Raw genomic sequence first — 60948 nt, forward strand, 5'->3', positions numbered from 1 at the left:
TTTGAGATGTTACATCATAGAGCTCCCACTTACCACGCACTGCGAGTTTTTGGGTGTCTAGTTTATGCTTCCAGCTTGGGTAGAGGCATAAAGAAGTGACATAGATTAGGATCATCTCCATGAGTCAAACTCGAAAAACAAGTATCTAATATATATGGGAACTTACAAATGACGAATTGAAATCAAAAATCGAAATAGAAATAGGATAAGTCGAATTCCAAAAAAAGTAATCACTCCTCTCGAGCAAGCACTTTCGAGAATCCACGGACTGTCCGAGGCTGCCGATGCATCTTCCGTCTCTCACGCAATTGCATCCGAAGCTCAAAAATTCGATTTGCCCTCTCAGCGGATGGAATCACTCCAACTTTAAGGAATCTCTCCAAAGCTAGGTAAACCCTCTCACAAAAATGTTCTCATCTAAGTTGTGTGTCCATCAAGAAAATAAACAAGGCTATATATACTAAATGACAAATTAATCTAAGCCATACATCTTAAGTGGCAAGCTAATCTAAACCACACATTTTGATTAAGATAAAAGGATCACAACCTTTAAGCAAACAAGTAGCTTCGACCGGGTTCGGGTTGCAATCGGTCAGTCTAAGTTTGGGTTCGGGTGATCCTGAGCCGTGTCATCCTCTCCCCCTTCGGCTGCCTTGACCTCAAGGCTAGTAGCATCTTCGGCTGCCTTATCCTCAAGGCTAGTAGCATCTTCAGCGTGATCAAATAGGCCAAATCGGCAATGTTGAAAGTTGCATTCACGCCCAAGTCTTCCGGAAGTGCAATCCGGTATGCATTATCGTTTATGCGCTCCAACACACGAAATGGACCGGCTCTATGAGGAGAAAGTTTCCGACGCCGCAGCTCCGGAAAGCGTTCTCTACGGAAATGTACCCATACCCAATCGCCGGGTCGAAATATCACTCGTTTTCTTTTGCGATTGGCATAGCATGCATATGTTGCGGCCGCCTTATCAATGTTCTCCCGTAATTTGGCATGTAATTCCTTGATTGATGTAGCTCGATCCTTGCCACTAAATTCAAATGCTCGCTACTAGGTAGTGGCAACATATCGGTAGGCATTAGAGGATTAAAACCGTAAACAGCCTCAAACAGGGACAATTTAGTAGTAGTACTAACATGCCTATTATAAGCAAATTCAACATGTGGTAGGCATTCATCCCATGTTCGACCACTATCATGTACCATGGCACGCAGAGGATTACCTAAAGTACGATTGACCGCCTCCGTTTGGCCATCCTTCTGGGGGTGACACGTAGTAGAGAAAAGTAAACGCGTCCCAATTTCATGCCAAAGACTTTTCCAGAAATAAGATACGAACTTTACATCCTTGTCTGATACAATAGTTTTTGGAACCCTATGCAATTTCACAACCTCTCGAAAGAAAAGCTTTGCCACATGACTAGCATATGTTGTTTTCGCACAAGGTATAAAGTGAGCCATCTTGGAAAATCTATCAACCACAACAAAAATTGAGTCTTTAGCACGCAGTGTCCGAGGTAAACCAAGAACAAAATCCATAGAAATATCTAACCAAGGGCCTTCCGGAGTGGGAAGAGGAGTATACATACCATAGGGCTTCAAAGTACTCTTCGCCACTCTACATGCAAGACACTTATCAACAAAAGAATCAACATGTTAACGCATATAAGGCCAGTAAAAGTGAACGCTAAGACATCAAATGTAGCATGTCTACCAAAATGTCCAAGCATATGACTATCATGACTCTCCTCAATCAAAACATCTCTAATGCTACATTTAGGAATGCACAATTTATCACCATGAAACAAATAGTCATCATGCTTATAATAATCATCATAATCATGCTTCTCACACTTCCTAAATATATTACCAAAATCTACATCATGCTCATACAACTCAGGAATATGTGCAAATCCAACCAAATGTGTACGAATATGATTAAGTAAAACATACCTTCGAGAGAGTGCATCAGCAACTACATTCTCTTTCCCTTGTTTATACTTAATCACATATGGAAATTGCTCAATAAAGCTTACCCACCGAGTATGACGCTGATTGAGTTGCTGCTGCCCACACAAATGCTTGAGGGTCTTATGATCCGTATGAATTACAAACTCCTTTGGCAGCAAGTAATGTTGCCAAACTCTCAGGGCTTGCACAACCGCATATAATTCATTGTCGTATGTCGAGTAATTAAGGGCTGCTCCATTGAACTTCTCACTATAACAAGCAATCGGTCGCCCTTCTTGCTATAGTACTGCACCTATACCAACTCCACTAGCATCACATTGGACTTCAAAAGCTCGTTCAAAGTCGGGTAGTGCCAAAACTGGAGCACGTGTCAAACTATCCCGAAGCTTCTTAAAGGATGCTTCGTGACTTGCCTCCCACTTAAATGGAACATTCTTCTTTAAAAGGGAGGTCAATAGGGCTGCTATCACACTAAAATGTGGTACAAATCACCTAAAGAATTCACACATTCCAAGGAACCTCCAGACATCAGCCACACTTGTACATTTTTTCCATTCACGAATTGCAATAACCTTAGATTCATCAACCTTAAGACCATCTGCACCTACAACAAAGCCAAGGAAAATAATTTCATTAGTGCAGAATATGCATTTCTTTAACGTACCATACAATTTAGCATTTCTTAAAGCATGAAAAACTTGCCTAACATGTCCTAGATGGTCCTCCAAAAAAGTACTATAGACAAGTATGTCATCAAAGTATACCACCACAAACTTTCCAATAAATTCTCTCAACACATGGTTCATCAACCGCATGAAAGTACTGGGCGCGTTTGTCAACCCGAATGGCATGACTAGCCACTCGTACAACCCAAACTTCGTTTTAAAAGCTCTTTTTCACTCATCTCCGGGTTGTATACAAATTTGATGGTATCCACTCTCTAAGTCAATTTTTGTAAACAACCGTGCTCCATGCAACTCGTCAAGCATATCATCCAATCAAGGGATTGGATGTCGGTATTTCACAGTAATTGCATTGACGGCCCTGAAATCAACACACATACGCCATAAGTTATCCTTTTTAGGGACAAGTAAAACAAGTACAGCACAAGGAGATAAAGATTCTCGAACCCATTCCTTATCAAGAAGTTCTTGGACTTGTCTCCGAATTTCCTCACTTTCTTTTGGATTACACCTATAAGCTGGCCTATTGGGAATTGATGAACCCGGTGCAAAATCAATATGATGTTCGATGCCTCGCAATAGTGGTAATCCAGGTGGTATATCATTCGGGAAAACATCCTCAAACTCTATAAGCAAGTCTATAAAAGGAGAAGATGGGTGAGAAAAAGAATTATCATCAATAACAAGTATTTCTTTGAGTAAGAGAATATAAAAGTAACTTCCCCCCATCTTGGGTATTGTTTTGGTGAACTTCTTTGTTGAACTCCTTGAGACTAAGCAACAGCTTGCCATCGTCTCCCTCGGAAGGTTTCACCGAAACGGTAACAATAACCCCTTTTGATTTAACCACATCTCGCATAGTCCTATGTAAATGTTCAGCATCACGACGGACGGTCTCGAGTGGAAGGGCGGAAATGCTAAGCTTCTTGCGACCTTTAGTGAATGATATTTGATTCTTATATCCGTCATACAAAACACATTTATCAAATTGCCATGGTCGTCCCAAAATGAGGTGGCATGCAGTCATGGGATACACATCACAAAAGACATCATCACTGAAACCACAAAGCGAGAAGGTAACAATCGCTCGTCTATCGACACGGACAGCTCATTCATCGCTCATCCAATGTAGGTTATATGGTTTCGGGTGAGGGGTGGTATTCAAACTCAGCTTCTTGACCACATAGGAACTAATAACATTGGTGCAACTACCCGAATCCACTATCATGGATATAGTATGTCCTGCTACTTTGCAATGACAATGGAATAGATTTTCTCGTTGTTCCGCATCCTTATCTTCGCGCGGTAAAGAGGTCAAGGCACACATGACTACTAAACTTAATGGATCCTCATCGCACACTTCTTCAACATCATCATCACTTTCAGCCTCTGCTTCAGCCTCTACTACCTCATCGTCCTCACCATCATCGACATATCCTCATTCGCTATTCTCCAAAATCATAACGGTTCGTTTATTGGGGCATTGACCTGCATAGTGCCCTTGTCCATGACACTTATAGCACGTTACAATCTTTTCTTTTTGCTGTCCAAAATCCTTTATTTTCAACTTCGCAGCCTCATCCTTCTTATCAATTATTTTATATTTGCCTTTATCCATAGTTTTATCGAAAGGCTTAGCGAAAACAATTCCCTTAGATCTGGTAGAAGATACAACCGGAGCTACAGAACTGGTTGGGAACTTCCTTTAAGATGACAATCTGGTTGAGGTTGGTCTCTTGAGCTGCTCCTCGCGTTTGATAGTCAAATCCACAACTTCCGGAAGAGAACGAAAATGGTGCAGCTCAACCGTATCAGCTATCTCACACCTCAAACCCTTAATGAACCGAGCTTCTGTCAATGACTCGCTCTCATCAATATCCAGTCGCATCATCAAAATCTCCAATTCCTTAAAATATTCCTCCACCGATTTCAAACCTTGCACCAAGGACTGCAACTTGATATTCATATCTCGTTCATAACTTTGTGGCATAAAATGCCTCCTCATGATTTCTTTCAATCGGGGCCAAGTATCAATCGGATTTCGTTAATGCCGTTCTCTATAACGTCTTTCCTTCTCCCACCAAGTCAATGCATAATCCCTGAACTCATAAATCGCCATTCGGAATTTCTTGCCATCCGAGTAATTATGGCAGTCAAATGCCATATCGCACTTCGTTGTCCAATCCAAAAATTTCTCTGCCCCTCTTAATCCTCCAAAGGTGGGAAGGGTAATCGTAATGGTAGAAAGATCTTCATCCACTTCACCACGTCGATGATAAGTTCGGTCTCGTTCATAGAATGAGTGCTCTGAGTTACTACTATTGTGTGCGTCTGACCTCATTGAAGGACTCACATCACGATGACGAGAAGCCTCAGCTGCATCATATCTACCCCAAATATCAGCTACTCCAGAAGGAACCTCAGTCCGTGCCGTCTCCAAAGATGTCAACCTGTGATTGAGGTCCTCAATTTTCTTATTCACGGCGTACTCTACATGATCCCAAGTTGTCCTTTGTTGCATGGATAAAGTTTTTTCCATTTTGGCCTCCAATTGTTGCATACTCACTTCCAACAACTCCTTAAATTGTTCGAAAGTGGCCATCCTGCAAACAAAGACAAACTATATATATGTATATCGAAAGGTAAGTGCTCTCACTCTCTCTCACAACTCTCAGAAAGGAAAATCGGAAACAACCACAATCAAAAAAGAAGAAGCATTTTGAAAATACCTCAAACAGTATGTAGGAGTTCCTTCAAATGCAATACTCAAGGAGAAGTAATTTCGAACAAAAACAAGACGCATCAACTAGGAAACAAACTAGAGGATTCGACGCCAAACTATAATCGCAGAATGTAAAGAAAGTTTGACACAAGTTCTTATTCCATAATTACGCAACAAGCTAGAATCAAAATCCTTAGCACATCATTTGATCATGACAATCTCTCCTAACTCAAAAGAACCCCCACAGAAGGAGAGAACTACTTCCTCAAAACTGGTTTAGTGACTCTCAAGTATGATTATCCAAATGATCGACAATGCACTATAACAAGAAGAGAAAGTGTGTTGCTCAATTTATTTTTTTTTAATGCTCTAGGCTTTTACTTAATGTTTAGAGTGCGCCTTTTTCTAATTTATATTACCATCTTGGCCCTTTTATTGCACTTTTGCCACACTCCTAAAAAACAGGACGCAGTGCACTATAACCAAATTCAAACGCTATTTCAGAGAGCTATACAAAACCAAATCTCACGATTCAAAAAATTAAAATCAACTTCAAGGATTTATCTAACAGGAAAGAAAAGAATCACTCAATAATTCCCAGCCAATTGAGAGCAGTAAATCGAACAATTCGACTGCTCAAAACAGAAAACAGAATGTTGGACCCAAGATTTTCAGACTGACCAAAAATTGTCTTCCAGGTGTTTTTTTAAGATTTTGAGATCACAACACGGCGAAGCGGTGCCCACTGTATACAGGTTGTTAGTGCCGGCCAAAAATCACTACTACTTTTGTTCTTGAGAGACAAATTCAACAACACAACTTATGTTTGGCAAATAACAATGGATTGGAACTAGTTGTCATTTCCACTAGAGAGGGAATTTTTGAAACAACAAAATGGCTATTTCCAAAAACTATGAACTATCTCCAAATAACATGAACTAAACCTATGTTCTAACACAAATTTGATCAAACAGGACATAGAGACATATTATCGAACATGTTGTGAACAAGATAGCTACGAAATCTTATGGTCAAATCAACAACCGCTCTGATACCAATTTATGATATAGATTAGGATCATCTCCATGAATCAAACTCGAAAGACAAGTATCTAATATATACGGGAACTTACAAATGACGAATCGAAATCGAAAATCGAAATAGAAATAGGATGAGTCGAATTCCAAAAAAAATAATCACTCCTCTCAAGCAAGCACTTTCGAGAATCCACGGACTGTCCGAGGCTGCCGATGCATCTTCCGTCTGTCACGCAATTGCATCCGATGCTCAAACAATCGATTTGCCATCTCGGCGGATGGAATCGCTCCAACTCTAAGGAATCTCTTCAAAGTTAGGTAAACCCTCTCACAAAAATGTTCTCATCTAAGTTGTGTGTTCATAAAAAAAATAAACAAGGCTATATATACTAAATGACAAATTAATCTAAGTCACACATCTTAAGTGGCAAGCTAATCTAAACCACACATTTTGATTAAGATCAAAGGATCACAACCTCTAAGCAAACAAGTAGCTTCGACCGAGTTCGGGTTGCAATCGGTCCGTCTAAGTTCGGGTTCGGGTGATACTGAGCCGTGTCAAGAAGTTTGATTTCAGAGCCAGAAGATGTATTTTTATTGAGTATCCCTATGGAATCAAGATGTACAAGTTATATAATTTGGACTATCATGTGAAGTTCATATCAATGAATGTAATGTTTCATCAATTTTATTTTACTTTGAACATCTAATCCATCGGCGGTATGCTTTACAGCTTTCGAAAAATTGATATCCATCAACAAGGATCAAACCTGCACAGCTCTCCATTCTGGCGAAAAATCAGAAAATTTCAAAAAGAAAAAAAAAAAAAAAAAACGATTGCAACGCCATACTCTCGCTGCTCTATTCAAATTCCTATTTAGTTTCTACATATATGCATATATATATATATATATATATAGAATAGTAGGAATAATCATATAATAATAATAAATACATAATAATAACTATTGCTAATAATTAACATATATAATAATAATAATAATAATAATAATAATAATAATAATAATAATACTGCGCGCTGCTTACCTTATCTGCTTCTTTTGTTCTGTTGTTGTCTTTTATATATTTATACAAAATATAAACAAAAAAATAATAAGTAAATTAGTAATAATTTACATTGTTCATTCTACGCGAATCCAAACTAGGCCCGACAGGAGTCAGGTCACAAATCCAACCCCTGCACCACCAGACCATCTCTTACTGACAAGAAACTTTCAGATTTTGATTAAATGGAGAATGGTGCCAGGGCATTTAATGAAAATCTGCAAACATGCTGCTGTGCACGCACAATCTGAAAATTTCATAATTATTCGAATGCGAAGTCACACTTATTTTTCAATGAGTGTGAGGAAGAGGTTATTTTGAAGTTTCACGAGTCACAATGTTTTCATAATGTCAAAGAAGGAGTTTCATAGCATCATATTTTGATTGATTACATCTATGATGAATATTGCTATTTTGACATGATGTTTGTTTCGATTGCAGCCCCACTCGAGCATAATCAAGGTAGTTCAAGGGCAAACAGCAAAACAAGTGTGATGAGGGAAGTTTAATCGGCACCACCGATGATTTTCCTGACAATATTGAGTCATTATTTGAAAAGTACTTGAATTAATTTTACGATATTCGAGGATAAATAAAGATTAAATGTGAGGAGTTTGATAACTCTTGATTTTTCTATATTTTATAGCATATTTTATACATTTAATTATTTATTTATGTCGAGATTTGGTATAATTTATGTTAATTTATCCTAATAATTATGTTTATTTCATATTGTGTGTAATATTTTATATTTATTATAGTGTATAAATTAAATTAATTGATGTGTTACTTGGATTATATTTTTAGTCATTATTTACGTGTTATTTAAGTATAAATTTGGCTAAATTAATATTGTTTAATAAGTGTAGTACTCCCTCCGTCCCAAACACTGTGCAACATTTGTGTTTGGCACGGAAATTTAGGTGGAGAGTATTAAGTATGATAATTTGAGATAATTTGGATATTAAGTGATGTGATTGGAGAGAGAAATGATTATTTGTTTTTTTTATTTGAGTGATGTGATGAGATAAAGTGAAGTGTATATTAATATATGTATATAAATATTATTAATTATTTCTAAATTTGAAAATATTGCAGTGAGTTTGGGACAAATAAAAAAGGAAATGTTGCAGGGTGTTTGGGACGGAGAAAATATTATTTATTTAAATAAATATTTATAAAGTGTTTATTATTTATGTAGGTAAAATAATTTTTGAAAATTGTCTAGGAGTTCAAATTTGGCCTAAAAAAGTGAAAAAAACGTCTTCAGGAGCGAAAAAGAGCCGTTGGTGCGAAAATCAACAAAAGTCAACAACCAATGCTACGCGCGAAAAGAGATCGGTGGCTGCGCGAAATCCATGAGCGGAGAGGAATTCCCTGCATGGAGGTGAGCGAAGCGGCGGCTGCAATAAATCTGCACGAAATTTCAAACGGCAATTGTGCGGAAATCCATGAGCATAGTGGAATTCCCTTCACGAAGCTGCACAGAATTCCAACAACGGCTATTTATTTTGCCTCAGTTTCAGCGACGCGATGCATTTAATGTCGCTGGTCAGCGAACATTTACTCTGGTCAGTGGCGGCTGCATTAAATTTGCCAGACTCCCCCAGCTCTTGCATTTACTCCGGCCACTCTGCATTTACTCCATTTTTCTCCCAGCTCCATTATTTATCCAATTTTTGTTGTTTTGTGTATTTTTATTCTAGAACATTCTAGAAGAAAGGTAGTTATTAGTAAGTTATAAGTAGTAGTTATTAGTAACTATTTTTAGAGGTAGTTATTTATGGGCGGTTGTAACCGCCAAGCTTCTAGAAGATTTCTTCCCCTATATATATCATCTCTCATTGTATATTATATACATAACCATACAAACTACTTATCACTCCACACACTCCATTTTCTCCATTTATTTTCTCATATATTTTTTTCTAGCTTAATAATATGATATTTTCAGTTTCGATTCATGAGAAAATTGATTTTCTCCCAATTTTCTTTTAATTCTGCATACTATTTTAGCTAATAAAATTCCTATCATATTTCTCCATCCCACCTTCACCCAAAAATTCCATGTTTGATTTGAATTGTTCAAGCTAGATTTCGACACGGTTGTGGAAGTGCGTCAAATGGGTTAACTATCCATGCCTATGATCGCGTCGTATTCATTAATAGAGATTAGGTGGTTTGTAGCAGCTAAGTACGCGAGAACCTTGTCTACCTGATTAGTTGTGAGCTGAATTTAACCCCAATTAAAGAGAGGTATCAGAGGAGTAGAGCCACTAGTGAAACGGTTAAAAGAATAATTCATTGAGTATAGGTGCTTGCTTATTGGGTCACAAAAATATCCGGTGATAGTGGCTTTTCTTTCAAATAATATTCTTCGTCGGGTGTCGATGAAGCCTCGTTGTAAATCCCCTAAGGTCAAGGACCAACTAAGTCGATAATCGGGCTTAAGCGAGCAAATGCGATCACATTCCTTCATCCAAATCGTCCCGCAATTATATATTATCCGCTAGTACACCATCGTCATCCACTCATTTCATCCATGAAAAACTAGCCATCGAGGAATGCAAAAGTCACACACAAACACCCCGTTCCATTCTCTTCGAGATACGTATATTTTATTATTTTTTAGTTAGATTTAAATTCCGTAATTTTTCTTTTCAGCCTTTTGATTGTATTAACTCATTGCACTTTTAGTTAGATATTCGCATATTCCCTGAATTCGGCCCGGACACTCACCAGTTAAAGAAATCTTTTTATTTTTGACAAAGTTTTTGGAGTTATTACACGAACACACACATCACTATTTTCATTTTATACATATATCATTTTTTTGTATCTTAAAAATATTTTTATATCTTCCAAAACTCTTTGATCAGTCGCGGTCATAAAAGTCAGCGCGGTTAATATACCACTTATGATTGCTGCAATTTTGACATTAACAAGAAATAGAGTAAACTTTAATACAGGGATGTAGCCGAAAAGGCTAAATAGGGAATGAGACAAATTAGCATTATGTCATTAATGTAGCATTGAAGACTATTAGGCCAATACCGGAAAAACATCCAAACTCTTAATTGATCTCTGTCAAGCCTCACTTTAAATAAAGGGGAAAGAGATCGAGACTAATCACATCGATAAGGATGACGATCTCGATGATGATCTTCTGTATTACGACACAAGACATCTTCATGATCGCTTTTTGAATCACGACAATATAATAATGAAGTGGATAATTAAGAATTTGCATGACTATTCATTAAAACATCATAAAGTTTTAAACTGAAATGAGTTCACATGTGTTGCCTGCACTTACAAAAAATTGAGAATCAGGTAATCGCCAGCTAAAGTAGGTTTTGGATCACATATATTTCTAGAAAGAATGCACGGGGATATATATAGACCAATAGACCCACCACATGGTCATTATAATATTTTATAGTGTTTATTGATATGATTGTTTATTATTTACTCATAATATGATATTTAAGAGATTTTTTGCCTAAATTATTAAATTTCGACACAATTCTCTGATACTCTAATTAAGAGCACACGTCTGGATAATAATGGCGAACAGTCATCGAATGCATTTGATGATTATTACATGTCAATTGAAATTAATATAGAGCACCCAATTGCGCATATTCATAAAAAAATAGCTTGATGGAATTAAAAGATTGTAATTGGTTTTTATACCATTATTGATGAGATCTATGTTTCCCGTTTATTCTTGAGGACATGCAATTTTACGTATAGGATTACTCATAAGAATAAGGCCAACAAACTATCATAGCTATTCCCCTATAAATTTAGTATTTGGTCACGAATCAAAAATTTCTTATCTGCTTATATTTGACTGTGTTGTTTATGTTCCTATTTCATCTCTCCAAACGTACAAAAATGAATTCTCAACATAGATTAAACATTTATGTCGGATATGATTCGCCATCAATTATAAAATATCTTAAACCAAATGATAAGTGATTTATTCACTACAAGATTTTCAAATTGTCATTTTAACTAATCATATTTTATGACATTACGGAGAGATAAAAATGAACCGAAAATGGATATTAATTGGAAAATACTATTGAATTTTGGTGATTCTCGTACAAAACAGTGTGAACTAAAAGTTTAATGTATTATAAACTTGCAAAATATTACAAATTAATTACCGGATATATTCAATAACTCAAGTAAAGTTACTAGATCTTATATCAATGTTGTTAATGCTCCAGCTAAAATAATTTTCCTTGATGGATATATTGCAAGTGCTACTAAATCAGCGAAATGTTTAAAACGTGGTAGACTACTTGGTTCCTAAAGCATATATCCTTGAAAGAAAATAATAATAAATGATGATAATCATAAAAAAAAAAAAATCAGGATTGAAATTGATAAACCTCAATGTAATGAACAGTTCAATCCTAAAATAATTGCTCCAGAAGAGCATAATCTTGAAGAATATGGTGAGATTATTGAAAACTCAATCAACTACATTACTTTAAAAAAAATGTTGGAACCGTAAAGAGACAATAATTAATCATGCTTTCACATACAATTTAACACTTGATATAATGGAAGAAAATGGAAATTCATAGCCAAAATCGATTTATGAATGTCGGCAAAGAAATGACTAATCAATATGGAAAAATGCGATTCAATTAGAGTTTGACTCATTAAAAAAGAGAAGTCTTTAGACTAATTTTTCAAACACCAGATGTTATATAAAATTGGTAGAATGCAAATAGGTGTTTGTACAAAAAAAATTAGCTTAATAAAATTGTGAGATATAAAACTCGTCTTATAGCTGAGAGATTCTCGCAAAAATCTAAAGTAAATTTCGATGAAACATATTTTTCCGTTGTTGATGGAATAACATTTAGACATCTTGTCACCCTAATAGTGAGAAAAACTCGACATGCGTCTTTTAGATGTAGTTATTGCATATCTTTATGGCTCACTGGATACTAATACTTATATGAAAGTTTATAAGGAATTCAATTTGTTTGAAGCATACAAATCAAATCCAAATGAATTATATTCCATCAAACTGAAAAGGTTGTATAAACTTAAACAATTAGGGCGAATATGGTATAACCGTCTCAGCGAATATTTAATAAAAATAATATTATTCTAAAGAATGTGGTATACCCTCTCCATTCTAACATAATAGACCTCTTTTTCATTTTTGTACATCCCACTTTACTTGGCATCTTGCTATATTGGTAAAAATTACTATTCAAAACATAATTAACAAAAAAAAATTAATTTAATTAACTTCATAACATATATCATACATTATTTATATACATATAGGACTCATTCAAAACACTTTTATTAATATTTCTTTCTTTAATAAATAAATATTTTTATTTATAGTTAAAAAATTTCATCTTTTATAAAATTAGTTTATGTAAATTATAAATAAATATAGTTATTTCTTTATTTGCATTATATAAAATTTTATCTCTATAAAAAAAAATATTCATATTGCATAAATTTTGTTGAGATGTGACTTTTAAAATATTTAAATGCATATTATAATTTTTTTAATCATATACGCTAATTCTTATTTTAAAACCGCATATAATACCACTCGCATAAAAAATAATAATATTATATCATAATTTATAATTATTAATTATCTAAATTTCATTATTTTAAATATCGTGTCACAAATCAATGGTGTTAATTATTTTGTGACATATAGAGTATATGTTAATTATTTTCAAAAATAAATAATTTAATTATATATATATATATATATATATAAAGAAATCAAAATTTTTGTAAATGAGTTTCTAAGTATAAAATGAGATAAATTTATCTAGGGATGTGGCTTAGATGGATGTGGATGTTTTAATTGAACTATACAATGTATAGAATAATTCAAAGTCTCTTCCAATTTACTATTGAATTTTAAAAAACTTGCATCTAACTTAAGTATGACAATGGAATGGAGTTTGTTTGGGGAATTGGATTGGATTTATCCTATTCATCCAATTTTTTTCCCCCGAAAACATCAAATCAAACATCTATTTTTCATTTTTTATATTATACTAAAAATCAATTTTACATTCAAAACATCAAATCAACACCTATTTATATCACATCATACAACTATTCAAATTTAAAATTTTTACTGTTCAAATCCCAACTCAAAATCCAAACCCCCAAACAAACACACCCATTAATGTAGAGATGAAATTCTTGCGTCGTGTTGCTTTTTTTCAAAAAAATATTTTGTCTAATTTTGATTTGAAATTTAATTTAAATATTATTTTAATATGATATTTTATTAAAAAAAATAATAATTAGTTGATTGAAATAAAAAACAAATAAATCTTATAACTAATAGATTTTTTTTATTATTATTATTTTAAGCATTGGTACGCATTTTTATTCAAAACATTTAGATTTGATTTGAATTCTAAAATAAATTTGAAAATTTGATCAGTAGGTTTTGTTTGATGTTTAAGAATTTCACGTGTATTGATTTAATAGGAAATATATATTGATTAACAATTTTGACTTTTTTATTCATAATATAATTAATATTCTCTCCGTCCATAATATTTATTTTCATTATTTTTTAGTCTATCTGTTAAATTGATCTCATTTTTAATTTGGAAAAATTAACAAATTAACATTTAATTATGACCTTCCATTCAACACTTAATTATGATATTTCATTCGATACTTATTTACAACAAATACAACTAAGTTTATTACCTTATCTCTCTTTTATTTATTTTAATTTTTAACTAAATTTTCAAAAACACCCCAACTACATATTATTTTTCAATAAAATATTTATTTTCTTAATTTCTATATCGGACCCAAGTTGACTAATCTTAATGGACGAAAGGAATAGCACATATTAATTATTATAAATATATTACTCTCTCCGGCCCAATACAATAATCTTATTTACCATTTTTTTCCGTCTCAAAACAATAGTCTTATTTTCATAAATAATCATATCACCATAAAATTACCCTTACTTTTTCATTTTTATTACACAATTGCCACTATTTTTTACATTAATATACTCGCAAGGACAAAAAAGTCTTTTTATCCATATTTTTTATCAACTACTAATATAATATCAATATTTCTTAAATCTCGTGTATATCTCAATTAAAACTATATTTATGGGATGGAGAGAGTATTAAAAAATTTACAATCAATTTTTTTGTTGTGTGGCTGCCGCCACCCCATCCCCCCGCCATCTTCTTCCTTCTTCTTCCTTCTTTTTTTCATTTCTTCTTCTTTCTTTATTTTTTTCTCTCTTCCTTCTTCCATCCTCTTATTCTCTTAATTCTTTTTCTTTTTCTTTTTCTTCTTTACCATTCAAATAAGTTTTACAAGTTGCACAAAATTTCAACTATAAAAATGGACCGATCATGACCAGCCCAAAATGATCGGGCAAAATCAATATAGTTTGATCCAACATGATTTTGTCAGTGTGAGACAACTTCAAATGGCCAAATTTTCTCTACTCAATGTAGATCGATTTTCCGGCCCAAGCTCGGTCGATGGTACAAAAGGACTTATGTGGTATAACGACATGCAAACCAGAGAATGCCAAATCCAAGAAATTTAAATAATAGCCCAAAATGATTATTCATCCATGGAGTTTAACAAGTTGAGGGGAATTTATAGAATTGATTATGAAATTTGCAATGAATAATGTTTACGGAGTATTCACACAAGATAATGTGGAAAGGAAAAATGCAAGAAAGATGGCCGATGGACTGGTTGCACAGTTAAGAGCCGATAAACGAATCAAGCTGTTCGTGAATTTGGTTTGATTCGGCTTGGTTCAATTTGATTTAAGCTTGTTTGTGAACGTACACGAATCGAATCGAACAAAATAAATAGATTTGTTTTGTTAATGAACGAGTCTGAGCTTTTTTCGCGAATGTTCGCAAATAAGACTTATATTCAGGGGCGGAACTACACTAGGGCTTGGGGAGTCAATTGACCCGCCAAGCCAAACTTTTTATGACTTTTTTAGTATTAAAAATATTAATTTTTATTTATTTATATACAATTTGCCCCCTAAAACTATCTAAATTCATATATAAAGCTATCATTATTATTAATTTAAATTTATTAGCTAAATATTAAATAAATTATAACAGTTTGCCCCCCAGAATTTAGATGCTAGTTTTGTCACTGCTCATATTCATTTGTTAAGCATTCAAGTTTAATTCGTAAAATTTTTTTAGTATTCAAACGTTAACGAACGAATACAAATACTCCCTCCATCCCGTTGGAAGGGTGACGTTTGTTTTTTGAACGTAGATTTTTTAATATTAGTATTATATTGGATTGTAGTAAAAAGACAAAAATATCCCTATTAGTATGGTGTAATATAAAAGTAATGACATTTGTATAATAAAATTGTAAGTTGAAAGGGTATTTATTATGGGAAGTAGATAGTACAATTACTAAATTATGAAATTGTAACTTTTTTTTGGAACGGACGAAAATAGAAAATGATAACCTTTCGATGGGACGTTGGGAGTATTTAAAATTTGGTCCAATTCGCCCCATTAACAACTCTATGCAAAGTGGAGGTACTTGACGTTTTACATGGACAATAATATCAATCCATAGAACAATTCTTGCAATTTATTTTTACTGATTTTATTTATATTTTTTCCATTATAGTTTTATTTCGATGTAATCAGTTTCAATTGACTCTTAAAACCAAGATTGATTTCTAGGCCAACAATCAAATTTTGAAACTCAATTCAGAACAAAATGAACTTAGATGTGACTACTCACCTTGCTAACCAAATTTGAATACAAAAATGAATAAGTAATGAAATATATTAGTAATACTGTTATTTAATTAGCTTTAACTTTTTATATTTAAAAAAATACATACATATATATATATAAGTTATAACTATATATTTTTAAATCCTAGTCAAGTTTCATTGTAACTACAACTAAAATCAGATTGAAAATATAGTTCAAAATTTTTGCTTTTATTTTTAACTTAAAATATCATTAATTTATACATGATTTTTTTCATTTTATTTAAAATTATACCCTCTAAACTTTTTTTTTATCAAAATAAACATAACAAAAATATGGAGATATGAATAATAACCAATAAGTAAAGACTCTGCTTTAAAACATATTTATTTCAAATTGATTTTTTTTTTTAATGATTTTGGTGTAAAAAATATTTTGATGTTTAGTGTTTATTTGATATTGATTTTTTTTTTTTTTTTTGGATTTTGGTTTAAAAAATACAGTGACATGATATTGTTGGAGCCTAAAATTTGGATACTCCAAGACTGTTGTCGGTGTGAGTTTCGGAAGTACTTCAAAGAGCTTGTCCGATGTCTGATTGGGAGAGGCTCTTTTGGTGGAGCCTGCACGGCTTCGAGCCTAAATGACCGATTTCGATGAAGTTAATTAAAATCTACTAAAACTCGGATAAATCTACCGAAACCAGATAAATGCATGCTGGAAACATAAATTACCAAAAAATTAACAAAAGATAATTTGAATTAGAACATAATTGGATAATCTCCTAAAATCTATAGATAAACTAATAAAATGATGAAGAGTTGTAGAAGAGATGTGTATTATTGTCGTATGTGCTGTGTGTTTTACTAAATTTAATCCTAAGATCAAGTAACTGCCCCATCTACTGAAGATGTGGTTACAATTATTTTTTCCACTCATTCCAACTGCCTGACTACTTCCCCTCTCAATTCTCAACCGTTGGACTCAATTTGAACCGTCTCCATTGCACTTGAACCGGTCCACAGCTCCATCCGAACTGCCGCTATTATAACTTAGCCGGTCTGCGGGGTTTTATCTCCAACAATTTCGAGTTGTATGGAGTCTTCAATTCTTTCTTCTGTCGGTATGTCTCCAGGGAATCCTTTGAATGAAACATTAAGGTGTGTGGATCTTCCATTGACGATCAGTATGGAACCATTAACCTAAAGCCAATTGAGGTTGTTGTCTTAGGGTCTGTGGAGGCTATTGCTTTCGATCCTGTAGAGGCAATAATCTTTTGCTTTGTGGAGGCACCATAGTCCAATGTAGACTGTTGCTTTCGATATTTGTAAAGGCAACAGACTTTGGCTTCATGGTGGCAGTAAGCCTTGGGGCTCCATTGCTGCTGGGTAGTTCCATAGGTCCGTTGTTGTTGGGCGGCCTCCACAGACTGAGGCTCCATTACTTCTGGCCGAATTCACGGCTCCATTGCTGTTGGATGGTCTTCATAGACTGAGGGTCATTTGTGTGTTTTTTTCTTCGAACATCCTTTACGTTCAGGTGTTTTTGGACCCATGTCCAATAATGACCTCCTCAAAAGGATTGGGCGATTTTTTCCATGAATTTCCTCTCCACCTTCGGTCTCAAATGTTATATTGAGGGTTATGGAAGGTATCATCGAAAGAACTATCTCAACGTCTCCGACTTCATCATCTGAAAATCCAACAACTTGAGTCAAGAGATCAGCGTGCAGTGGTGAGTTCATTTCGTGAATATTTTGAAATGAGTGCACTTTATGTACCCGCAATAATACATAAAATTAACAAATAATTAAATAGTTATCTAGACAATGGAACATGTATGGTCAAAGAAATGATAAGCTGAGAACACCAGATAATAATAAAAAAAAAATAATGTCATTATACATGTTAAACCGAATCCAATGTAAGCATTGGTGAACGAAGTGAAGATAATTAAACTAGAAGTTGCAAATGTGCAAATTTATATGAGTAAGGGGAGATGATAATCTTTTTCACAATCTTTTTAATAATGGACTCGCTGAAATGTGATAGCATGAGGAATGGACCATGGACCATAACTTTCATTGGATACCCATGTTACTTTTCTAAAACTGAGGGGGACAACCAACATCAAGACCAACACCACTTTTAATCTATAATACACAAAAGAAACATTATCATTTTCACTTTGTCTCACAAAATATGGAAAAATAATATTATAGCCAAACGTTGTTGCTTGTGCATTTTTGCAATGATTTAGCTTCTAACAGGACAATATAACAATATTTATTATAATTTAACCACACCACTATTAAATGAAAGACCATTTTTCTCTAATTCATTTGTTTTTTCTTTTTCTTTTTTTTAAAAAGAAAAATACAAAAAAAAATGAGGTGCTAGAACTCCAAGATTAAAACTTCTTATGTAAGAAATACTTTTTCACCACATGGTAACAAATCACATTTCAAAACATCATTGAGTTTTGTAGAATGATGTTCACCCAATGAAACCTCTTGCGTTTGTTCTAATTGATTCCAAACGACTTAAGTTTTTTAAGGCCTTAGACTGGTAGTCACATCCCACGATACTTGAATACTACTCTAGGACAGCTCAATAACTTCAAATTGTAGGTCTCAACAATCCATATCCTTGTTGGGTGCGAGATAATAATGGCCATCAGCATGTAAAGAAAACCTCAACATTATCAATCACACAACCAAACACATCAAAATGTACAATATGCTTAAGAAATGAACAGTTTGACAAATCACTCTATTTATAGTTTAAAATAAACAAAGAATATATGTTCAGGACAGTAAGTTCAGGGAACACAAATGAAGATGCTAGTTTTATTATAATAAAACAAAGAAATAAGTGGACATTTGCGCAGAGATGTGGAAACTATGTTTTATTATTTTTAATTTTGTTTTCAAAGTTGCCAAAAAATGAGTTAAACATTAAAGTGAATTAAAAACATAGTTAAATACTGCATAAAAATCTTTAAGGAAACCATCCATATAGTGTGTTATTTATTCACTTATCATTTTTTATTTTTACATCCAGATAGTGTGTTATTGTAGAACATGCATTATACATAAAAATAGTGTTTACTATTTATAGTAATGTTCTATTCATAATGAGGGAAATAAAATCATTCATGAGTACCTTCATTAGTTCTTAAAGAAGGCAAGGTGTTATTGCAGATGTGCTTGCATCAACAATTCAGACTGCAAGAAAACACATATATGATCAACAACAAAGTACATTGAAGCAGTCAGAATTGTAGTTCAGACTGTCACCTTCACTAAGGGAGTGTGCTGTTTCCAGGATTTAGGTTGTTCTTGTTTAATATTTCAAAGATTCAAATTGAGCTCACTCCTAACAAACACATATATTTTATAAAGAGATTCTTCATCAGTTCAGTGAACAGGAATTTCCATATATTCTGCAGCCCTGATGAAAACTTCCATGACCTTGCTGCAATATTATAAAACATGAGAGACATAAGAGATGAAAGCAAAACCATTTCAGAAACATTCTAAAATGAGTGGAGGTTTTCGTTCCGCATTGTTTCAAGTAGCAGCAGGATAGTTCCAAGAAATTAAATGGATTCATGCATAATAATTAACAAATACCGTGAGTACACCTTCAGAGCAAGTGTGTGTGGATAAGGTAATCTGATTAAAATTAAAATACCAGTGTGCGACTACAAGTGGACCCTACACATGCAAAAATGCATTGAAGGAATATAATTATGAAAGTTTTTTAGGAACATAATTCACATTTCAGTCAATAAACACTTTCAACCTGGGTGTGAATTTTTATCAAGGTAATATAAAATAGAAAGCTTCTTGATACGCTTTCTTTATTTCTGAATGAGGTACTCTTGGCTCCAATCCAGTTATGCTAAAAGGCTCAAAAACTTTAGCATATATATATATACAACACTAAACAAACCATAAATAAACTCATTTTGAAAAATTTCTTATAATTCTTGAAATAGAAATCAACATATAGAAAGTATAAGATGTTGCAAAATTACAACTCTTTCTTGCTCTTCTTCCCTTCAAATACAAAAGAATTACTGATATTAAATATATATATCTAGTAAGAGAACACTTAATACACAAAATAATCAAGAAGCACAAAACTATTTCAACACAACTCTTGAATAATTAATGATACGAGGAAAGAGACAGAGAGAGAGTTACATTCACTGCAACTACGTATTGAGTTTCTTATCTTATGATGTTTTGTCTATCCTTTGAGTACCTAATCTTGGGGCAGCAGATTTGGTTCCCCGGCCTCGTTCAACCAACATAGGCCTGTGCCCAATTGTCGGTGGAACAAACTACAATGGCAGCTCAGAGATCGTCAACTACTGAGCCATTAGATTTTAGATTCAAACTTAGATGAAGAGTTCATAAAAAGAGCAACATTTGTGCCCCAGGGATCATCATTATCATCGACTTTTTGGCTGGATTTTGCACTCGAGGGTCTTTATATAGATTTCTAAAAAATGATCTGAAAATACACAAAATAAATCATCATCATCATCATCATAATTATTTTTCCTTGGTGTGTTCATCGATAAGGTATTTGAAACAAGAACCAATTATTTTGGATATTAGAGGAAATCATGAAAAATTTAGGAACTGGTGATACTGTTGAATCAATGTCAATGTTACCTTGTGGTTTTGGAATTGAGACAGGTTGCTTTTGAGATGCTCAAATATTTGCAAGAGCAGTAAGTGGTGTTGTTTTCTCTAGTGGCTCCATGTCATCCCAACCATCTTTGTCACTATCCAACTCTCCATGAATTTAATTACCCATATCCCCCCATCCATCAGTCTACGTAAGAGATGGTGGTACAGGATGGTCACTGATCAGTCAAATCTATTCAAGAATGTAGATGGGCCAGTGTTGTATCTGTGTTTTCCAATGCAACATAAAAATAGAGGGAAAATATTAGTATAACAAATAGCCTGAACAAATTATCTAAGAAATTAGATATTCGCTATATTGTTGTCCTGCAAGCATTTTACAAGAAAGACGAGACATATGGATGAGATAAGAATACCGGTGTTGGCATGGATAACAAAGACGCAGGAGGTTTACTTGTGCTTGACAAGGTGACTTTAATCTGTTCTGAATATTTACCTTTCAAAGCCAACAAACTCATTACCCATCTTCATAATGATCATGGAAGTGTCAAGAGGATTATATTCATTGATAAGAACATATCCCTATTTGGTTTAGAGGGCAAAAATTTTATTCTCTCCATTAAATGCAATTAGTACATGTTTAAGAAACTTCCTAGAAGCTTGACAAAAAATTGAAAAAACAAAAAACAAATGGGTGACGGTTTCCAAGAACGGGTGGTAGTACCATCATGTTTACTTCTATGGCAAATCATTCAACCAATATCAGAGTACAATCAAAGCAAAGAAGAAACTACAAGTACTAAAAATTGTCACTCTAGATTATTTACAAGGGGTTTTAAAAGTTATTAAGTAGTAGCTGAAATACAAAATAGAAATGCATTTATTACCTGCCATAACTCCAAATTTTTGGTAGTTAAAAGGAAAAATTCAATTTACAGCCCGCATATTGTAATAAACTTGTATATCCATGTATAGATGAGAATCATGTGGCATCCTAGCGGTTGAAGTGGTTGCATATGTATTCAAGCCCTGACAAGGCCTTCAAAGAAACTTCCATTTGCTAGCTTTGTGATCAAATACCTGGAAATGATAAAGATAATTAAGCATCCACATATATTAAATATTGCTTGTAATATCAATAATGTTAATATCAATCATAGTTTAACATAACAAGCTCTTATATGCCCCAAAAGCATGTTTGTTTTTCAAAACTTCAATCAGGTCAACATAAAAATTTTGATTGGTAGGCATAGGTAAATACACACAATAGCAATACCATTTAAGATGAAAATAATAAATAAGACCTCAAGAAAATTGCATTGTAGGCAAAATATATAGGACTGATGATTCAAACAAAAAAAGCATAAATTTACTCCACAACAATAATGCAATAACCAAAAAGATGTAGTTGTTATAAACACAAATTGAGCTAAGTTATTCAATCTCTACTTACATTAACAATCTATAAAAATTGGCAAAGAATGAAGCAATTTGTTTACTATGCAGTATAGTTTAGAAAAAAAAATCTACATGTTACAAAAGACTAAACAAGCAGGCCAGATTGATCGTAATCAGAGTAAAATATGAATATAATAAGATCATCTGGACCCTATTACACTCTTCCACTACATCTTGTATCTGAAGTTTTGTTTACAAACGCCTAAAACTTGTTGACACTACATCTAAAATATAATCTTGTTTTATGAAGGTCCATTATGCCAAAGAAATGCGGCCTAGATTACCTGTAAAGGAAAAAATAGTCAAGCAAAGAAGATGTTGGACAGGGGCTGACTGGTTTAAAAGACAAAACAGTGACGGTTAAGGCTTTGATTATGGCTATGGAAGTTGGAGTTGAGAAGGCAGCGATGACGATAGTGGTGGGTAGCAGGAGCCAGAAGGTGGTGGTGACGGTTTGATGGTGGTGGATATGGAGAAGCAGGTGGCAGCGGCGTTGATTGTTATTGGCGCCGACCCTTCTAACACCATGGCGCATATTTCTCAAACGCCCCGGCCTCGAGTTCGGCCCATTTACCGTGTACGCCAAACGGACATTGTTTCCACGGAAGGAAAATGGCGCAGCGGCCGGAGCTTGACCGGTGGACGGCGAACTGACCAATCATTTATCGAAGGCAAAAGAAAGATGAGAGGGTAATATTGTGGGGTTGGTTTTTTTTTTTTTGGAGATTGAAATAGATTTGAAAAGGTTTGATAGAAAACTGAAGAAGATGAACGGGTAAAATTGAGTTTTTAAGTGGCAGGTTTGTTTAATTAACTGGTTGTTTTTCGAAAAAAAAAAAAAAAATCAATTCGTACAAAATATCTCATTATATATTATTTTAATATAAAATTTAAATTAAAATTTTTTCAAATTAATTAAAAGAAACATACCTAATAATCTCAATTTATAAGATATAATATATATACATATATTAAATAATATGAGATATTCACATCCAAAGATGATGGGGAGATATTTTGTTTTTGTCATAGTATATCTTAATTAAAATACTCCCTCCGTTCCACATATTATATCAAATTTTCTATTTTTGCTCTTCCTATATATTATGTCATTTTTTTTTTTGAAAAAGTATTTTATATTTTATAGAACATGATGAATAGTAAAGATTCGGAATAGGAGTTTGAAATTTTGAGAAATAGTAGAGTTGTGAAGTATTTTTTATTTCCAAATATGTTCATAAAATTTTAAAATGAATTTTATTTTTTTTTTTTTTTGTGAATTTAAAAATTTTTGAGAGTTTGAATTGATGGTTGAAACTTAAAAATAGAATGTTGAGTACCAAAAATAATGTTACTTAAAAAAATAAATAAAATTATTTGAAAAGATAATGTATTTTCATTTGTAGCGTGCAAGCATATTTTTATAAAAATAAATAAATAACGCCACCTTCTATAAGTTATATATTATTCATATATATATATCATGTATTGGACACACTTTTATTGTTGAACCATATTAATGTATGTTATTTTATTAGTGTTCAATCTTTTCATATTTTTTCTTTTTAAATTTTATTGAATGCATTGCCAAATCACATCATAATATATGTATCATTGTGGTAATGATCAATTATTTTAATTTTTATCTTGTTAAAGTTTATATTGATTGAATTATTATATTACATCCCAATACTTATGTTCTATGTAGTAGTGATTATTTTATTTTATTATTATTATTATTATTTTTGTCTTTTTAAACTTTATTGAATGTCTTGTTAGATAATATCACAATTCTTGTTTGTCATTATACTGATCAATTTTTCAACTTTTGTATTGTTAAAATTTATTACATTATATTTTATTATTGTATTAGATAGCTTTGAGCACACTACATTTGTTACATCACATTATATCATTCATGTCATCACTTTTATTTTCATTAATTTTATTATTATACTAATTATTCACGTATTTATTTCGTCCCAATTAAAAATATTATTTTATATCACTTTCATTTGTCCCACTAAAAAGTAATTATTTCTTATTATTATAAAAACAATCACATACTATTAACAAAATACTCTTAATTTTTACCTAAATTATAAATATATTATTACACATATACATAAAATACAAAGAAGAAAAATATCAAAGTCACCTTATATATTTCTACTAATTAATAAAATATTATTATTTTTTAATATACTATAAAACCCCAAACGGTATATTCGTATGAGACACAGGAATATTTTTAATATATTTTATTATTATATCACATCATCATTATTACCATAATTTATTTCGTATAATATAAATTATAAATACTCTATAGGGTGTGTTCGTTTGTAGGATTTTGTCAAAATCCTACTATTCATCCAAAATTTTCCCCCTAAGAATATCAAATCAAACACCCATTTTTTATTTTTTATATTCAAAACATCACATCAATACCTATTTATATCATATCATATAACTATTCAAATTCAAAATTTTTACTATTCAAATCCCAATCCAAACCTCCAAACAAACACACCCTATATTGACAAAAATCTATACACTACATTTCATTAAAATATATATATATATATATGGGAAAATAGCAAAAAACAGTACCTTATACTTATACTCAATTATCATACTTATATTTTAATTGTCACCCTAGCAAAATATATCATTTGTGTATCACAATGTCGCAGTGACTTGTACTTCACTGATACCCTAACAAAATATATCTTGTACATATTACAATTTTGCTTGAAAATTGAAATATCTTGTATGTCATACTTTTTCTAAATGTATTTTGTACATATTTTATATTATCCAATATTGTACGACGTGTCATTCAAGGGCAACAATGCGTGAATTTGGCAAGCTGTGAAACTCACACGCGATCAATGTACTGAAATAACAAAATTGTAACACTTAAAGAATTTATTTTCTAAGGTGACAATTAAAAGACGAGAGTGATACTTAAGTTTTCAACTTTTAGGTATGACAATTATTTATATCATCTAACATTTTTATTTATTTTTTTCTGAAAAGAGAAAAAGTAGTTCATAATTGATTTAATTTTTTGGATTGCGAAAGATCATAAAACTGAAACTCTCTATTTCAAATATAAGAATTCGTGCATATTTATACTGACGTACAAATCAGCTAAATAAGAAAAGAATCCTACAAACATCTTAAATAAGATAATTACTATAAATATATAATATATAATATACTCCATTTGTCTCATTGCAAGGTTGTCATTGATTTTTTGTATGTTAGATCTTTGAATACATTTGTAGAGTAAATTATTCAAATATAGAGATATTTTTAATGTCAAGTACAATGATGCAAAAACTAAATGACAACCTTGCAGCGGGACGGAGGGAGTATATATTTTCTAAATATATTTTAACATTTTTCCTCAAACTCAAGATATGATCGAACAAACTTGAGTTTGCCAGAAGTGATCGAAAAAAATGTAGCCGAGATCTTCCACGAACGAACTTGAATTTGCCAATATTGACCGGAAGTGGTGTAGTTGTCCACTGGATCAGAATCAGAAGCAGAACTCTCAACACCGTTAGAGTTGGAAATATGACTCACTCGCTCACAACGGAATTAGAGTCGAAAGTAGGACTCACTCACTCTTAATAGAGTTAGAGTTGAAAATACGACTCGCTCGCTCACAATAGAGTTAGAATCGGAAAGAGGACTTGATCGCTCTCAATAAAGTTAGAGTAAAAACATAGGACTCTCACTATCATTAGAGTCAAAGTAAAACTCTGTCAGTAAATATCAAAGTAGCAGAGATGAAGATAGCATGAAAATGACAATATCACCGTGTATAGAAATATATACATCAATAATATATAAAAATATATGCGGGATATACGGGTCATGGATATATCCGGAGAGAATTTGGCTCTGTTATAGTATAAAATTTAAATTCTCTATTTCAATTATAAGAATTCGTAATATTTATAATCATGTACAAATTAGCTAAATAAGACAACAATCCTACAATCTCTTAAATAAGATAACTATCATAAATATAATATATACTCCCTCCGTCCCCGATATGGTGTCACAGTTACTGTGAACACGAAATTTAGGAGGGTATGATTAGTAAATAATTAAGAATATATTAGAAAAAAATATTATAATATAATAAAAATAAATATAGATTAAATTTAAGATAATAATTAGTAAAATTAAAAATTATAATTTGAAATTTAAAAATATGATTAAAATGTGTAATATTTTTCCAAAAAAGAAATGTGACATAAGATGTGGGACGGACGAACATGAAAAATGTGACATTATATGTGAGACGGATGAAGTATTTTCTAAATATAGTAACACTCTCAATTTATAAATGCAATTTTAACATCTTCAAGATGTTATCACAAACCATGAAGAGGAAAATTAATCTCGTTGAAAAATATATATCAGGAGGAATTGCGAAGAATGACATAATTGTTTGTTCAATTATTATTTCTAAAATTCTGTATATATAGATTTTCAATTTTTGTCGTAGCTTTCAAATGAAGAGATATATCTTTTTGTGCATTATAGATCTCCTTATAGTAGAAAGTGAGTTCTTCCAACAACATCGAGATGCAACAGAAGGCTTGGTCTATCACCATTACAAAAATGTACAGTTGTTTTCCTAGTGTTGGCTTTTGGTGTAGCCGTTGATATTGTAAATAACTACATTCGTATTGGAGAGAACACAACAAGAACGTGTGTAAAAAAATAAAAATTATTTGAATAAATCATTTCAATATTTTGTTAGAAATATTTTAAAAAGTTAGATACAACAAACCTACAAAGATTATTATCTACTTAGACCAAGTTTCACGTGTAGACCATGACAAAACAATTACCTAATTGGAAGTTGTGGGATTGTATTATCTATGAATTTGACATTTTTTTTTTCGGAGCACAAAACACATACAATGATATTAATATAATTAATCAATCTCTAACTTTTAATTTTTTTTTAAACGACAAGTCCAAAAGTAAGTTATATGTAAATTGTCACCAATATATTGAGACATTATCTCATGGATGTAATATATCATTTATAGATGACATTTATCCAATCTATTCATCTACTTCAAGACCTAAAATGCATTTATTTGCACAATGTAAAAAAGTTGCTCAAAAAGATGTAGAACGTGTTTTTGATGTTTTACAAGCTTGATTTGTTATTATTTGACGCCCGCCACTTATTGAGATATTGATTTAATTGGTAAGATTATGAAGATACGTATCATACTGCATAATATGATCATTGAAAATGAAAAAAAATATATGTATGCATATTATTATGATGCATGAGTGAAGGTAAATAATATTAGCAACACTACAAAACAGTTAAAATTTAGTTAAAAAAATTTCGTAATAAAAAGTAAAAATTCATCGTAAAAATATTTTTGCGACGAAACTCATTTTATCGCCTATACCGCGTTAGTAAAAATCTTTGGCGATAAATATGACTTTCGTTACGAAAAATAAGTGTTATTGCAATGAAAACTAAAAAAAAAAGAGATATAGCTATGAAAATATGATTTTGTAACTAAAGTTCTTTTGCTATAAAATTAAAATTCATTACAAAAGATTTTTAACAATCAAATATGTAAGAAAAATTTAGCCAAATGATTTTAGCTATGAAAAATAATTTTGTAGCTAAAACTTTTCTGCTATGAAAGTAACATTTAGCAAAATAATTTTAGCGACAAAATTAATTTTGTAGTATATAATTTATCTTTAGTAATGAAACTAATATTTGTTACTAAGTAACACATTTTAACTAAAAAATATTTTATAATTACAAATATTGTAGCCAATTAGATATACTTATTTTTTATTTTTTTATTTTTGTAATGACCCATGTTATTCATATTCTCTATATAGATATATCATAATTATAAAATTTATAAGAAATATAATGTGACTTAGAACATATCAATAACCCAAAGCAATTTGATTAAAAATATATGGCAAAACTTTGGTTCAATAAATAATTAAGTTATTTTATTTTATTTTGATTTCAAAAATTTCTATTATGTTTGTAATGTGTTGTTTTCTTAAAACAATTAATTATTATTTCTAAATTTTATTTTATCAATTAACCAATACTAACTATAATAATAAAAAATACAACACAAAACATTTTTATAATAAAACTAAATAAATCAAAAATAGGTTAAAACTAGACTTAATTAAATAATAAATAATATAAATTATTGTTTCAATCAATTATTAATAAATCAAAATATTGATAAATAATAATAATTTATTAATTACTTACATAATATAAAAATATAACTTTTTTTTTTTTCTAAATATATATATGCATACATAAACGTGGAAGTAAAAGTGTGTTTGTTCGGGGGATTGGATTGAATTTATACTATTCATTCAATTTTTTTTCCCCAAAAACATCAAATCAAACACTTATTTTTTATTTTTTATATTATACTAAAAATCAATTTTACATTCAAAATATCACATCAACACCTATTTATATCACATCATACAACTATTCAAATATAAAATTTTTATTATCAAATCCAAATTCAAAATCCAAAACCTCAAACAAAATAGAAAATTTTGGATTAGTTTCTTTAATATAATATTGGAAAAAGTACCAATACTCTAAGGGTGTGTTTGTTTGGGAGTTTGAATTTTGAATTAGAATTTGAATAGTAAAAATTTTGAATTTGAATAGTTGTATGATAGTGATATAAATAGGTGTTGATGTCATGTTTTGAATGTAAAATTGATTTTTATAGGTGTTTGATTTGATGTTTTGGGGGGGGGGAAAAAAATTGGATAAATAATGTAAATCCAATCCAATCCCTCAAACAAAACATTGCCCAAAACTTCCTAATTTCCAATCATACAAAAGCAAATTACATTTGAAGGACGGGCATCACTTTCAATCATTTCGATCATTTTTTACACTATTTATTTTTTTTTAAAAAAAATAGCACATCAAATACACATTTTTCTACCACATAATATCAAATTAAATACTAACTCTTTATTTTTTCAAACTTTCAAAATTCCAAAATCCTCAAAAAAAACCTCTATCAAGTAACTCAAAAAACAATATATCACCATAAAATCACAAACAACATTTCATTGCCAACTCAATACGAACTGAGCTGCAAGTAAGTTCATCAATACAGTAATTTCAAATTAAATATACTCATCCAGCGAGTAGTTTTAGTCTCAACAACTCTACCCACCCTACCCTTAACAAGACTACTTCACCAATCTTCAATCGCCCACATCAAACGTTACACATGCATAAGTAGAATGGCAAGCTAAGCTAAGCCATAGCCGCATGGATTTACCAGATGAAAGTAAGACTTGTCGACGGTTGTCTGAAGCAACCAACACCAAGAGCACGAAAGACCACATAGATCACACCAAAAAGTGCATATGTTATGTCACATGTTTCGACTCAACACACCTTATTAAAAAAAAAAAAAAAATGTCACATGAATTCAAGATTAGTACTTACCATGCGATATTATCCCAATGAAGAAAGCCACCGTGACCTCGAGAGTTAGAGAACTTGTAAATTGGACCCGAAACTAGACATATAACATTCCCAAGTTAGTGAACAAATTGAAAGAGATATTATTGTATGTAGTACCACCAGGATCTAGTACCTTCGTAGCCCTCAAGAACAGGATCCTCGGCTAATAACAGAGGAGTATCGAGGTCAATGAATCTGCAAAGAAAATGTTACAAGTTACTGCCATGTAACAATTATTGCAAGATATGGCATAGTTTAATTGCTAGATGTTTTACTTTAGGCAGCATAGATTTTTGCTTACTTGAAGCAACCTAGGCCGGCTGCCAAATGACCAGCAAAGCCCATAGCAAGTCTGGTTTCGACCATACCACCGATCATCAAATCTAATCCAGATGCTCTTGCTAAGTCGATGACTTCAAGGGCACCCAACACTCCCAATTTGGCGAGCTTAATGTTGACTACATGTGCAAGATTTTCTTTCACGATTTTATGCACATCAGCCAAGCTACGACAGCTTTCATCAGCAGCAACAGACACCCCATATTTGCTTTTAGCAGTATGGCTAACACGACCAAGACCCTCCCAATCATCTCTATGAACAGGTTGCTCAAAAAGAACTGGTGTTACCTCCATCTCTGCAACACAAAAAATCGAAATAACATAATTAATATATGTATGTCATAAGAAAATTTCTGGTTGGAATGATACACAATGGATTGAACTCATTGTGTATCCCTTACCATGTAACTTTTCCAGAACTTGAATGGCTTCATCGGAATTATAACCTTCATTGGCATCCAAGACAAATAGGCAGTCTGGATGGACCGCTCGTATTGCCTGAAGCACCTGGATGTCACCGGTTAGGTTCTTCCCGACTTTCAGCTTCAAGGTCTTGAATCCTCGACTGCGATACTCTGAAGCCAGCTCTGCTGCTTCAGTAGGGGAAACTATAGGAATCTATACATACATTCAGGTTATTAACCAACAATAGAGAGAGATTAATAGTTCCTTCAGACAGATTTTTACTTTTCCAATGACAAAACTAACTCACTGTTATATCGGTTGTTATTGTATCAGAAAATCCACCGAATAATCTCCTCAGAGGTACTCTAATGCTGTTCGCCACAGCATCAATCAGTGCCATTTCAATTCCTGCTCTGACCTTCATCAGCAGACAATATACAATAAGCTTCAGAGTTTGTTTCAATAAGTTGCCTTTGCTCTAATCTTGACATCATTTCATGTTTCCCATTGCAATTTCCAACTATCATTACAAAATTATGACTCTCGAACTGCAATTATGAAGCACATTCAAGGTAAGGTACAAATAGTGCCAAATGTTTTTGGTAAATGAGATCCATGACGTATTCTCTGTTAGTAGTTAACATTTCATATCAGTTGATCTCGGTAAAGGCAGGGCAGAGCAAGTTAAAATGAGGAATTAATGGAAGAAAGGCATTTAAACCAATCAGCTGATAACTGATGACCAAAATTTTCTTTACCTGAGTCTAGCATGTACATTACTAAAGTTTCAGTATTTACAGCATCCTTATTGTCATCTACACTTTATGTCAGCAAAGATAACATATGCAGAGAAAAATTCAGTAAAATGATACAACGACATAGATTATAGTTGGATTTATTGATGCTCTTACATTCCATGAAACTTTCAGGCTTCAGCAAAGCATATGTGAAGTTCTCTAAACTGACAAAAAAGAGATGATCATGAACATGCATGTATTCTTACGAAAGTTCAACTATCCAGGTACATGAAAACGTAATCCCACAGACAAAATACAAGGTTGGATCATCACAGATCGACAACATGTTTTTGAGTGAGGATGGCCTTTTTACCATTCAATCATCCTGTTCTTCCAGATCGACAACAAAGTTGTACTGTATTCGCAGAGTGAAGCAGCACTAACTGCACTTCAATCACTACACTCGACTTAGAAATCCCTAAATCTTCATCAAGAATGACATGAAAACATAAAACGCAAAGCACAGTATATTATGCAGAACAAAAAACGTCCCCATAGGCAATAACCACTCAGAACACAGAAATTGTTAAGAAAGATTTCTTGAATTTTCAAGGACACAGAAAAAAGAAAGCACAAAGCATAGCATTTTATGCAGACTCCAAAATGTCCCCAAAAACACACTCGCAACAACACAATTTGCACGAGAGATTCCTCAATTTTTCGAAGACCAACTTAGATACCACTTCAAAATCTTTCGATCTTATTGTAGGGAAAAAAAGTAAATTACAACAGTAAATGCACAATCAATACAAGAAGCAATAACAAGATCAGTACAATGACTCAAACTGAGTTATGAATCCCACGTTCAAAATCCAAATCCAATCATTTATAGAATCGAATTAAGGTAAAAAAAAACTTTAAATCAATTAACCCATGATTGGAGTCAACAAAACCAAAGCTTATCGACCAAAATACAGAATCAAAGGTGGAGGCGAAAATATGAAATTGGATTCAACAACTCACCGAAGCAGATGAGTGACCGGAAAACATCCGATTAATCTCCGTCAAGACGTGGCCAAGAGTCCCCCCGGAACTCCGCTCCAGGAACGAGCAAGCTTCCGCCACTTTGGCAAGAGCAGTCGGTTGATCCTCCGCCGTGACGTGCGGAAGCACCGGAGACTCCCCCCACCCCACACACCCATTCCTCAACTCAACTCGAATTGCGACATTCTCCACTCCCTCCAACCTCGAAGATGCTATCGTGAACGGCGCGATGAGTGGAACGTCCAGCGGCCTACCCTCCGCCCTCTGCACATCAACAGTAAACGTTTCCATCAAATTCCTGAATCCGACACACGACGCCTCCGCCGCCGACGGCCGCGCCGCGGCCATACAGGCCTTGATGGATCGCGAGGGCTTCGCAAAACCGTAGATGGCGGGGAAATCAGAATTGATTCTGGAGAATGGGAGACAAAGAGATTGCAGCGGCAGGGAGGTGAGTGAAGCCATTGATTGGAGTGGAGTGCAGATGGCCGGTGCGGCGATTGGTTGGTGCGATGTGACGGCCGGCTGCGGCCATAGTTAATTAGTATTTGGGCAGGCGGTATGCTCTGCTAAACTGTGGATGCCTCAACTAGAAACCATTTATTCATTAATTTATGTAACACCTTTTGTCGTTTTCCCAAATGGCAAAACTTTCGCCGTTTTAAAGTTGTCTCCGATTTAGATCCATGGTTCTTTTTTTTTTTCTTTTTTTTTTTATGTTTATTAGTACTAGTATTATTTTTTACTTTGCATGTGTACTTATACTTCATTGAAATATTCTCAGACAATATATTTTAGAGTTATGGTACCATTTTCTTAAAATATTATATGTTTGTTTTCTTTTATAAAATATCATGCTTCCTCCGTCACGTAAACATAGTTTTAATTGGGTTTAACATAAAATTAATTGGTAAAAAATATCGATGATAAAAGATTTTTTTGCTCTTGTGGATGCATTAGTGTAATAAATAGTAATAATTGTATAATAAAAATGAAAAAATAGACATAATTATTATTTATAAAAATAAAACTATTATTTTGAAATAGACAAAAATGATAAACAAAACTATATTGTATTGGAAATTAGGAAATATTAAATACAAAGTTTTATTTAAATTTTTAAAATTTTTAAAAATCCATTGTTTAAAAAGAATCTATTCCTATACTTATATTTTTTAATTTTTTATGTTAAAATAAAGTTATATAAAAAGCAAAATTGAACAAAGTATTAAAATTCGCCAAATTTTCTATATTTTCAAAACTAGAGCCAAACGCCCTTAAAAACTTATATCTTACTTACCGAACTTGTACATGCCAAATATGATTTTCAAACTATTTATTTATAAGCCTTAAGATACATTAAAAATAAAGTACTTCTGAAATCACGATATAATGTAACGAATATTGTGTGTATTTCTGTTAATTTTATATAAATTTATATTATCTAATTACATACTTCAAAATCATTTCACTATACCAAAACAATGTCAAGTTATGTGTTTGAAATTTTTATTTATGTACTGAAATCCGTTACAGAAAATTAAACAAAAAAAATAAAACAAAACCCTAATAAAATCCACCATCCGAAGTTGTGGCTTGGTTATTTTTTCGAAACTCATTCTCTCCTACATTGCCTTCTCTGTTGAACTTTCCGCCATAGTAATTGTCGTTGAGCCTCCTCACATAAACTTTCGTCGCCATCGGAAGTCTCCACTTGTCTGCCAGAGCTCCGTTCCCGTTCGAGATGCCGAAAAAAACCTTCTCCCTGAAGTGGAGTTCAAAAAATTAAGTTAATATTTTTGTTTTTGGTAGGATCAAGTTTTTTAATTTATGATATGCTTTGATTTATTTTATTTGTGTCTCATTTGGGTTTGTACAAGCTTTGATGACGGGTCATTTTACTTTGACATTGTATTGCACCATCAAGTCGAATATGAATTATTTTAATGTGTTTGAAATTATAAATGATCTTGTTGTCTTTAGAAGTACATTTACTTGCATTTTTCTAGGTTTATATTTATAGTAAATTGATTGGGATGTGACGCATGCGGTGCTTCTTGTTTTCTTCAAGTACCGTAGGCAAATTATTTCTTTTCGGGTGATTTTTTAAGTACTAAAGGTATTTGACGATGTCTTTGTCATGAAGTTGGTTATAGATGTATCTATTTTTGTCGATTAGTAAAATTTTGTTTGTTCTTTATATTATTTTGGAGTGTCTCTCATTACCTTTAGTGTACTTTGACTGTTAATTCATATGTCTCAAATAGAAGATTATTTACCTTCGTAGTTATTCCAAAAACTTGTGTTTGTGATAGGTATACTCATGAAGACATATTTTTGCTTTAAAATGATGACGGACCCGAAAAAAATACAAAGGTCTTACCTCCAGATTCTTTATGCGTTTCTTTTATACAAAGATGACTAAACTTAAAAGATCGTTACAGATACCAATGTGAGAGTCTTGACTATGGGCCACTTGTATGCATATACGCTGAGAGCTACCCTTTATACGATAAAGACCATTATCCACCGGGTGGTTGGGCATCTGAATTCGATGATGTCAAGGTTTGAGGGCTAAAATTGCTGCAAGACTTTTAACAAAGGGCAACGGAGGATCTGTCTAGTCCAATCTGAATATTTAGAATGCGATTTGTTACAGTCGAATTGATGAATAGCTTAGATTTGAGGTCAAGTAGGGGTACTTATCCATTAATGTTATATATTGAAGTAGACTTTGCTAATCACTGACTATTTTAAATTAGCGCATGATATTTTAAGAGGTTGTTTATATATACTTGCATTTTGGTTATGTATACGTCTGTATATATTATAGATAATCTAAATTTTCTTATATATACCTCTATATGTTACTTGGACACCCAAATCACGTGCGCAGATATATTGGATGAGAACAGGTACCCACAAAAGTAAATAATATACGTCGGTTGCAAAAATTTAATGATTGAGTATCGACAAACCCCTAGACCGAGACCACATACCCCCATAGTGATATTTGTACCTTCATTTCTAATTTATGTACCTATGAACTCATTGAATCTACTCGTACGAAGGAATATGATATATAAGTAATTTTACCCGGAATCTACGTACATTGAGAAGATGTGTATTCACCAAATAGTTCTGAAAGCACCGATGGACCGATGACGAGTCCACATCAATGACTAATATGTTTCCTATATTGTGGGAAAGTCTAATATGTCTCACAATTATTATTTTCAATCCCTTATAGTCCATTTACTCTCATTGGGTGTTACTTCTCACTCTCATAAATGTTTAGACGGACAATCACATTACAAAGAACGTATTAGGTCATCGATTATCCAATGAGTTCAATATATCTATTGCTATAGACCATTTCAACATATTTTATTTCATATCTACCCTAAGTGACATTCTTCATCCACCATTGAATGCATGAATATGTTCTTTTGTATATCGTCTCGAAGTATTCCCTATTCCATACTCACTGTCCAAGAAGTGGATATGATGTAATCAACTCGTAGTTATTTGATCTAACAACAATCATTGACAAATTTTGGCCTTGTTGGTTGAATACCCGTGTTCACATTAATAATACTTGCACTCAAATATGAATACCTTCATATGCAAAGATGCGCCCGCTTACTCGTACTATGTATACCACCGGTATTAATGAATATACTTTTCAAACGTCATCGAAGGACCCCTACACGTGATTCAATATTAATGTAATTTGAGATAAATGGTGGGAATACGCTATAAGTCATGTTATACCATAAGGAGTATTTCGGGGACACAAAGGACCTCTGAATTTAATAAGCCAAGCTCTATATCGTTGTTGATAATTTTTATCCTTAGTCATATTTTATACAAATACAATAACTTTAATGTATTTTTGTTGTGAATTCGCATACCTCTATATACGACTAATTTGCAATTAATTTGTAATGATATATACCCCCACATATTAGTTGTGTACGACGAGGAATATAAGAGAAATATCATCTAATTTTGAAATCATTCAATAGTGGTCTTGTACAAATATCTCCGTTCAATGTACAATCAGTCAAAAATAAAAGGAAATTCTTGTCATATGAGGAAATCAGAAATACATAAGATAAATCATCCTTGCAACTTCATCGGTTATGTCATTGGCGACCACATTTTTTAGATTGTTTTACCTGTTGTGATTTAAACCGTCTTTTTTTGGCCGACATGGTTGGATAGATGTTTTAGAACGAATTATCTTTGCCTGGGGTTATTTTGTGCCACATCCATATCATGAGTCGGCACCGAATTAATGGGTTCTTCGTAAATAACTTTGTTGAAAACGGACATATATCGTTTCTTGTGGTTCATCGGATATATCCGCATTCTATATAAGAAATGTAATTATTTTGTTACACATATCATAAAAATATATGAATTTAATTATTTTGTTGCACATATCATAAAAATAAAACATATATTCTACGGGTGTGTTTGCTTAGGGGATTTGTCCCCAAATCCACTATTCACTATTCATTCAATTTTTCTCCCAAAAAATATCAAATCAAACACCTATTTTTCATTTTTTATATTATACTAAAAATCAATTTTACATTTAAAATATCACATCATACAACTATTCAAATTCAAAATTTTTACTATTCAAATCCCAACTCAAAATCCAAACCCCCAAACAATACCTATGTGTAAAAGTTATCCACTAAGTGCTTGAGGCAGTATCCAAAACAACGTATTCTTTTCAATTATACCGACTATCAACGTGAAGAAAAAACTTTAACCTCCAGCAAAATCATTCACAATTTTCATTATTTTCAGCACACGGCTGCATAACAACAAGATTTTATGAACCATAAATTTAAAAGCACATGTAACATATATCAAGGTTCATACATAAATAATCGTAGTACATATCAACCAAACCAGGGCATTTTCAAAGAAATAAAACATACAATATCAGACAACATATATAAGATTAATAAATATATGTATACTCCACCAAATAAAGATTTTGTGTGAAAATGCCCACACATACTACCATTAAATCGCAACATCTCTCTTAAAACTTTTTTCTATACATATTGTCATATATTGTAAAAGATTACCACATACTGCAACAAATAATCTCAAACAACGCACAATCACCAAAGGATTAGTGAAATAATAGTGAAGATAAACGATCATACCGTAGTTCCGATCTTCGTCTTTAGTGAAACATGGGTAGGATCGATCGTGAGCTCTAACAACACCATTGTAATCAACCAAAAAAATGATCACAACAAAAGAACATTTGAAATCGAAACTTTCTCTAACCAATGTTTTCCTTGTGCGAATTAAACCTAAAGGTTGAAATTTGGATTCGGTAGCGCCATCGATCACGCGCGAAAAAAATAGAATACTGGACAGAAGCTGCTTCGCGCGAGAATAACATAACAAGGAGAGAGGAATATCTAAAAAAAAAAAAAACTAAATTTTGGAAAGAGGTGAGGGCAATATTGTAATTGAGCTTTGGAGTAGGAAATTAATGTTAATAATTATTAAAAGTGGGGAGTGCAGTGTGTGTAATGTGTGAGTGGGGACTGAATTTTGTAATGAAATTTAAGAATTGAAAATGAGATTTTATTTACGAAAAATAGTAATAAACTTTGAACTAGGGCTTAGTTTTTAGGCTCAGCCCCCAATATCACCCAAGAATAACCAAATCGACACACAACCACTCAAACACGACTAACACAATTGAATTGGCCCTAATCTTTTGCTAAAACCCAAAACAAACCCCACAGCAAGATAAGATGGCTTACGGAACACAATCTATGGACAAAGAAACACCACATAAACAATCAAAGCCACCAAGACAAGAAGCAACCCTTTGCAGCTCGTAATCATCAAAACATGGGTAAGTAACCACGCTACAACCTCCACAGATCAAGAGCAACAGCCAAAGAAATTGTTGTCGTAAAAAAATTGCCACCGAAGGCTTAATCGGAAAAGCCTGTCAGAATTGATTTTATCGTAGGGTTCCCCGGCCTCCTCAAGAAAGGATCTGGGCTATCTCGCGATAACCGAAAAATTAACAAAGAAAGAAGGTAAAATAAACAAGAACGAAGCTGAAAATTAAATTGAAATTAATCGAAGAAAGCTATAAAAATTTTGAAAATACTGCGGAAATTAAATTGCAAAAAAAAAAAAAAATTAATGTTGAAGAAGATGAGGTGCCCTCTCACGGCGTCTTCTTTTTCCTTTTATTCTCTAAACCTTGTTCGGATAAGGTTTACTTCCTTATTTTTCTCCAACCTCCCCCAAATCCTTCTCACTTTCAAATTATGCTTTATCCGTTTCTCCTTTGACCAAGTATCTCACTGATTTAGGCCTTCTTGTGGGCCTTGTTTCTCCCTAGGTCGGGCTCCCAATATGGATTGGGCTTTATGGTTGAGTTTTGGAGTGTACAAATGCCCCCCATAAAACTATCTGGGTATAAAATCAATTTGGTCTCCAGATAGTTTTGTAACCTTCTGAATCTTGGTCCGCGCGTGTTGTCCCATATTCTTGGAATTGTCTTCCAGCCCCTTTCTGATAATTGAGATCAATGCTTTATTCGTCGCTTCAGCCTGTCCGTTAGCTTGAGGGTAGTAGGGGGAAGAATGGAGCAATTGAATTCCATATTGAGCCACAAACGCCTTGACCTTCGTCCCCATGAACACTGTACCCTAATCGGTAGTAATAGTCTTGGGGATGCCGAATCTATGGATGATATTCGCCTTGATGAAGCGTATAATGTGGCTTTACTGCACTTTGACGAGTGGTATGGCCTCCGCCCATTTCGTGAAGTAGTCGGTGGCCACGAGAATAAACGAATGCCCTTTAGAAGACGATGGATGTATCTTTCCAATCACGTCTATTACCCAACCCAAGAAGGGCCAAAGCTTAACAATCGAATGGAGTTCCTCTACGGGGATTTGTCAGAGCGGTCCATGGCGTTGACAGGCCGGACATCCCCGTGCATAATCGATGCAATCCTGCGATATCCGCGGGCAAAAATAGCCATAGCGCAGTATCGTCCATCTCATCGTAGGTCCAGCTCTATGTGCTCCTCCGATGCCTTCGTGGACTTCTGCCATGGCCTTTCGTGCTTCTTCGTGCCCTATGCAGCGCGCCAGCGTCCCGTCCGACCTTCGTCGATACAGTTCCCCATTGATTTGAGTGTATTTCATGAGTTGATATCATTCGGCTTTTATCGTGACCTTCCTGGGGTCGGGTAACCCTTCCAGTAAGGGGGTTCGCCAATCCGGACTTGGCCTATCGACCTGTGAGCATTTGCCTTCCCGAGGTATGTGTCTCCTTCTGAAACCGGACGCCTACTGCGCCAAATCGTTCGCTTCAGCATTTTCACCTCGGGGTATATCTTCTAAAACTACGTCTGTAAGCTGCTATAGAAGACTATGGACTTCGCGAAGAAGAATCTGAAGTTTCGGATCTCTACACTTGAACTCTTTAAGGGTCTGTCGGACAACTAATTGAGAATCCTCGCGGATGACAACCTTCCTGACTTTTCGGGCCACGAGGAAGCGTAAAGCTAACAGTAAAGTTTCATATTCAGCCTGGTTATTCGTAACGCCTTGCGGGAGTTGGTGCGCGAAACGCCACACCTCTCCTTCTGGGTTATGGATTATCACACTTGCTCCGGCTGCCCCCATGGTGCTAGAACCGTAGAAAGCTACCGTCCAGGGTTCCACCCCTACATAATCTATCGCTGTGGCCTGAACCATCCCTGGATGTTCGGCTAAAAAATCGACAATGGCCTGTCCTTTGACGGCCTTGAGGGGCTGATATGTTAACGAGAATAATGTTAATTTTAGTGCCCATTTAACCAAACGGCCCCGAAAGACTGGCCTGTTTAGCAAATAGCGGAGGAGATCAACTTTACATATAACCATAGTTTCGACAGGCAATAGATAATATTCTAACTTTGTACAGGCATTATATAAAGATAAGCAGAGTTTTTTTATGCCTGAATATCGAGTTTCGGCCTCATTTAGGGTCTTACTAAGATAGTAAACAGCACGCTCTCGACCTTCGTTATCATCCTGGGCTAGAAGACGACCTATCGTATCGTCGGTCGCAGCTATATATAGTTTTAACCCTTTTCCACGGATCGGCGGCATTAACACCGGCGGAGATGTTAACGCCTGCTTGATCTGATCCAGAGCTTGCTGCTAGGCATCTCTCCATTCGAATGCGTCTTTCCTCCCTCGCAATAATGTAGAGAAAGCTTTCATCCTGCCAGCGGCGTTGGCGATGAATCTCCTCAAGAAATTGATTTTTCCCATCAGGCTTTGTAATTTCTTAATGTTGCGAGGAGGCCCGAGGTCTTGGACAGCCTTAGCCTTGTTTTTATCAATCTCGATACCCCTTTGATGCACCAAGAACCCCAAGAAATTTCCTGCTTGTACTCCGAAGGCGCATTTGGCCGGGTTCATCTTGAGGTCATGCTGCCTCATTCGCAGGAAGGCTCTGCGAAGATCCAGTAAATGATCGGCGAAGACTCGGGACTTCACGACTACATCATCTATATACACCTCCATGCTAGTGCCAATCAGGTCGTGAAAATTGACATTCATGGCCCTTTGGTAAGTGGCTCCGGCGTTCTTTAAACCAAAAGGCATGACTATCCATTCAAAGATTCCGATTGCCCCAGGGCATCGGAAGGCCGTTTTATGAGTGTCTTCTTCGGCCAAGTATATTTGATTGTATCCCAAGTATCCATCCATGAATGATAAGATTTCATATCCCGCCGTAGAATCTACGAGCATATCGGCGATTGGCATTACATACTCGTCTTTTGGAGTTGCTAGGTTGAGGTTCCGGAAATCAATGCAAATGCGGATCTTCCTATTTTTTCTTCGGCACGGGCACAATATTGGAGATCCATTCTGGATACCTGCATGTTCGAATGAAATTAACCTTAAGAAGTTTTTCGATCTCCTCTTTTACCTTCGGCAATAGTTCTGGGTTGAAACGCCTAGGGGCCTGCTTATGGGGGCGGCATGAATTCTTGATGGGTAATCGGTGTTCTACCATCCTTCTTGACAACCCTGGCATCTCATGGTAATCCCATGCGAAACAGTCTCTGAATTCACGGATCAGAGCGACCAGTTTCTCTTTTGCGCTGCCGTCTAGTAAGGTGCTAATCCTCGTCATCCGTGGCGCTGCATTACTTCCTAGGTTAACCTCTTCCAGAGGATCTTGAGCTTCGAAAGAAAGGGTAGCTTTCTGGATTGGCGGCTGAACATTTTCTTCATTTTGATCATACGCAGGCGGTTCGGGAACCGCTCCTGCCTGCTTATCAGGCAATCGGGTGGCCAGATCACTTCCTTGTATAAATGGACAACCTGATCTGCCTGCCCTTGCCTCTCACTCTCGTATAATTAGGTTGTCAGACATGATGACTGCCTGCATCGTCGGGCCGTTCGTCGGCCTCTATTGTGATTTCGTACCCTTTTATGGTTAAATTACACTCATTCCATCTCTCTGCGTCCTCCAGCATCATAGAAAGTGGGTAAACTTCTGGAGAATAATACACAGCTTCGGCCGAATGTACTTCCATATTAGGATTGGTTTCGGCCGCCACTGTTTCGACTTGGTTCCCATTCCAAAACATAACTTTTTGGTGGAGAGTTGACGGCACACATTGAGTAGTATGAATCCAGTCCCTCCCAAGAATGGCTGAATAAGTCGGCTTTCCCTCGACAACAAAGAAGGCCATCTGATATATTCTGGTTCCAACAGTCACTTTTGCCACTAAAATGCCCGCAGCCGAATGGGCATTGCCAGTGAAGTCGGTCATCCGTAATGACGTTGGAATTAGATCGTTTCGAGTTTTCCCTATTTTCCTCAAGGTGGGCAAGGTCATGATGTTGACTGATGCCCCTCCATCAATCAGGACCTTGCTGACTGTTTTTCCGTCGAGGTAAACAGTAAGGAACAATGGTTTAAGGTGCCGTGTATCCTCGTCAGACAATTTCTGGAAAACCACTGGGTCTGGAAATTTTTCCAACATGTTCGGCTCTTGTTCTGCCCAGTACAACGGACCGGCTTCTTCCAGCAAGACGTCTCCCTTGAGGAAATCAGGCTGATACGAAGGTGCTTCAAATTCCTGAGGTAACACGCCCATGGTCCCAATCTCAAGGTCTTTTTTATGTTGTTTCAGATGTTCGTTGTCAGCGATAAGGTCTGTAACTATTTCTGCAGCCTCGTCGCATACGAGGGCGTCAATCTTAGGTTCATCTTCAGGGATTGGATTTTCTCCGATCGTCACCGTAAAGCTGGTCTCTTGGGGAAATTTGACCCTTGAGAAGACTCCTTTTGGCCTCCATTCTTTCCGGGTTTGAATGTGATGGCGCAGATCCTCAGAGTCCAGATCTAACCTTTCTTCATTCTTCCCTCCAGATCGTTGGTGCTGTACGTTAGTGACTCTTATATGAAGATTCACTTGTCGCCTTTCAGCCTGTTGTTCAAGACGAGCGGCTAAACGCTGTCACTGGGCCCTCCGTTTTTTAGTTCTGGTAGGAAGTTGATTCGACCGGTCCTTCTGGTTTCGTGTCCAACTCCCGTCGTCTGGAGCCTTTCCAGGCTGCCGGGTTTGATGGGGTGTGATCACTACTTGGTCCACGGACGTTACTCGCCAAATTTCCCATCCTTTTTCGAAACTCACTTCAGCGACTGTATTTGTGGGGGAAAGCCTATCGCACACTGAATTCCTTCTCGGAGGTTTAATTGTCCTTCCGAGTCTCTCGAATTCTAGTTTCTTATGGCTTGTTCCCCTGTTGCCTGCTCTAAACTCTGATCCGGCCTTTTTGAACCTAGCAGGATGCATTCCAACGACGTTTATCGGTGCAGGGAATGGCTCTGTGTCTATTCTCATGTCTGGTTTCTCGGCCAGCTTGAGGCAGCCTTCTTTGATTACTTTCTGAACCGTATTTCGGAAAGCGATACAATTACCAATCCGGTGACCGTACAACCCGTGCCACTTGCAAAATGATTTTCCATTCAGCTATTCTTCGGATGACATCTTGTGTCCCTCTTTAAGGCGAAGCTGGTTATCCTTCAGCAGATGCTCGAAGATCTGCTCGGTTTTTGCAATATATAACAAATAGGACAACTTTGGGTTGACGTCTTTCCGTCGAGGAGGTTTAAGGGCTGGACACGCGTATGTTTTCCCTTGTGTGATTTCCGCTATGAAGGTTTCTTCTCCTTCCTCTGCCTTCTCGGGAATCTCCTCTGGGGTAAAAACACAATGGCTTGTGTTTCGAAACTTTTGGTTACGCGCTGCCTGGGCCTCCCTTACAAGATATTCAGCCTTTACAGCTTTGGAGGTCAACTTTCGGAAATCGTGATATTCCTGGAGAGCGAGTTTGTCCCGTAGCTGGTGCGTCATATTATCAATGGCCATATTAACCACTTGATTCTCTGGAATACGGACTTGGCACCTAGTTTCTGATCTTCTGAAGCGCTCCAGAAACTGTTCCACGGATTCGTCTCCTCATTGTCGTAAATTAGTCAAGTCCGAGACAGTCACTTCTGGGAGCGGACTGTAAAATCGTTCGTGGAAGACTCTTTCCATGTCCGCCCAGGTGCAAATGGAGTTCGGAGGTAGCGAGGTATACCATGAAAAAGCTGGACCTGTAAGGGACAAAGAGAAGAGCTGGAGTTTGTACCAATCGTTGTTTCCGTACTCTCCTTCGCACTGAGCCGTGAATCGGCTAACGTGTTCGATCGTAGAACGGGCATCTTCTCCTGAGAATAGCGTAAATTCGGGCATCCTAGCGTCACGGGGCAGCGGGTGATCCAAGGGAATATACTCCGGAAAAGGCCTTTGGTAGTGTGGCTTTACCAGTAAGCGGATGCGATCACCATAAATTCCCCGAATTGCCTCCTCGATCGCTTGAGGATTTATAGTTGGAGGCGGTGGTCGCAGCGTTTCTGCCTGCCCTTCAGGTTGTTCGGGAGTTGCCTGAACGAGCGGCAGATTGCGCGCTGCAGGCTGCGAGAAGGCCTGATGAACAAGTCCTCGTTGTGGGAAACAAACTCGGGAGCCTTCTGCAGCCTCTCTGAAGAATGGAACCTGCTGGAATAGTGAATTTGCGGGGTCTGTTTTCCTACCATCTGCTCCAAACCCCGAATTTGTCTTTTTGGACCTAGCTGGACGTACTCCGACAATGTTTATCGGCGTGGGGAACGACTCCGTGTCTATTTTCAAGTCAGATTTTTCGGCCAGCTTGAGGCGGCCTTCTTTGATGGCTTTTTGGACTGTATTTTGGAAGGAAATGCAGTTCCCGATCTTATGGTCATATACTCCATGCCACATACAAAATAACTTTCCATTCAGCTCTTATTTGATCGGCATTTTGTGACCTTCTTTAAGGCGGAGCTGGTTATCTTTCAGCAAGTAGTCAAAAATCTGCTCTGTCTTCGCGATGTCGAACGAGTAAGATATTTTCAGATTCACCTCATTCCGTCGAGGCGGCTTAAGAGCCGGGCATGTATATGCCTTCCTCTGTGAAATTTCAGCCAAGAAGGTCTCATCTTGCTCCTCGTCGACCTCGGCAACCCCTTCTTGGGCAAACACGCAATGATTACAACTCAGAAACTTTTGATTTCGGGCCATTTGAGCTTCTTTGAAGGGCTGTTTGGCCTTCATAGCTTTGGACATCGGCTGCCGAAAGTCGTGACATTCCTGAAGAGCCAGGCTGTCACGCAGCTGGTGCGTCATGTTATTTATTACCACATTCACCCCCTGGTCCTCTGGTACACGAACTTGGCATCTAGTTTCTGCGCTCCTTAATTTTTCCAAGAATTGCTCAATCGAATCCTTGCTTTTCCGATCGCCATATATCCTATGAATTCGATTACCTGTGGATTTATGATATGATGTGGCAGCGGCACCATTTCTGCCTGCCCCCCAGGCTGTTCGGAAGCTGCCTGAATGGACGGCGGATTGTGTAACGCCGACTGCGGAAAGGCTTGTTGAGTAGGTCCCCGTTGTGAGAACAAGCTCGAGGGCCTTCCGTAGGTTCTCTAAAGATTGGAACCTGTTGCAATGGTGTATTTTCAGGGGCTGGTTGGGCAGAATGTTCGTAGGTTTGTTCCAGCCCGGAACCAGCAGCAAATCGACCTTCCCCAGCAGCTCCCTGCCCCCCAGTGTATTGGGATGGTGTTAGGACTGATCCTCCTGGTTCCCAAGTCATTCCAGAAAGCTTTGGGACCAACGAAAGTGCTGGTATCGCTGTCGGCCCTGCCCCCCATGCATTGGAAGTCTCTTGTCCGGCCATTGGGTTTTTTCGAAGGCTTGGAGTGGTGACTAGGGTGCTGAAAGTATTTCCAGAAATTAGCGGATTATTTTGCTTATATGGTACTGATGGGACTAACCCGAAGGTCATCCCAAATCCGTCGGTTGAAGGCGGCCCAAAGGAAGCCTGCCCGGCCGACGTTCGAGATTCTCCGACCTTCTGGATGGTGATCAGAGGTCCTCCAGATCCGGTATCCCTACCGAACAGAGTAATATGGTCATACTTAAGGGCCTGGGATTTCGGATCTGCTGCGAAGCTGGTTGTAAGGCCCGCGGAAGGCCAAATATCTGGCTCGCTGGAATCGACCTTCCGGACCTTACTTTTTTTAGTTTCTTCCTCCATAAGCAGCGCAAACTCGTTCCGAATGGCGGATTTTAGAACGTCGCTAATGTATTTCGATAGTTCTTGGGCGGATCCGTGAAGGGACGACCGAATTTCCCCACGGATCTGCTCCTGAAGGACGCTGGCTGGAAGGCTAATGTTTTGGTCTGGCCTTCCAGCAGCAGCGGAGGCCTCATCGCGTGGGGCAGCATGTTGCGCAGGCCACGATGACGAATCGCCGACGATTCATTTGTTTTTAAACATCTTTGCAGTCGTCGGCGACATCAATTTTCTTCCGAAGTTGTATGTAAAAATCGCGAGACGTCGGTGTCCCACCAGGCATGTCAATCTGTTGTCGTAAAAAAATCACCACCGACGGCTTAATTGGAAAAGCCTGTCGGAATTGATTTTATCGTAGGGTTCCCCGGCCTCCTCAAGAAAGGATCCGGCTTATCTCGCGATAACCGAAAAATTAACGAAGAAAAATTAACCGAAAAATTAACGAAGTTGAAAATTAAATTGAAATTAATCGAAAAAAGCTGTAAAAATTCTGAAAATACTGCGGAAATTAAATTGCAAAAAAAAAATTAATGTTGAAGAAGATGAGGTGCCCTCTCACGGCGTCTTCTTTTTCCTTTTATTCTCTAAACCTTGTTCGGATAAGGTTTACTTCCTTATTTTTCTCCAACCTCCCCAAAATCCTTCTCATTTTCAAATTATGTTTTATCCGTTTCTTCTTTGACTAAGTATCTCACTGATTTGGGCTTTCTTATGGGCCATGTTTCTCCCTAGGTCGGGCTCCCAATATGGAGTGGGCTTTATGGTTGAGTTTTGAAGTGTACAGAAATGAACCAAGATCAGAACAACACCGCAATGGTGGATTTTATAGAGAGGCCAAAGAGAGTAAGTTAGAGAGAGTGGGAATATCACTCAATGTGTGTATTATTTCCTATACGGCGCCCCTCCCTCTCCAACATTATATATTGAAGGTCAAACTAGATCAATGGCCGAGAAGCAATTCCTAAATCGGACAGTAATGGATCTTTCTCAGATAAAAGGCACGGATCAAAGACCGGGTCATGGGCTAAGTAAAGTCAAGATTCTAATTGGGCCACATATTGTAGGTTTCTGTGTATTTGGTGTGTGGATAACAATATTGGTCTCAACATAAATCTCATGTATCAAAATTTTAACAAATTTAAATACCAAAATAGAGAGAGGAATTTTAATCCAATCCGTAAAAAAAAAAAGATACCGACAAATAAATTATTATATGTTAAAGTAAAAAATAATAAAATTATAATGAGATAAAATTATTTAATATGATAAAATAGAATAAATTGAAGAGATAGAAAAATAGTAACATAATTCAACGGGTTTGAAAAAAAAAAAAGAATATAATTTATATTTTATTAGAAAATTCTGATATTAAAACACAATAAACAGTGCAAATTGAATTTAATTTGCTGGAAAACAAAGAGTTTTAACTTTTGATTTTAAATAAATTTTTTGATTTTAAATAAATTTTTTAACATAATATAGATAGATATGAATGTAATATTTGAAATATAAAACTAAATTATATATGCAGTTTTATAACAATTGACATATAGTTTGTATAAAATTAATTTAATAAATATAAATTAATTAAATTAAATTTTTAACATTTTAATTGTATTATTCATTCAGAATTTATTTATTTTTACTGTTTTTTTCCATAATTTTTTTATTTATATTTAAATTTTTTATTTTTTAATATTAATTTATATTAATTATAAATAAATAAATAAATAATTCTTTTATTTATTTGTACTATATAAGCTTAATTCTTACAATGATATCTCCATATGATATATATTTTGATAAGATATAATATTTAAAATATTTAAACACATATTTTTAAAAAAATTAATTATATATATTAATTATTATTTTAAAATACTAAAATACTATTCACTTATTTAATTTAATGTGTCAAAAAATTGATGAAAACCTTACAACAAATATATAAAAATAAACATAAAAACACAAAAAAAAAAACACCCTTAATCTTCTATTATAACCATTATATTAAATTTTTAGTTTTCATTCAAAACATCAATATCAACGTCCTTTTCATTTCAAAATCATTGAAGGCGGAAAAAAAAAAAAAAAAGGAATGATAAATAAAATCCAAAAAGAAAAAAATACATAGTTCCAATTCATAAGTCACTTGATACCAAAAAGAAAAATAACATTTCATACCAACTTAAAAAGCATAAGAAATATTCCATCTTTCTTTTTGGTCTAACTAAACTTTTAACATTTTACATATAGACACACTCAAAACCCCTTTATTTCTATATTTCTCATCAATTAACAAATATTTTTATTTACCTTTAAAACTCTTATTTTTTATAAAACTAATTTATGATAATGTAAATAAATAAATATATTCTTTTATTCATTTGTATTATATAAAATTTTATTGTCGTATTGCATATATTAATTGTAAAAATATTTAAAATACCAACAACACTACATATATAAAAAATAATAAAATATTATATTAACTTATTATTAATAAGTTAATAACCTACGTTACCTAAAATACCGTGTCGGGAGTAGTAACAAAGATTTGTAACATATGTGCATGTGTAAATAATCATAATTCATAAGAAATGACAATCTTTCATCAAATTTGAATAAAAGATTCTTCATACACATCTACAACAAAAGCAAGTAAAAATGTAAATGGAAATCCAAATAAATATACATAAACACTTGAAAGCAAGTTATATATATCACGAGCAACTAAAGATTCACATATAGTAAATAAACAATTGCAAGATGAAGATAAATACACCCACACAAGCAACAAGTTGGAATTTAGTTCACAAACCTCTCGAGCCCGGGACGTTGACCCATTGCAGCTCGATTTCAACTTCGCCACACTCCACATTTCTCAGCCTCAGGAACATGTTCTGCACTACCCTCCCATCTTTCCAGACTACGCAGCTCTCTTCCGAGAAGCAGTTGGTTCTCGAAGGTTGTGTTTTGGTGATGATCGTGCCGTTTGGAAGGCTGTCCAGTTTCATTTTCACAGCTTCTATGAATGGCCGAATGTCAATCTCTGCATCGCCCATCTTGTCATCCATGCTGAATGTGTCATGGTCGTAGACAGTCTGATGTTACACAGAGGATGAGATGATAGACAGTTAGAACACTCTTGCACTAAAGGATGAGGTAGATAAATCATAAATTCGAATAAAATTGATCCGGAGTCGCTTACTCGATTTCATGATTATAATTTCATTCCATAATGGCATGCCGAAATGGGAATCGTCTATACATTCTCAAAGGAGTTATTCGAGTCTATCTTAGACACTATGGTTGTATTCTTTTGTGAGTTCTACCATTCAAGTCCTTTATTTCTTAAAAAATATCGCATCAAATAATTATTTTTCTTTTTTTTTTATATTATACTACAAATTTATTTTACATTAAAAAACATCACATCAAACAACTATTCAAATTCAACTTTTTACTATTTAAAAATCCAAACCCAAAAACTAAAAAAACAAACACACCCTATAACTCTATTTACTTAGTGATTTTTTGTTAAAGTTTATTCTTATGATTATTATTATTATTATTTAAATTTCGATCCTTGTGATTCCTTCTAAAACAAATTATCCTCTCATAAAACATATCATCCAAATCAACCTTCAAACAAAAAATCAAAACCAAAAGCTAAACTATTCATCAAAGTAAACACACCCATGCTTACATATGGATTCCTACGGCCTTCACATTCCATTTAGAGATAGAAATTAAACAATATTTAACATTTTCTCGAATCTAATTTATATGGAAAATAAATTGTTCATGACCACCTTTGATCGCATTAGGAAACCATATCTAAATTCTACATATGTTAGGAAATGTTATCCACAAACCTCAAAATGTCAATATCTATATATATATATATATATATATTTTTTTTTTTTTACTAACCACAAGAAGAAATTGCGACGAGACATGATCCATTTAACATCTGCTGGTAAAAGCATAGACTCAACAAGGGAGCATACTTCCATTATATGTGTATAAATGAAAGAATTGAAGATTACCAGAAGAATTGGAACATTAGGATCTGAAATAGAGAGCGTCAAGTCCTCATTCCATTCTGGATTGACATTCTTTTTTATTACCCGAGTCTTCAATTTCTGCACCAAAAGTAAATCGATTCGAGGAAATTACTGGCTGATATGAGATGACATGCAGCAAAATTGTGAGCAAACACAGTCTGCAACAAGCATATGGTAAGTATCATAAAAAAATTACATCACACTGTTAAGATATATATATATATATATATATATGTACACACACGGTATGTTGTAGATCATAAGTTGATCAAATCAATTGAAACCTCAAAAAAGCACTCGTCTGTAGTTAAAATCTAATTCTTATATCATGGATAGTCCACAAAAGTTCTAAATTTCAAATAAAATAAAATAAAAAAGCATTAAAGAAGATGATCTGAGATCAGAAAAAGGATGCAGGGCTGAAAATTATTAATTGTTCAACCACAATGATAAAAGAATGGGAAAATATATTAGATCTTAACCATATGTTCTTCACAAGAAAAAGGTATTTTCAATTTTGACGTATTATTTCCTTTCTATTCGTAATCCGTGAAACGTATCTTAAAATTAGGGCAAATGAACTATCCAGAAGAGAAAGTCAACCCGCCCAAATTCATCGATCACTGAACACTCAAAGAACACCAGCCGGAGGAAAATTCGAAATCCAAAATGGAATCACAAAGCGGCCAAACGGACTACGGAGCAATTGAATTGAATGAAGGAACAGGAACAGGAATGATAAGAAGTAGAGGTGGGTACCTGTTTAGCCATCTTGATGACAATGTAGGGATCGCTGCTGCGGACATCGCGAACGGCGAGATTGATACCTCTCTTCACCCTGACTCTGAGAAGCCCCAAGAGATTCTCCATGGGCTGAGTCGATAAGCTTGAAGATGAAAAGTCACCTCAACTTCCTCTTTGACTTCAACCTTAACCTTCAGCTTCTGCTTCAGCTTCGTCACTCGGAATCTGCCATAGCCGCTTCGACAAATCCGCCTTAAAACGCGGTGGTTATCTTTTTCTAAAAAAAAAAAATTAATAGTACTATATATTCCTTTTTCTATTTTTTTACGTATTTTTTAAACTATATTTTTAATTAAATTTTATAATTTTAATTTTAATTATATTAATTTTTATGTTTATAATATTTATATTACCAAGTGTCCTACGGATTAAGTTTTGATATTATCGTGTGAGCAGGGTTGAATGAATTATTTTCACTTTAAAAAAAAAAATATTTAATTAGTTATAATATTTTTAACTACGAAATATTTTTATAATTAAAAGGTGTCATTTAGCAAAAAAAAAATTAATTTTATCGTTATCAATAAATTATATACTACAAAATTAATTTTGTCGCTAAAATATTATTTTTAGAAAATTCTATCTTCATACTAAAAAGGTTTTAACTACAAAATTATTTTTTATATAGCTAAATCATTTGGTTAGAAAAATCATACATATTTTGTTACTAAAACTATTTTATTATGAATTTTAATTTTATAGCAAAACAACTTTAGCTACGAAATCTTATTTTTACTGCAAAAAACTTATTTTTTGTTACCAAAAGTCATATTCGTCACCAAAAAACTTTACTAACGCGGTATCGTCGCAAAAATATTTTTGGATAATTGATTAGCATGTTCCAATATTTCTTGCATTCGTGTTGCATCATCCACGGTCGTGCAATAAGGGCGAAGAGTTAGGGTAAGTACTTTCGAAGAAACAAAATTGATGTATGAGCGAAAAATATCAAATAGAAGGGCAAGAACGTATTCACTAACCATGTAAGGAAGTTGATTTTCCTGAAGTCAAAGAAATGATGGAAAAATGAAGACGATGAATATCAGTGGTAAATAAGGGAAATTGTATACCACAAAGACGAAAAGGTGAAGGAAATGTTTAAATCCTTATGGATAGGTTTTTACAAACCCTTTGATGGGACTTGAAATGATGTGATGTATACTCTATGGCCACAGGAAGCGAAGTGGCAGACTTTCAATAGTCACATCTCATAAGTTTTAAGATGTTAAAAATTGAAAGTCCGGTAGGATAAGGCAATTTATTGAGTATAGAAATTAGAAATTAAGGTTTTGATCCAAGACACTGAGCCAAAACGGGTTTGGTAATGAGCCCAAGAGTCTGAAGGTTGGGCCAGTCAGAAGACCAACCAACTTGCTCTTCAAAAGACCAACTGACTATGACCAACCATTTGATTCTTTTGAAGGATTGTCTGGGTGGGTACCTGTTGGTCTGGACCAAGGGACCTGAAGGTGAATGAAGTATCATTCGTCGGGAACTGCCAAAGAGTTAGTAGACGAGCAGTCAATTTTAATTGTCGATATAGCAGTGTGAAGTGTAGGGTGTGGAACTGCCGTCAGTTTGACATATGATTTGGGCAACCGATTGATGAACAATTTAGGACAGTTTGACTATTTTTATATAAAGGCTTTAGCAAGAAGGGATGAGGCATCTTCAAATGACAAGAGTTTATGAAAGTTTCATCGGGGATCATCATTCCACATTTTCTAGTATATTTTATTTAGTTTTTAATGTAATTAAGTCTTGTGCTTAAAGATTTCCAATCTCAAGTACGATATCTTAAGTTCAAAGTTATTTTCGAATTTTACTTTGATTTTGTTGAATTTCTCTCTTCAACAATATCAATATGCTTCCCAAAAGTTTTTAAAAAAATTTTAAATATCATTTTTATACTAGCTCGGGGACATAGTTATGCGATAAAAAGAACTATTGACATATATATATATATATTTATACTTAGCATAAAAGTTATTAACTCTAAAAACTATAGGTGTGTTTTTTGGTGAAACATTTTAAAAGAATTGGTTTCGGTTTGGAGTAGATTAAAATTTTAAGATAGATTTGAGAAGTTGTAGAACTATTGACATATATATATATATATATATTTATACTTAACATAAAAGTTATTAACTCTAAAAACTATAGGTGTGTTTTTTGGTGAAACATTTTAAAAGAATTGGTTTCGGTTTGGAGTATATTAAAATTTTAAGATAGATTTGAGAAGTTGTAGAACTATTGACATATATATATATATAGTTATACTTAACATAAAAGTTATTAACTCTAAAAACTATAGGTGTGTTTTTTGGTGAAACATTTTAAAAGAATTGGTTTCGGTTTGGAGTAGATTAAAATTTTAAGATAGATTTGAGAAGTTGTGTTCCTTTAGGTAGTTTAGTTTAGGGTTTAAAGGTTCTGATGTGTATAGATTTGATATGTAATAGATATATTGATATAAATATGCAATATAAGATTTTATTTATTTATTTTAGAACAAAGTAGAATATATTACGTAGCGAATTATAGGCAAAATTGCTTATATCCCCCATGTGGTTTGGAAACTCGGCGCCGTTTCCCTCTGTACTTTAAAAACGGCGTAGTACTCCCTTGTGTTTTCAATAACCTCGCACACTCTCCCCTTTGATAAGTTTGACCTAACAACGTTAAATATCTTTTGTAATGGACCGTTATACCCTTCCTTTAAATAACTCACTTAATACTTCTTCATCACTTCTCTCTCCCTCGTTTCTCTCCTATCCCTCTCCACCCACACCTCTCCCCCATCACTATGTCCGACTCGAAGTTCTTCTTCCACCCACGAAAAAATCGATTATAGGTTTGAACACTGATCCAACGGCGGCGTTCTCATCAAAAAGTTCATCGATTTGTCATAGAAAAGGGTAGCAATGAACCCAAATTCTTGCAAGTCACCGAGTTCGATCGATTTTGAATGACTTTTGTGTTAGGGCTAGGGCTTTTCTGCATTTTTCTTTTTCTACGGTTAGGGCTTTTGAGTATGTTTCTACAGTTTTGGACAATTTCGGGTTGAGAAGTTCATCGACTTGTCATATAAGTGGAATTCGGGGTACACCTTGTACATCTGTTATGCTTTTTATACATATTGTATGGTGACCCGAAAACCCTATAACTAGCTGCATCCAATTACGAAATTAATTGATTATGTTAATTGAATATTTGTTTTTTATCTGGTTGCTGTTGGATAGTGTTTGAGGGTGGGGTGGACATATTCTAATGTAGAAAAACACATGAAAAAAAAAAATTAAGGGAAACGAAGCCAAGGAAGAAGGTAGAAACTAAAACATCACATCTATTTTGCAAACACCTACTTGGAAATCGGAAATCAGTGGTTGACTAGCGTCGAGGACGGAATTCGGGGTGTTCTGGGTTTGCTTCGGTTGTGTTAGATCGATTGATAGAGAATGGTTGTACTTAATGGGAGTGGATGGGTAAATTAGGGAATTTGGGTAGTTTAAGATAAGCAACAACAAGTCTACTCGCTTACTCCACGCGTGTATGCCACCTTCCGTTAACTTTTGCTGTTTGGGGGGTTAGGCGCAAGGTTTTTTAAAACACAATGGAGTACTACGCCAATTTTAAAGTACAGGGGAAAACGGCGCCGAATTTCCAAACCACGGGGGGGATATAAACAGTTTTGCCTGAATTATATCTTTCTACACGATTGACTTAGGATGGATAAAAATTCCAAATTGTATTCTGATGCATGTCGATCGATAATAAAGAACCATATCTTAAAATTGAAAACCAACCATACAGTGGCATACAACAATGTAGAAAACTCTTTGTCGAGTCCGGTTCAATCATAACTCAAAAGATAACATCAATCCATAAGTTAAAACTACTAGCGATGAATGTGCCTATGAGTAATTCCTATTTTCAAAAAGTATGGTTAAGTGTACACAAGCAAAAGGAGTTATCAACATGATGAAGACGGTCCATACTCTAAGGGTGTGTTTGTTTGGGGGTTTGGATTTTGTGTTGAGATTTGAATAGTAAAAGTTTTGAATTTGAATAGTTGTATGATGTGATATAAATAGGTGTTGATGTGATGTTTTGAATGTAAAATTGATTTTTAGTATAATATAAAAATGAAAAATAAGTGTTTGATTTGATATTTTTGGGAGAAAAAAATAGGATGAATAGTGGAAATCTAATCCAATCCCCCAAACAAACACACCCTAAGACTCCAAAATGAGTGCATAACGGACAACGGGTGTGTGACAATCTCTTTGGTTTTGTAAAGATCAAGTATTATAGACCTTTTGAATGTGTAATTTTTTATTTTATCTAGGATGTCCCTTTTGGTGTATAATTACTTTTGGAGTATAATTACTTTTGGCGTGCTAGATATAATATAATATTGCAAATAAAATATACAACATCAACAATCTATTTGCATAGCATTGCAGTTGTAATTTAGATGTACAGTGGTACATGGACACGGACAACCGGTAAATAAAAGGAAAAGGAAAATGATCCTTTTTGGTACAACATTAAGCCTACGATAATCAACACATTGGCGCCATCCTGTTTGGTTGCAAACAGGAACCATCTCACCATCTTAATTCTCCTTCACGGTTATTCATATCTTCTTCGGCACCACTTGGATAGGACCCACCCACTGGCTATCAGCGATCGGTAGATTATGCCAGTATCCCGAAGCTTCATGATTTTCTTCTATACCACTTCAATCATATTAGATTGAGCTTCCTTTGTGCTTATCGGACTGGTTTTGCTCCTTCATCAAGAGTAATCTTATGAGTACAAACAATGGACTTGTACCTTTGATGTATGCAATCGTCCATCCTAAAGCCTCCGTGTGATTCTTCATAACACGGATCAAGCTGAGCTCTTGGTCTGATGTAAGATGTGATGATATGATTACCGAAAAAAGTCTCATTCTCTGCCGATCAAGCTGAGCTCTTGGTCTGATGTAAGATGTGATGATATGATTACCGAAAAAAGTCTCATTCTCTACCAAGTAGGCATATTTCAAGTAATCCGGAAATGGCTCCAATTTCAACTCTAGTGCCTGCACAATAGACGGTAACAAACATTGATCAGTTTTAGGTAAAAATAATGGAGAGAGCTCATACCTTTGTGCAGTCACTGGAACGGCTCCTAAAGCATGCATCATCCTTTGCAATCTAGCATCTATGACGGAGTCATAAGCCTCGTGAAGACCTATATGATTCGCTAACACCACTTCTAACGCATCAAAGGCTCTTAGCTCAAGACTATCTTGCACGTCAGTCTCAATAACATCTATAGAAAACAACGGGTGAGTATCTACATGATATTTGATGGCATAAAAAATGTTAAACTTAATAGTGTCTCCATCAAACTCAATCGTGAAAGTTCCTTGTTTCACATTAATTTTAACATCAACTGTACACATAAAAGGCCTTCCGAAGAGCAAGGGTGAAGGATTAAGTGAATTCTCATTTTTCATATTTAACACATAGAAGTCGACAGGAAAAACTATTTCATTAACTTGAACTAGAACATGTTCTATAAGTCCTTCAGGGTATGTATTAGTCCTATTAGCCAACTGAATCACAATTCATGTTTTCTTTAAAGGTGCTAGGTTCAATGAGTTATAGATTGATTTAGGCATCACATTTATCGCAGCTCCTAGATCTAGCATGGCTTTTCTCATTTCTAAATTTCCTATCTTGCAAGAAATTGAAAACATACATGGATCACACACTTCGGTGGAATTTTTCTTTGTAAGACCGCAGAAACATTTTCTTTGTCGATAATGCACTCGTCTCCCTTCATCATTCTCTTGTAAGTGCACGAGTCCTTCAATAATTTTGCATATTTGGGGATTTTTCAAACCATATCTAACAATGGTATGTTGAGCTCCACATATTTGAAAACTTCCAAAATTCTCTTATCCTTGCTTGGTTTCTTTGGCTTCACCAACTTGGAAAGAGAATGTGCTTCGTTAGACTTTGTATTGAAATGGGGTTCAGAATGTACCTCTTCAGCTTTTATGTCTTCTTTTTCAATCTCTTTCTCAACGGTTTCTTCATATTTATCAGTTGGAACCACTACTTGTGGACTTTCCACTACCTTACCGGTTCGAAGAGTCATCGCGCTCACATTATTTGGATTCTTTTCAGCTTTGGATGACTATTTTCCTTGTACTCGCTCATTCAACTGACGTACCTCAGTGGCTAGTTGCTCCACTTTCTTATCCAAATTCTGTATGTTAGTCTTCATATCCTGTTGAAATTGCAAGTGCTAGCAGCCATGGTCTTAACCATATCCTCTAAAGACATACTTGATGATGCAACAGATTTAGGTGGTGGTGGTGGTGGGCGATGCATCTGTTGCGCTTGTACTTAAGCTTGGAATCCTTGCGGTTGATTCTCATATCCTGTTGAAATTGCAATTGCTAGCAGCCATGGACTTTCCTCATGCCTGTAGGGCGCTTGCGCAAAGCTGGTTAGGGTTACCTTCTTGAAGCTTAGGGCAGGCATCAGTAGGGTGTTCTATACTCGTGCAAATGCCACATGCTCTTACTTGTTGAGTCTGAACAACCACCAATTGGCGCACAATCGTAGTTAGCTCAGACAGCTGCTGTCGAATAGGATCGGAGCTAGAGCTGTCGACTACTCCACTATCTCAAGTGTCAAATTGTTGTGTATTCGCTGCCATTCGAGAGATCAGATCCCAAGCATCTATAGGAGTTTTGTCCGCTAATCCACTTTGACTCGCAGCATCAATGTTGCTTCAATCTGTCCAACTGAGGTCTTCGTAGAAGTACTGGATAAGTAACTGCTCGGATGTCTAATGTTGAGGACACCTTACGCACAGGCGGTTGAATCTCTCTCAGTACTCATATAGTGTCTCGTCTGGTTGTTGCTTGATCTCGCATATTTTCTTCCTCAATGTTGCAAATGTTGCAGCTCGAGACGCCGGGAAGTACTTTTCTAAAAATTTCCTTTGCATGTCAGCCCATGAAGTTATGCTTCATGGAGAGAGGTAGTACAACTTGTCTTGCGCTGCATCCTTTAAGGAAAAAAGGGAAAGCCCGCAACTTGATTTGTTCCTCAGTGACTCATGTTGGTTTCATGCTCGAGCAGACAACGTCAAATTCACGCATATGCTTATGAGGCTCCCCACCTGAAAGACCATGAAAAGACAATAGTAAGTGAATCACTCCATATTTCAGTTCAAATATAATAGTATCATCAATGACAAGAAAGGTAATGCAGAGGGGTTATCGAGTTAAATTTGGAGTTGCCAACTCCCTGAGTGTCCGAAGATCTTCTCTAGCCATGATTGGATCACAATCCTCGTCAGAAGTGTAAAGACTACTTGACTGTGTGTTGGAGCTCCTTTCGGATTCCAGTTTCTTTCTAACTTCTTTCCTCAATGAGTCGTATATCAAATTTCCTGTTCGGGAAGATCGATACATAAACCAAAATCAAATATAAAGAGAATAGGATAATAATAAATAATAATAGATCAACAAAAGTAACAATGATCAAACCAGTCCCCAGCAACAGCGCCAAAAATTGACATGTGTGAATTGTCAATCAAATAATTACTTGTTTCTTAATCAATTGTAGATTAATGAAAACGGGTCGATCCACATAAACTGCAATTGTGTTTATTTAGTTGATTATTTATTTAAAATAGGGGGGATATTTCAATCAATAATTAAAATAGTTATCCTAAGAAAATTCAACTAAATCAATTAAAGAAATAAATAAAAAGGAATTTATCAAGAAGTAGAAGCTTTAGTCCAAGGGTTGGATGAAAAAAATAATAATGGATTTGATCATTGAACTAGGTAATCTAACCAATCCGTTGATAAATTGGTTATAGGTATTCAATACGATCGAACACCCAGTTTTTCCTAACTTTGTCGGTGGCAAAGGTACGACCAATTGACCACTCTCTACTCGAAAGAACTAAACTAGGTACGACCATAGTGAAAAATTTTTAATTGAAAATAGTACAAAAAAAAAAAAAAGACTCAATTCAAATGATAAATCCCCTTAATAGGGTTTGAATATTTTTATACCCTGCAAATCAGGCCTGAACACTAGGCGAACGGTCACAAGTCCAACCCGGTCACAAGTCCAACCCCTACACCATTAAGCCATCCCTTACGGAACAGTCAACCTTTATTTATATTTTATGATTTCCAATATATAAGTTTGCAAATTTAGAAATATATTGATCAAAGTTGTGTATGTAAGTCCATCAAAATTCAATTGATATTTAGGTACTTATTTCTGTATTGTTAAAAATGTATTGTGGAAGAATATTATACTATAGATTGATTAGTCTACAAACCAACATTTATTTTTAATATAAAAAATTTATTTGCCCTTTGTAATGTTTGTACTTTAAAGTCGAAAGAGTAATAGAAAGTAATAATTAACAGTATTATATTAAAATATGGCTCCAAAACTTTGAACACGTATTTGGTTAAAAATATATATATATATATTATTTAATTTAAAATATTTATAAAAATTCCACTATCTCCATCTTTAATATTTTGTCATTATTTTCAATTTTAAAAAATTCAAAAAATTCTCACATTTCATTTACTTACATAACTTTTGTCTTCTTATTATTATTTTTTTTGAAAAGGAAAAATATCAACAAACTATTATAAAGTTATACCTAAAAAATTGTACCAAAAGTAAAAGAAAATAAGGGAGGTAATAACAGTGTTATGATTAAGATGAAAAATACAAAAGAAATGAGATTGTTAAGTAGTTGGAGGCACGTCGAAGGCTCTACCAAGTTACCCAGCCAAAAATGATGTACATAATTAGATACAGTGGCCAAATTCATTGTTCCACGTGTATTTAGATTTGTTTTATCTTTCAAATTATTATTAAATAATAAAAAATACATAAATATTTAAGATAATACAAAAATATTAGATGTAAAATTGTAAACAAAAATAAATTCTAAATATAATAAATATTTTTTAAAAATATATATATATATATGAGTAAAAAAATAATAATAATAAATCAAACTTATACACTATTCTCAAAAAAAAATTCTTTTACTATGTGTTTCTTTTAGTTTGAAGGAAATTTTTTACATAAAATTTTAAGAATTGTAAATAATATAAAAATAATAAATATATGATAATATATTAATTTTTTGAAAAAAATTTATATATATATATATGCAATAAAACACACATACTTTGTTAACAAAAAGTATACTTGTATGATTGAATATAAATTTTAATAAATATAATATTATATTGATTGAATTTGTTCATTCAATTTTTATTTTTTTTTTTGTGTGGCACAATTTTTTATAAATATTACTAATATATACATATTAATACAATATATATAATATATATTCTATTCATTAGAAAAGTTAATAATTTAACGTAAAATATTAATTTTTATATTTTCAATATAATTTTTTATATCTAATATAAAAAAAATAAAATGCACTCAATGGACACCCCAGGTTGATTATGACATAAAGTCTTAATATTTTAATAAATTATAAGTGAGATAATGAAATAAAAAAAAATTTTAGATAAATGTATGTAAATAATTGGATTTTTTTTAAAAAAAAAAATTGATATAGTCATATTGTAAGTCTTAACACAGTCATGTTCACGGAAAATATAGTCATATTTGATATATATTTATCATTATTTCACAGTATAAAAATAATCAATTTTTAATATTTTCAAAAATAATTACAAAAAAATATAAAAATAATAGCATATTAATGTTAGGTCTGTCCGGTCAGCGTTTTTAAGATCAATTAATTTTTTATGTGCGGTGTGAAGAATTGTATTGGTAATATAAAAAATAATATTTTGTT

At 34.3% G+C, this 60948-nt stretch overlaps 2 protein-coding genes and 1 long non-coding RNA gene across 10 annotated transcripts; all 3 read right to left on the minus strand.

Moving 5' to 3' along the window:
- Positions 1 to 17031: 17031 nt before the first annotated feature.
- Positions 17032 to 23098, minus strand: LOC127262815 (uncharacterized). Of its 7 annotated transcripts, XR_007841273.1 has the most exons (8): positions 22658 to 23098; positions 21803 to 21995; positions 21332 to 21411; positions 20940 to 21180; positions 20524 to 20775; positions 19551 to 19728; positions 19417 to 19478; positions 17032 to 17944 (listed from the first exon to the last, which is right to left on the minus strand). It is a non-coding gene; the product is annotated as an uncharacterized LOC127262815 (long non-coding RNA). The 7 variants fall into 7 exon arrangements; XR_007841274.1 differs by lacking the exon at positions 21332 to 21411; XR_007841272.1 differs by having other exon boundaries at positions 20940 to 21411.
- A 6372-nt stretch (positions 23099 to 29470) lies between these two features.
- Positions 29471 to 33034, minus strand: LOC127263147 (L-Ala-D/L-amino acid epimerase). 2 transcript variants are annotated; one of them, XM_051292128.1, is made up of 7 exons: positions 32427 to 33033; positions 30974 to 31084; positions 30663 to 30879; positions 30224 to 30557; positions 30056 to 30117; positions 29905 to 29977; positions 29471 to 29764 (listed from the first exon to the last, which is right to left on the minus strand). In XM_051292128.1, coding segments are annotated over exons 1-7 (1284 nt in total). In that variant the 5' UTR covers positions 32913 to 33033; the 3' UTR covers positions 29471 to 29763. The 2 variants fall into 2 exon arrangements, with proteins under 2 accessions (XP_051148085.1, XP_051148084.1); XM_051292127.1 differs by lacking the exon at positions 29471 to 29764 and having other exon boundaries at positions 29901 to 29977; positions 32427 to 33034.
- Positions 33035 to 48770: 15736 nt separating this feature from the next.
- On the minus strand, positions 48771 to 51261 carry LOC127262940 (protein C2-DOMAIN ABA-RELATED 4-like). The gene is made up of 3 exons (XM_051291811.1): positions 51010 to 51261; positions 50233 to 50328; positions 48771 to 49284 (listed from the first exon to the last, which is right to left on the minus strand). The coding sequence occupies exons 1-3, from the start codon at positions 51118 to 51120 to the stop codon at positions 48994 to 48996; spliced, it is 498 nt and encodes a 165-aa protein (XP_051147768.1). The 5' UTR covers positions 51121 to 51261; the 3' UTR covers positions 48771 to 48993.
- Positions 51262 to 60948: the final 9687 nt, after the last annotated feature.

Source organism: Andrographis paniculata, unplaced genomic scaffold, assembly GCF_009805555.1.
Source record: "Andrographis paniculata isolate CXL003 unplaced genomic scaffold, ASM980555v1 Contig66END, whole genome shotgun sequence".
Taxonomy (NCBI): domain Eukaryota; kingdom Viridiplantae; phylum Streptophyta; class Magnoliopsida; order Lamiales; family Acanthaceae; genus Andrographis; species Andrographis paniculata.

Excerpts from the sequence above, each read along its gene's own strand:
- LOC127263147 (XM_051292127.1), bottom strand. The coding sequence starts at position 32,912 with ATGGCTTCACTCACCTCCCTGCCGCTGCAATCTCTTTGTCTCCCATTC. Across the intron at positions 31,085-32,426 it reads CCGGTCACTCATCTGCTTCG|GTCAGAGCAGGAATTGAAAT; the intron begins GTGAGTTGTTGA and ends CTGCTGATGAAG. Across the intron at positions 30,118-30,223 it reads GCCGGCCTAGGTTGCTTCAA|ATTCATTGACCTCGATACTC; the intron begins GTAAGCAAAAAT and ends TTTTCTTTGCAG.
- LOC127262940 (XM_051291811.1), bottom strand. The coding sequence starts at position 51,120 with ATGGAGAATCTCTTGGGGCTTCTCAGAGTCAGGGTGAAGAGAGGTATC. Across the intron at positions 50,329-51,009 it reads TCATCAAGATGGCTAAACAG|AAATTGAAGACTCGGGTAAT; the intron begins GTACCCACCTCT and ends CTTTTGGTGCAG. Across the intron at positions 49,285-50,232 it reads CTAATGTTCCAATTCTTCTG|ACTGTCTACGACCATGACAC; the intron begins GTAATCTTCAAT and ends GTGTAACATCAG.